General features: G+C 41.1%; 2 protein-coding genes across 2 annotated transcripts; both read left to right on the plus strand.

The window, feature by feature from the left end:
* The first annotated feature begins 7,029 nt into the window (after positions 1-7,029).
* Positions 7,030-21,923, plus strand: LOC139330158 (chymotrypsin-like elastase family member 3B). Its single transcript, XM_070960902.1, has 8 exons — positions 7,030-7,069; positions 8,047-8,135; positions 8,493-8,590; positions 8,667-8,786; positions 9,386-9,522; positions 10,157-10,299; positions 10,405-10,567; positions 21,847-21,923. Exons 1-8 carry the CDS (start codon positions 7,030-7,032, stop codon positions 21,921-21,923), a joined length of 867 nt encoding a protein of 288 aa, XP_070817003.1.
* A 1,861-nt stretch (positions 21,924-23,784) lies between these two features.
* On the plus strand, positions 23,785-31,189 carry LOC139330707 (chymotrypsin-like elastase family member 3B). The gene is made up of 8 exons (XM_070961775.1): positions 23,785-23,824; positions 24,331-24,419; positions 24,943-25,040; positions 25,117-25,242; positions 26,165-26,301; positions 27,347-27,489; positions 27,585-27,737; positions 31,172-31,189. Exons 1-8 carry the CDS (start codon positions 23,785-23,787, stop codon positions 31,187-31,189), a joined length of 804 nt encoding a protein of 267 aa, XP_070817876.1.
* Positions 31,190-72,089: the final 40,900 nt, after the last annotated feature.

Below are 72,089 nucleotides of genomic sequence, written 5' to 3' on the forward strand. Positions count from 1 at the left end.
TTACAGAGCTGTTGTCATGGCAGCCGATGCCTTGTCAACGCTTCTGTCAGCATATACCGGCATCAGTAATGGCATCAGTAGAGGAGGTTATTATAATGATGGTACTGAGAAATAGGAAAAAAAGATTAGACGAATCTTTTTTTTTTTTACGTAGAGCCGGTTCTCTTCTTCGTCGGTTTTTAGTTTGACTCATTTTGACTCTACACTGCCCCCACAACTTCCGGTGATTTCGAGTGGTTTCGTCCGGAGAGCTCCGGATGGCTAAGCTCAGAGCCGACGGACAAACTGACGGATGAAACAGCCTCCGGAAACGGACAAAAGGGTTCGTATCCGTTATTTACGGAGGGTATAAATGGGCCTTTAGGCTCCTCCTTCTCTGGTAGCTGGTTTCTGTCTGGGCTCGTGATTTCCCATCTTGTTTTCTGTATTTATTTTAATTTTCCTTAAATTTGAAAGTTTTAATTTTTGGCTGAATTGGACATTGAAAGACATATTTTATGGACAAATATTTAAAATTTGTGGATGACCCTTGCGACCTCTGATATTTCATGGATACACTCTGCACTGGCCTACTGACAGAAAAAGCCTGCTTCGGCCTACCAAAAGAAAAAACCTGCTGGCAGCTAAAGCTAACTAGCACCAAGATGCCTCCTTTCTCCACAGATGACCTCTACAAACTTCTGCAGCAGGTTGCAGTGTTGGAAACTAAAGTTCAACGTCTGGAAATAAACGCAGAAGTGAACGGACTGACAGCACTTTGCCACTGACTCAAAACAGTGGACTGGAGAATGCTAACATCCAACTAATTAGCTCTGATACAGCTCCCTTGAAACTAAAGGGCTGTGTACCGGGTAATAAATCTGCCAGTATTAGTTCTCCCTGGGATGCTCTCGGAGCAAAGCCCAAGAGTAAATCAGCTGATATGGGGAGACGTCCAACAGGTCGAACCCAGCGCCCAGAGATCTGTGATGCGACAGGCTGGCCTGCGTTATCATCCTCCTCAGCACCTATGCAGAGTAAGACACAGCCCTGTTCAAAAGCTAAAGGGAAGATGAGCAACAAAGCTCCCAAACCAGCAAGTGTGCAGTTACAAAATCGGTTTGCTCCACTACTGCAGGACCCTGGATCTCCAACTGAAAACCTGGATAACTTCTCGGACTCACAGAGAAGGGTAAGGCCTGACAGGAAGTCAGAACCTAGAAAGCTACAAGGAAAGCTACTGACTGGTCCTAAAACTCTGGTTGTTGGTGATTCTGCTATTAAAGATGTGGGAAGAATGTACAGCAGAAACACAAAAGTGTTGTGCTTTCCTGTCTCTTATGGTCAGTTTGAATCTTTTGAATATGTTGCCATTCAATCAAAGTCTTCCTGTCGATCAGTCTTCGTAACCATCTGCAAGCCCCCAAAATACAATGCAAAGTTTCCAATGAGTTTGCCAATCTACTGTCTGTTGTTTGTATTGATTTTGACTGTGTTGTGTTAGTGGGTGACTTCACCATTCATGTTGATAATCTCAAAGATGGATGTGCTAAAGAACAGAATGTAACACATTCAACACATAATAAAGGGCATATATTAGATTTCGTTATCTCCAAAGGGCTTAATATCTCTGAGGTTGTGGTCACGGATGTTGCTCTTTCTGATCATTACTGTGTGTCATTTAAAATGGCCACACCTGCTATTCTTAACAAAAGTGGAACAGAGGTAATCAAAAAGCGTTATATTAATGATAACACCTGTGCAGTCTTCACTCCGTCTTTTATACCATCACCAACACTGCCCTCAGCGTCAACTGATGACCTTGTAAATGATTTCAGCTCCAAAGTTATGACTATTATTGACTCCATTGCCCGATTAAGACCAAAGTTTTGACAGGAAGGAAAAAGACACCTTGGAGAAACACCACACTGGTCAAAGTCCAGAAAAGAGTCTGCAGACAGGCAGAGCGCAGGTGTCGAAAAACCAAACTCCAGGTTTATGATGAGATTTACAAAAACAGTCTCCACACCTATAACCATGAACTAAAGAAGGCAAGGCAAGCATTCTTCTCAGAGATTATCAACAGAAACTGTAATAATGCCCGCAACTTTGTTTTCTGTTGTGGATAGACTGACAAACCCCACAGCATCAGTCCCTCCTGAGCTGCTGTCCAACAAGTCCTGCAATGATTTTGCAGCCTTTTTCACAGATAAAATTTCAAGGATAAGACAAACAGTGTGCAATTCCAGCTCAGGCAAAATGATAAGTCCATCTGTGCCTTCTTGTTCTCCAGTTAGTCTAGCACATTTCAACCTTCTAGATCACACAAGGCTGAAAACTGTATCACAGTTAAAATCCACAACATGCTGCCTTGATACTCTGCCAACAAACTTTTTTAAAAATGTTTTTAATTGCATAACTCCAGATGTGTTGCAGATAATAAATAATTCTCTTCATTCTGGTCAGTTTCCCCAGGCCTTGAAAACTGCAGTAATAAAACCTCTCCTGAAAAAGACTAATCTGGATGCTTCAGTAATAAGTAACTACAGGCCAATATCAAATCTTCCCTTTCTAGGAAAAATTATTGAAAGGGTTGTTTTTCAACAAACGCATGCTTTCATGATGCAGGACAATCTTTTTAATGCATTTCAGTCTAGATTTTGTCCACACCACAGCACTGAGACTGTACTTATCAAAGTTTTAAATGACATACATCTGAATAATGATGCTTCCAAAACCTCAGTCTTAGTATTATTAGATCTCAGTGCTGCCTTTGATACGATTGATCATGACATACTTCTTGATAGACTGGAAAAGTGGGTGGGACTTACTGGCACTGTACTACACGGGTTCAAATCATATTTACAAGATAGAGACTACTTTGTGTCAATTGATGAGCATGTGTCTGAACAAAAAAAGATGATGTGTGGGGTGCCACAAGGGTCCATACTCGGACCACTTCTTTTCAATATCTACATGTCGCCCCTAGCTCAGATTGATTGATGGAGCATCATAATATTTCTTATAATATTTACACAGATAATACACAACTTTATATTTCTGTGTCATCACATGACTACAGTCCCTTACTTTCACTGAGTGAGTGTATTCATCAAATCAATGCGTGGATGTGCCAGAATTTTCTTCAGCTTAATGCAGAAGGACAGAAGTGATTGTATTTGGCCCCAATAATGAAAGGTCAAAGATCAGTGCTCACCTTAATTCCATGTCACTGACAACAACAGATAAAGCCAGAAATCTTGGTGTAATTATTGATTCTGACCTGAATTTTAACAACCATTTAAAGCTGATTACCAAATCAGCCTACTACCACCTGAAAAATATAACCAGAATCAAGGGATGTCTGTCCAAAGAAGACATGGAAAAACTTGTTCATGCATTCATTTTCAGTAGGTTGGACTATTGCAATGGAGTCTTTACTGGCCTAAACAAAAAATCAATTAGGCAGCCACAGCTGATTCAAAATGCTGCTGCACGAGTCCTTACAAACACCAGAAAAATGGATCATATCACAGCAGTCCTCAGATCACTACATTGGCTTCCTGTGAGTCAAAGAATAGACTTTAAAATCTTACTGTTGGTCTTCAAAGCATTAAATGTTATAGGACCAAAATATATTCTAGATTTATTAACTCCATATGAAGTATCCAGACCTCTCAGATCATCAAGGACAGGTCTATTGTGTGTTCCCAGAATGAGAACCAAACAAAGTGAAGCAGCTTTCAGTTATTATGCTCCTCACCTGTGGAACATTCTCCCTGCACACCTGAGGTCTGCACCAAGTGTCAGCTCATTTAAATCAGGGTTGAAAACATTATTATTTGATACAGCTTTTACTGAAATATATTTGCTCAATGATTTTAATCATTCTAAATGCTAAATTATTGTCTTTTACTGGCTTCTGTTTTTAATTTTACTTTAATTGTATTTCATTTTTCTATTCTCTTTCTTTCTTTCTTTGAAATGTATGATTTTAATGTATTTTTTATGCTTCTGTAAAGCACTTTGAATTGCCTAGTGTATGAATTGTGCAATACAAATAAATTTGCCTTGCCTTGCCTTGCCTTAAACTGATAGCGCACTCTTAAGGAGCGGAAATCAAACAAACACAACTGGTGGGGTTGAGGCAGAGCGAGACACTGGACATGGCTGAAAGCACTGCCTTTGGTAATCACAAGAATAATTCTGAAGCCTCAGAGATACTCACACAGAGAAAAAACTGTTTGACATAGGAAGGGTAAGAACAATATGTTAATCGTTGGAGGAGAAAGCCAGGCTATATACTTTGGTCTAATGAGTCTGATGAGGAACAGTTGGACAGATGATCAGGCAGGTAAGAGCAGGGATTGGAGAAAACCACGCCCAGGCTCAGACAGACAGGGGAACAGACAGACAGAGGAACAGACAAATAACACAACGGGAAAAGGGGAAAAAGGAAGGCACAGACATAAGGGCAGATCCTACATTATATTCTAGGAAAAGCAAGATATTTTCCAAAGTGTGGACATTCTGGAAAGTCTTGGAAAGGTCGAAGGTCTAATCTTTCACGATAACTAAAGAGCACCTTTAAGAGCCTGTGTGTTATTTTCTATTGACTTAGTTCTATTTTATTTTATTTTCTTCATGGTGAGGCTACATTGTGAAGTTGTGTTACTTACAACTAGTATTCAGAGCTGCAGTACAATTAAAGGTATTCTCATGATTATTATCTAATTCAGTATGTATGTGCACAATGAGTCTGTCCTCTGAGGGAATGTCGCTGATACAGGTTGCTCTCCTGCCTGAGGATCAGTGTATGTAGTTATCAGAGGGCAGAGACAATAGGTTGGGACTGAGTGGAGATGAAGTACATGGGCTTAAACATACGCTCACACGAAGACACATATAACACGCACACCCCCTCCAACTCAACACCTTTGTGGCTCCTACCCCTCTCCTTCCTTTGTCGCAGTGTAGCATGGAGGGTTGCTGCAAGCCGTCCAAATGTGGCTGCGTGCACGCCCCCCCAGTGTCTGTGCTGCTACACCTCCCCTCCCCAACACCCCCCCCCCCCCCCCCACATGTGCAAGTCTTCAAGTTTTGTTGATATGTCTTATTATGTTGCTTGTGTGCCTCTGTGTTTTTTTTTTTTTTTTCTAATCTCACACTGTGGGATTTCTTTCCCTTACAGACTGTGTTTTGGCTCCTCCTGCCCCCCGGAGGAGGTCTTGGCATGCCTTCGTTCTTTCCACCTGCCCCTGCTGGACAGATTTTCCTGTGAGAAATATCAAGGACACACACTTAAAATAGCGAGACAGGATTTGCACCTCCAATGGCAGTAACACTTTCTTTAACTGTTGATCTTTTAATTACTTAAAGTCTACACTGTCAGTAACAAGAATGATTTATTTCTTGATCCCCCAAAGAAGTATACCTTAAATCTTTGATAAGAACTAATTCAATCCCTGACAACATAATATTATTGTATGTGTTGCATATTAAAACTAAGTTTAATACTTCAAAAGACTTGAAACTGAAGATGTAAGCTGTCCAATGACATTTTCCTGAAAGGGAGTTCCTCCCTGAAGGGAGTTTGTCTGCAGGCGTCACAATAAACTCACAGAAAGACAACAAACTCTGTGCTTTTTAGTACAAAATTGCCAGAACAGTATCCTCATCATATCAGTAACAATCTAAACTTAAAGTACAGCAGAAACAATGAGTATATGAGCATTAAATTAATCACGATGTTTGATTGGATTTGGTTTAATTGAACTTTATTATCGATGTGTGAGTATTTTTCTGAAATTTGTCTTGCATCCTGAGGTGGACACTGTTTCACATGCACCACAAATCACAACATTTCAGCAAACAACGAAAAACACTACACACATTAATGGCATGTTGTAACCGCTGACTTTAACATTCAGACATTAGTCTACACAGCAGAGTTAGTAACAATGGGAGTTGATCATGCCTGATTAACTATTTGTGCTGGTTTAGTCATCCTTAACAATAGGAGGTCTTCTTGATGAGTCCACATGTAACATTTAAGAAGCTGCAGTTTTAGGCTTGTCTAAATGCTCCGATGTGAGATATATCAGTGCTACAATTTCACTTACATACAAGCTGGTAAGTGTCCAATTCGCTGCCCACACACTTGGTGAACTTCTGAACCCTGACTCTTTCTTTTCTGTTTGAAAACACTTCTGATCAGGCATACATGTCTTCATGGTGTGGCTTACTGTCCACACAAATGTTAACTTCACCACCCCCTACACAACCACCTTCACTCAGCTTTTCAATGGGAATCATCCTGAAGTAGAGAGACAGCCCCAAACCGAGCAAAGATGAAGTGTTCAGTATGGAAAAGCAAACTATTTACAAGTAGCAGTCATTGTGGACCTCTCACTCAAACTTATGATCAAACTGACTTTCAGCTCACACCAAAGACTGCTGAGAGTTCCAGGAAGTCGCCTTGCTGTGGAAAGATGATTGAAATAGACTGGAGAGGAACTAAAAACAACTCAGCTGCTGGGACTTCTGTAGTTTCTGTGAAGCCTTCTAGACTCTGGAAAACATGAACATGAATTAAATGAAAAACTTAATGCATAAAAGCCAAATCAATTTATTAATTGGCATCTACATTTTCATTGAGCCTTTACTCCATCACAGTTGATTTTAAGGCCGGTTAACGATGAAGTAACTAAAACTAATTCTGTGTTAATGTGATTGAAGATTCTCATTTATTCATGTGTTCACTTGTTTTTCATTAAATTCAATTCAAAGAAATAAATAAGAAGTATATCGAGCAGAACACGCTCTCTCTCTCTCTCAGAAGGCTTGGAATCAATTATTTAGTTATATTTCTTTGTTCTGGCTCTGGAGGGGTTGTGTAAGGACAAGTGAAACACATGCAGCAGGTAGCAGAGTTTCCCAGGTCAAAGACTGGACTGTGTGGGTGCATTAGTGAGTTTATCTCTGATTACCGTTCAGTTTTGAGAGTATAAAAGCCGTAAAACACTCTCAGACACTCTACTCTCAGGAACCATGATGAAAGTTGCCTTTGTCCTGCTGTTTGCTGCCTACGGTGAGTCTCATCCACATGATTTAACGCGGGTCATCTCTACCTCCAAGTTAGACTTGTGACACCGACAGCGGTCCGGTCTGTGTGTGCCACTGCACTGGATTTAAGATTTACAGACTAATACGCAGAGTTTTATCATGACCTCACTCTCCTGACAAGTTGGTCAGCCTTATCTCCAGGGATTAGAACAGTGTTTCCCAACCACTGTGCCGCGGCACATAAATGTGCCGTGAGAAATCATCAGGTATGCTGTGGAAGATCATCCAATTTCACCTGATTGGTGCTCTGAGGCTTAGAGCACCAATCAGGTGAAATCTTCCTGTGTGTCTTTCTTCTTCACTTCCTGCAAGAATATTAGCTTTGTGTTCAACTAAACAGGCCCAGGTTTCACACTGAGTAAGTAAATTGAGATAAGATTTTCATTATATTTCAATCAATATACTTTTGGTGGCATTTTTGTTTGGTGGTGTGCCTTGTGATTTTTCTAATGTAAAATATGTGCTATGGCTCAAAAAGGTTGGGAAGCACTGGATTAGAAAATGGGACAACAAGTGGATGAAGGGAAGTATACTTTTCAGAATATGATCTTAGTGATTTTAAAGTGATCATGTGTCTAGTCTTTGAGTGTGACCTCAGCCCTCCTTATGCTACTCTGGGTTTTTGGTTCCCTGTTGGGGCAAAATCTGAATGTTATGTTGGAACTTTTATGCAGTGGTGAGTTGAATCTTGAAAAAATGTTTTGTGCCAGAATCCAGTATCCGTGAACTGTAATGGTCTACCAAAATTGGGGTTTCAGACAGACACTTCAAATACCTCTGAATATGCAACCTGCTGCTGCAAATAATTCATTCAGGATGAGCTTTTCCCCCTGAAGTTTGCATATAGGAAGACCAACCTAATCCCTGAGAAACAGTTCCAGTCAGTGTTAAAGCTTTCAGTATCAGCCAGGCTTTGTAACTTCAGTTGTTTCTGTGGCCCAGCCTACGGGTGTGGCACACCCTCCTATCAGCCCTTGATGAGCCGTGTGGTGAACGGGGAAGAGGCTCGACCAAACAGCTGGCCCTGGCAGGTGAGTTGATAATAATCAGGCCATATGACAGATGAGGTGATAAAGATTTGCCATCTACTTCACATTTTTCTTTAATCATATCTCTTAAAGTAGGCCTCTGTTTGAATATTTCCAGTTGTTTCAGATGATTGTAGTTTGTAATGTAGATAAATAGGCAGGTCTGCTGTATATTATTTTCAGCAATGCCCTGTTAATAGTTAGAATTAAATAACTGCATTGAAATGACACACAGAGTCATTCATAAAGAGAGTAACAAACATGAAACAAAGCACAGCTGTAGCAGCTTTATTTATGAAATGACATGCTTACCTAATGTCTGATGTGTGGCTCTAAATCTGTCTCTCATGTGTTTCACAGGTTTCTCTGCAGTTTCTCAAAGGCTCTAGGTATTCTCACAACTGTGGAGGCACTCTGCTCACTCCTAACTGGGTCTTGACGGCTGCCCACTGCATCGGGTAGGTTACAGTTTACTGTCATTCTCTTGTCAGATGGAGCTTTAATCTAAAGTGTGTGTATCTGTGTTTGCATCAGACCTACCTACCGTGTGGTGCTGGGCGAACACGACCTGACCAAAGAGGAGGGCTATGAGCAGATCAGAAGTGTGGAGAAGATTGTGGTTCATCCCAAGTGGGAGGACTGCCTGACTTGTGGGTAAGAGTGTGTAACTCCTCCAAACAGCTGTTTTTAACTTATGTGTTAAATTGAAAAACAAGTGCAGGAAACAGGACAGTGACATTTCACAGATTTAGACTAATCGATTTTTTGGTCACTGTCATGCAGATGACACAGATGTGTGTCCTTTTACAACCAGTGAAGAAGACAATTTCTTCCACTTCCTATCCTTTCTTTCAATCAGTCAGTGTCATTCTGATATTTTACTGATTACCTTTAAAGTACCTAATGGTTTAGCTTCCAGTTATATTACTGAAATGCTGCTCACCTTTGAGCTATGAGCCTCAGATCCTCAGACAGGACTCTGCTGGCTGTTCAGAAGTCCAGGTTCAGGACTAAAGGTGACCTGGTTTGTGTGGTCAGGGCTCCTCAGCTCTGGAACTTCCTGCCTGAAGATCTGAGGCTGCAGAATAAGTAACATCTATTATTGCAAATGCTTTTAATTCATGCTAGCACACAGTTTGACCCTAACATGTCTTGTCTCTTTTTTAATATTAATATCAATATGAGATCCATTCACTAAATTTTTTTCCATGAGATGTTTCTTTATGTTTTAACACCATTTTCTTGTTGCTCAGTAATGACATTGCGATGATCAAACTGGCTTCACCTGCTGATCTGAACGACAAGGTGCAGCCCTCCTGTGTGCCACAGAGCGGAGAGATCCCTCCTCACAACGACCCCTGCTACGTCACTGGCTGGGGAAGAATCTCCAGTAAGTGTCTGAAATGTGACGGCACACTTATTCTGACCTATAAGACATTATAAACTCATTGATGGGACTGTACTCCACCAGTTTAATGTCAGTTTGTTCTGAATTTAAATAGAAAGGTAAAAGGCCACATTTGGGTTCAGTATAACAAAAGTATGTTAGTATAGAGTTCAAACATCCTAACATTTATTAAGGAGATTCTCCAAAAAAGATTCATTCAACATTCATGCATTCAAATAAAACATATTTGTCTCTAAAGCAGCTGTTATTACAAAAGGTTACATTTATCTTTTCACTGCACAGATTTCTTACACTTATGTTTCTTTATTTAATATACTGGTTGTTTTCTAGAGGTGTTATATTACAGTGTGTCATATGCTTTAATCTTTTTTTTTTCTTTTGCAGAGAGTTACATGAAATTTGAATAAATATAGCTTTAACAATAACAAGAACAATGAATGTCCTGATTCCCTTTTGTCTCATCAGTACAATGTTACTTTAACTGCAGAGCTATGGAGAAGTCAGGGGCTCTAAAAGGAGCATTTCTTTTCTGAACTAACATAGTGGTGCACAGAGTGACCCTCCAAACACTAAATGATGATGTTTCAGGATTACAATTTTCATGCCCTTCTTGCAGCTCATGGTCCCGGTGCCCCGAAGCTCCAGCAGGCTCTCCTCCCTGTGGTTGTCCATAACATCTGCACCCGCAGAGACTGGTGGGGCAGCAGTGTGAAGATCACAATGGTCTGTGCTGGTGGTGACATTCGCTCTGGCTGCTTTGTATGTACCACTCCCCTCATCTGGTCATCACAACACCATAAGAACAGCAGGTTCACCCTGTATCCATCTGTTGCCTTCACCTGTCCTCTGTCTGTGTCTCTACAGGGAGATTCAGGAGGCCCTCTGAACTGCAAGGGTGCTGATGGCAAATGGTACGTGCAGGGGATTACCAGCTTTGGCTCTGGCCTACGATGCAATACCATCAAGAAGCCCACGGTGTTCACCCGCACCTCTTCCTTCACTGACTGGATTGCTGATGTGAGTTTCTGTCAGAGAAAAGACACAGCTGCATGTGACAAACAGATCAGATCATCCATTAATCATTCATATTTCAATCTCATTATACATTATAAACAGATTAGATTGTTGTTTTGTGTTTAAAATGTTGGATATCGTGCAGGCCCATTTCAGACATTTAAGTTTTAATATTCAGATGTAAAATTTTCCCATCAGAGTTTTAGTTTGTGGAAGTATTAGCATGATCTGTTTAATTATATTTTCTACATAATGTAGAAAATATAATTAAACAGATCATAAAATAAAGAAATTATCATAAAGAAAAGTAATTTGAATATTTACGAGACTTGTATTTTTGGTGTGTCCTCAAACTTTCTGAAGGCTGGTCCTTGTGTTTGGAAGGACTAGTATACAGTATCTAATATCATGGCTGCAATCCTTCATCTGCCACAAAGAACATGCAAAGGTGCAATAACAATGTCTTAGTAATATTAAAACAGGAACTATACAGCACCTCAGAATGAAGGTTTAGTCTCTCCTCATTTGACCTGTGAAGCCAATCTGTTTATTTGTTTATTATTGTTTATTTTTAATTTTACCTGCCTTTCCAGTATTTCTTACTTTTTTATCTTTCAGGCTATGCTGCAGAACTGAAGACCTGGAGCCTTTTAAATTTCAATAAACTTCATTCACTCATCATCTGCACAATGTTTCAGCTGTCTTTCAGTTTTGTTTTTATGGTGGAAGGAATATAAACCAAAGCTGTGCCCAAATGCTGCATATTAATTCTGATCAGGCTGTGAGTGTGTGGCGTGTTCACATTTGAAAAATGAATAAAATGTGTGATTTTTAAGTGTGCTGCTGAGGGACACTATTCTCCCAAAATGCAGCAGGAATAAAAATAAAACTAATCATAGACGATGGTAAATCAGCTCAGGAACACCTCAGAAAACAAACAAACAAACAAACAAACAAACAAAAACTATCACTAAAAACATTTTTTCTGTGTATGTGAAGTTTAACTGGCAATCGTATTTTAAAGTTTTTAAAGTTGCCTTGCATAGTGCATGTATAAAGGATGTTGATTTCTTGTGTACTATTGCCAGCACTACACTCTCATAACATTGCTGACCTCATGGTGGACAGTTTACAAATAGTAATCACAATCGATGCAGCAGAATCAGAGATATGTTTTTTTTTCTGGTTAGTTTGGTTTGAGATTGGATGCTTATGCTCGTAGTGGCTAATGCAGCCCTGAGCCACCAACCTGCAGCAGAGACGAGAACCAGCTGCAGAGGTCTACAAAGTTGTAGTCTTCAGCCCTATGTTCACATAGCTCCTTTTGCTGACGCTAAAAATTTATACTACTTTTGTCCTGGTAAAGGTGGAGCTGATTTTAATGACTAAGGGCTCTATTTTAAATTCTGCCGCCGGCGTGGACCTCGCACACCTCGCGCAGTGGTATTTTCGTGCAGCGCAGGCAGGCGCACAGTGCACTTGGTATTTTGGTAAACCGAGGCGCACAGAGGGGGAGGTGTTGGCATAACCAGCCGGCAGATTTGGATTTTTGGTCAATTTCGGTCCATGCCAGCGGCGTAAAAGTGCGTTGAAAGCTCGCCATCCCAGACCTGGTCAACTCTGTGTGCCAACGGCGCACAGCTGGGCATGTGGATTTTCATAAACCGGTGGAGTCGTGCGCTCACGTCACCAATACCTCACAGGCAGGTTTTCACAGTGTCAATAATTAGCAACAGCCACGATTCAATCCAAGTCAGCACATACAGTCAGACCTAAATTTATATATTTTGATCAGTATCTCATCTGACCACATCGCAAGCGCGTTCGGCACGCGTAATGGTCACTCAACCTGACCGAATGTACACAGGTGAAACAGGGATGTCTGGTGATCTGTGACTCAAATTGCCTGGTGACAAACGTGTATGCCACTTTCCCTGGCTCACGACATGACTCGTTCATCCTGGCAAATTCTAGCATCCCTAAAAGTCTTTCAGGGGGACACCCCTCTGGATGGGTGGCTGCTAGGTGATAACGGCTATCCACTGAAAACGTGGTTGATGACGCCATATATCACACCTTCAACAAGACGGCAGCATGGTTTTAACAGTGTTTTCAGCAGTGCTCAGTCAGTCATCGAACGCACATTTGGGGTTCTCAAAATGCGTTTTAGATATCTGGACCGGACAGGTGGTTCATTAACATACAGCCCTCAGAGTGTGGGTGCATTCTTTGTGGCATGTTGCGTTTTACACAACATGGCTGTACGACGTGGATGTCACTATGAACTCATGGAGGACACATTAAGGGACTTAAGACGGAGAGAGGCTGAACTGCATGTGCCGTGTCAACTGGGAGAGCAGCTGAGCGCACGGAAGAGGAAGGAGTGCCTCGTCGCCCAGCTTTGTCATCAAGTGAGTATTTGCGGTTACATCAGTTCAAAAAACAGCTAACGATCAATAACTTTCCACACTGAATAGATAGACAGTACTGAAATAAATTTTGCGAGGCCATAGATATGCCCACTGTGAGCCTGGATCTCCCAGACCAGAATGTCAGCCTCCTCCTGGGAGAAGTTTGGGCGTCAGACACTTTCACTTTAAAGGTGAGGCGAGGAGCTGGTGTGATTGGTGAGGATTGGACTCAGCTGTGTCAAACCCACTTCACACCTTCTCCCCTCCCTCCTTCCGAGTTGCGCCGCTGGGTGGGACTGAGATGAGAAGGGGGAGTAGATGCGCCGGCAGTGCAGTGCACGAAAATACCAAAGTCTATGCCGCCACGCCCCATCGGCGAAGCGAGTCTCTGACAAGTCTTAAGGGCAATGGCAGAACGAGGGGGAAGAGCGGAGTGGTCTGTGAGGACCCACGGGGAGATCTACATTGATTTTGACGAGACTGTCGCTGGAGAGGATGATTCACTCAAGAAAGAACAAAAACAAGCACACAGAGGGGTGCGAGAACATAAATACAGTTCAGAGGACAGAGCTCTTCAAAGACAGCCATGACTTGTGGAGTTGACCCTTTAAATCACACATTTGTCAGCAACGGCCTGACGAAGATGCAGCCTTATAGTCAGAGTGAGGAGCCATTTCGTTAACACCGTTAATCACTCTGACATTCTGATTTCAAGTCCTCTGACATATTGTTAACTCAGAAGCTTTGCTGGCCAAGCAATGAAAAGTCTCGCACTGCAGTTGGCAAATATTTGCATTACTGAAGATAGGAATTCTCTTTTCATATTAATAACGAGGGACCAGAAGAGTGCATTCAGTAGAGTGCAGATGTCCACCAGGCCTGTCTGTGGGCATTTGGGTGGGGAACAACAGGGCTGTGTCCAGCAGAGACCAGTCAACCCTCTTGTTTTTCCCAAGATTCTCCCATATTTTACCTGTCTCTACCTCTGACCTACCGTTTATATATTTTTGCATGAAACTCGTTGATACTGACAGGAAGCATAACCGCTGTTCCCTGGCCATTCCCTACACTCCCCTCAGGGGGCAGTCTGTAGAAAATTTAAATTAGCTGGTAGTGATGAGAAGTCATTCATTCATTCAGTCTTCGATTGAAAGAGAGCAGGGATGATGATGAAGAAAGATGCACTAGTATGTGGGGATGAAAGAATGAGGGTTGAGGGGTGAAGGGATGAAAGGCTGAGGGGATGAAGAGATGGAGGAAGAGACTTGAGGGATGGAAGGATGAAGGCAGGAATGGGGCTTGCGGACAGGCAAGCCAAGCAGATGCTTGGAGCCCCCCGGCCAATTTCTTATCTCTCCTCAGGATCATTGCTGTGTACACACATAATCATATGCCTGCCCTTAAACTTTTGGAATAAAGGAAAGTTCACATTTAAAATATTTTTGTTGGTGTCAGATTATTTACAAAGATTATTGATAGGCCTGGGCTTTCAGGGACCTCTGTTGGTCCCTGGACCTCACTTTGAGAACCACTAATCTATTTTTTCAGTATTCATCTCAAATGTCCTGAAAATTGTGCAAAAAATAGATATATATTTTGCGGCGTGCACAGGTGGACTGGGGGCCCCAGGAATTTCTTGCTTGGAGCCCAAGAGACCCTAGAAACACCACTGGGTGAAGGGATGGAGGGATGAATGGATGATGGATTGTAGGTTTAGGTAAAGATGCAGTGTTCTTGGAAGAGCACTGCAAGGGGCACGGGCTCTCGGGGGCTGTGGGGATCCAGTGGATATTAAAACCCTTTTGTTTAAGATCAAGGGATCCTTAACCACGTCTTTAAAAGCAATCCTTAAAAAAAAAAAAACCTTAAAAAAGACTGGCTAAAAGTCCAAGGTGGATTGGACAATGGTGCAGGCCGGTAGTGAGAACTTGTATATTTATCAAAATACCCCATCTCTCCAGGGTCTCTGCTGTACCATCTGGGGCTGTCATCATTACTTAAAAGGAGCAAGCTTTATACAGTTTTTTTTTTTTTTTTTCATATTTTCATAGCAAAGAAAACATATTAACAACTGTTGGTGGTGATACATAGAACAGTACAGAACTTTGACAGATATTATGACATGAAATAAAGTATAGAATACATAAATAATGACACAGCATCAGGATCGTCATCAAACAACCTTAAGACATTAAGTCAAGAACGGGTTGCCAGATTTTGAAAAAGGTATCCTCTTTAGCAGACATCATGTACCTGATTCTTTCCAAGTGCAAGACGGTACCCAGCTCTCTCAACCACATATCAAATGTCGGAGAACTTTTGGATTTCCAGGACTGTAGAATTAGCGTCCTGGCTAATAATGTAGATAGGGAGAGAGCTCTAGCCTCGTGACTACTTTTCACCTCATCGGGATTGGCCACCACAAATAATATGGTGAAAGGAGCTGGTTTGCATGGGTGTTTAAAGACCTTAGTGAAAAAATCAAATACAGAGCCCCAGAATGATTGTATCTTATGACATAATAAAAACTGGTGAGATAGTGTACCCTCTTCACAATGACACTTAATACATTGGGACGATATCTGTGGAAATATTTTCTGCAATCTGGAGGGAGAATAATGTAATCTATGTACTAACTTGAACTGTATTAAATTGTGTCTTGCATTAATTGAGCTATCGTGGATGTTCTTAATACAATTCTCCCACATCTCATCTGAGATGCTATTCACATTCTGCAAGATTCTGTAAAATTTAGATACACTGTATTGCACCTCTTGTATATGGTTTAATTTGAGAGAGACTGTCCAATGTCACATGCTGAGGTTTGTGTTCATATTGTGGAATGTGAGCTCTCCAAAAATGTCTCAACTGTAGGAAACGGAAAAAATGGCTAGCTGGAAGCTGAAATGCCTGTTGTAACTGTTGAAAAGAGGCCAGGTGACCCTCAATATAAATATTTCTGAGAGTGAGGATACCTTTCTCTCTCCAGTTTGAAAAGACTACATCATCCAGTGCAGGTTTGAATGCATGGTTATAGCAAATAGGAGAGTCCAAGTATACTTTAGGTGCTTTCAAAGTTGTTACTACCTGCTTCCAGATCTTTATAGAATTATTAACTATTGGGTTACTGTTATATAAATGTTTCTTAATCTTTACTGGGCTATTAATAAGTGCTGGTAAAGAGGTGCCCTGACAGCAGAGGTATTCAATTTGTAACCATGCAGGCATCTCCTCCAGGTTATTGTCTGGTAAACACCGAAACCAGAACGAAAAAATATTCAAGTGTGCAGCTAAATAATAGAACTTAAATTGAGGGAGGCCAAAACCTCCCTCGAGCCGGCTTTTAATAAGATGTTTTTTTTCGAAATCCTTGGTATTTTACCAGACCAAATAAACGATGATATAATTGAATCCAGCTTTCTAAAGTATGTCTGAGGGATGCATACTAGGATAGTTTGAAATATATAGAGAAACCTTGGCAAGACCACCATTTTAATGCCGTTAATACATCCCACCATTGATATAGGTAGGGTATTCCAAAACTGTATATTCCTCTAAGCTTTATACAGTTTAATAAAAATAAGTGCTGGGATTGAATTTAAGAGGGTAAACATAAAACAAGGGGGGTTAGCAAAACATAAGTGCTAAAAATATGTAGTAATATAAAAGTGCATTCAAATAAGTGCTAGTATAAAACACAACATATAAATATATACAATTAGTGGAATGTGACAGCACACTTATTCTGACCTATAATTCATATGAACGCATTGATGGGACTGTACTCTACCAGTTTCACTAACAAAGACCATGCCGCAAAGAGACAGATTTACAATCATTTAATATGTCTTTGGATGAAGGAGAGCAGGAATAATGAAGAAAGATGCACTGATATGTGGAGGTGAAAGGAGGGATGAAAGAATGAGGATGGGGGTTGAGGATGAAGGGACGAGGGATGGTAGGATGAGGGGAGAGGTTAAAGAGGATGAAAGGGGAAGGGAGGAGGAGGACGAAAGAATGGAAGGTGGACTCTGGGTCTTGGATAAATGGGATGCGATGTTAGATCGGTGTTGGCTGCTTGTTTGGTGATGAGAGGAAATTTGGGAAGGTAGAGACTCAGGGTGGGGAAGCTGTCTCTTCTGATGTCCTTGGGTTCTAATTAAGCCCCAAAGGAACTTCGATATGAGAGCTGCACATAGGTGTTTCTGATGTCTCTCAGATCGTTATGGATATACGCAAGGTATGAAGGTGAAGACCAACGGCTGAGAATTTTATGATGATGATGGTCAGGAATTCCCTGCTGAAAAGCAGTAGAGGAGACACCAGTATGAAATGAGTGACCTGAGTACAGTTTGGTTTGAATTCTGGGTCAGAATAAGATTAAGTGGAAGTGATAGTGAAATCATCAAGCATGTGGCTATGTGGCCCATTTCTGAGATTAATGAAGGATCTTGGGGTGAAGCTTGATTGGCTAGTATTCAGCCTATGTGATCGTAGATGGGATGGATGGGAAATTAATTTAATCGAAAGAAGTGACTGGCTTGAGACAAGATGACAGAAAAAAGAGGATGGAAATATCGGAGACGGCTGTGTGCCAGGATGGTGGGTAGTCTAGAGTGAATTCGGAATTGCGTAGGAAGCTGAAGAAAGCAAGTAAGAACATGGTTTCTAGTACCTTTTCAGGGTGACTATGCAGCGGGCCAGAAGGTCGGAGGTGAGAGGAAAATGTTTTGGATTAGAGTGCAGCTTAGTCTTGCAGAGACCTCGGATAGACATGCTCATGTGAGAGTGGGATAAGGGTGGGCAAGGAGCTCCCACTGATAATTTAACAAGGAAGTTTGTACCACTGATATAGGCCTGTATGGTGGAAGATTTAATCATAAGGATTGAGTGAGCAAGTATGATGAAGCTAGAGAAGGTTAGATTGTTGAGAGACGGGAAAGCGCCTCACCAGAATTTGCGATAGTCATAGTTGTTATTTTCCTACTGGTTTTAAACCTGTTCTCTCATTACAGCTTTGCAAACACTTCCCACAGCAAACAGCAACTTTTATATTTAAAATTCCGATGCGCAAGCAGTGTATTTGATAAACTTCAGCTCCCCCAAGAGATTGCCAGGAGATCGAGCGACTCAGCTACGCAGACCGGGAGCGACCAGTGGCGGTGGCGAGACTGTAAACAAAGGAGAGGGAAGCGTGGAGGTCTACAGACTAAGCTACGGCTAACCCCACACTGACTACCACTACCCAGTATCGGCCTGTTGTTGTTTGTTGTTGTTTGGCAAACAAAATGGACAAACTACGACTTCGGATCACAACACAGAGGATGTTTATGGGCTGCAACGTCATGATTTTCAGTGAAAGTTGGCTTAACAACAGCATCCCAGACAACATGGTAAAGCTGCAGGGACGCTGCATCTTCAGAGAGGACAGGACTGGTAATTCAATTCAATATTCCTTTATTCGTCCCTCGAGGGGAAATTTCGAATTTCACAGCAGCATCAATAACAGAATAGAATATTAAAAGACAAAGTGCATGCAGTTAACACAAAGTATATACAAAAGGGTGTACCGGGAATAGTATTTACAAACCTAAAATATTGCACAGTTTCCAGAAAAAATATTGCACAGATTACAGGCTTTTATGTACTGAAATATTGCACAGATTATTGCCCAGGTTATTGCACAGACTGTTTTCCAAAAAATTGTTCAGTTCAGTTATTGCACAGAATGTTATGCAGATTATTGTACCGCCTACTTGGAGCAGTTTCTATTGTAAAGTCTGATGGCTGCAGGAAGGAAGGACCTGCGATACCGCTCCTTCACACACTTTGGATGTAGCATCCTGTCACTGATGGAGCTCCTCAGTGCAGTGAGTGTGTGTTGGAGGGGGTGGGAGTCATTGTCTGTCATGGAGGACAGCTTGGCTGTCATCCTCCTTTCCCCCACCTCCTCCACCTGTTCCAGAGGGCATCCCAGGACAGAGCTGGCCATTCTGATGAGTTTGTCCAGCCTCTTCCTGTCAGCTGCTGTGATGCTGCTCCCCCAGCAGACTACACCATAGAACAAGGCAGAGGCCACAACAGAGTCATAGAAGGTCTTCAGGAGTGCCCCCTGCACCCCAAAAGACCTCAGCCTCCTGAGCAGGAAGAGTCTGCTCTGTCCTTTTTTATAAAGTGCAGTGGTGTTATGAGTCCAGTCTAGTTTGTTGTTCAGATGAACACCCAGGTACTTATAAGATGTGACCATCTCAATGTCCCTTCCCTGGATGCTCACTGGTGATGGGGGAGAGTGCGGGCGAGTGCGGAAATCACACAACCAACTCCTTGGTTTTATCCGCATTGATCAGCAGGTGGTTCTGCTGACACCAGTCCACAAAATCCTGAATAAGTCCTCTGTATGACCTATCGTCCCCATCTGTGATGAGGCCGACAATAGCAGAGTCATCAGAGAACTTCTGCAGGTGGCAGGTGGGTGACAGGCGGGAAAAGTCCGCTGTATAAAGGGTGAAGAGGAATGGTGCCAGCACCGTTCCCTGGGGGGCCCCCACACTGCAGAGGCCAGTCCTTGGGCAGAGTGCTGGCAGAACAAAGGAGGGCTGCTGCAGGGCTGGTACAGCTGGGGGAGGGGCAGATGCTTCCTCAAACCTGCAGAAGTAGCTGTTCAGCTCATCTGCCCACTTTGAATCCCCGGCTGCCTGGGAGTTTGGCTTCTGGTGGCCTGAAATGGTTTTCAGGCCTCTCCAGACTCCTCTGGTGTTGTTCTCCTGCAGCTGTTCCTCCATTCTCCTCCTGTATTTGTCCCTCCCCTCCCTGATTTTCCTTCTGAGCTCCCTCAGAACAGTTTTCAGCTCCTCTTTGTTTCCTGACTTGAAGGCCCTCTTCTTCTCCTTTAAAAGAGCCTTAATGTCAGGATTAATCCAGGGTTTGTTGTTAGAGTGACACCGTACAGTCATGCTGGGTACAGTGCTCTCGACACAGAAGTTTATGTAGTCCATGATGCTGTCTGTCAAACTGTCAATGTCCTCTTCATGAGAGTCACTGAATATAGCCTACACGGTTGTACCGAAGCAGTCCTTCAGAGCCTCTTCAGCCTTGTCAGACGACCTCTTCACTGTGCGTGACACAGCTGGTTGCCTGTTAACAAGGGGCTTGTATACAGGCAGGAGATGAACCAGGTTGTGATCAGCTCTTCCCAGAGGAGGGAGGGGTGATGATTCGTATGCCTCCTTGGTTTTGGCATAGAATATGTCCAGTGTTTTATTGTCTCTGGTGGCACATGTGACATACTGGATGAATTTGGTCAGAGTGGAGGACAGAGAGGCATGATTAAAATCCCCAGAGATCAGTAAGATAACGTTAAGCATTACTATGATTACATTTGTATTTGGAATGAAATGACATGGGTAATAGTGGACAACGATCATCACTTATGTTTTTTCATGTGTCTGTCTCTCTCTGTCTCTCGAGTGCTCTGAGATAGATGCAGTATATATGCTCTGTAGGATGCCACGGCTGTTTCTAGTTGGCACAGCGACGTTAACCGATTAGTTCGCATCCCTGTTTCACCTGTGTACATTCGGTCAGGGTGAGTGAACATTACGCGTGCCGAACGTGCTTGCGATGTCGTCAGATGAGATGCTGATCAAAATATATAAATTTAGGTCTGACTGTATGTGCTGACTCAGAGAGTTGCATTGAATTGTCACTGTTGCTAATTATTGATCGCAGTGAAATGCCAGACACTGTGGAAACCTGACTATGAGGTGTTGGTGACGTGAGCGCACAACTCCGCCGGTTTACGAAAATCCACTTGAGCCGCTGTGGCACAGAGTTGACCAGGTCTGAGGTGGCGAGCTTTCAGCGCACTTTTACGCCGCCGGCGCAGACCGAAATGCTCATTAGGCCAACACCTCCCCCCTACTGCACTGTAACGCCCATCCTGGCGCACCTCTGTACACCTTGGTTTACCAAAATACCAAGTGCGCCATGCGCCTGCCTGCGCCGCTTGAAAATACTGTGCCGGCGGCGCGGCGGCGGAGTCGAAAATAGAGCCCAGATTGTTCTGTTACATTTCAGAAAGATTTGGGCTCACTAGCAAACAGGCAGACAGGGAGCAAGGGTAGAATAGGAATTTATTGAATGGATAATGAAAGGAGGCTCCAGGAAACTAGTAGCTGTGAAGTCCTGGGAATGGTTGGTGAGGCATGAGGTACTGAGGTGGAGAGCTGTTCAGGGATATGCTGGAGTGGACAGAGCTCAAGTTGTATGAATACTTGCGTTGAGGGCACGTGGTGGTAGAGACGGACAAGCTGGAGATTGGTGCAGGAGAACCGACCGAGCAAAAAAAGAAAGACACAGGAGATCGGGCACTGGTAAATGACATGAGAGAAACAAAACTAAACATACACTTAACAATCAGGCAACGAGTGGTGAGGCCTACCTCTGTTGGAACTCACTCCCAGCCACCTGGAGAACCATGTCTCTGCTAAAAATGGAAACACAGGAAGCAAAGCCCCACGTCTCTCCACAACACACAAGAAAACACTCAAGTTTTCCAAAGCACCACAGTACCCTGTATTTATTTTATTTATTTTTTCATGGTGAGGCTATATTGTGCATTAATCGCCTGTATTTAGAGCTGCTTTACAATGAAAGGTATTATCATGTTTATTAACTATTTCATTATGTTTGTGCACAATGAGTTTGTCCTCTGAGGGAATGTCGCTGACACAGGATACTCTCCTGCCTGAGGATCAGTGTGTAATGCCTGTTGAACACTGACAACAGTTATAGTCAGTCACTGCTGCTTGAAGCACAGGCATGTCTGTACATCCTGTATATATGTTACTGCAGTGTTCTTTGTGTTTTATTTTCCGTACAGGCTGTGTTTTGGCTCCTCCTGCCACCCTGGAGGAGGTCTTGGCATTCCACCTGTGCCTGCTGGACAGATTTCCCTGAGAGAAATGTCAAGGACACACACTTCTGGGAAAAATATCCGGACAGGATTTACACCTCCGATGGCAGTAACACTGTTTTTAATTGTTAAGTTAACAAAAAAAAGTTTATCATTCATTAAGTTTGTCTTTAAATTAATCATGATAATGGATTACATTTAGTTTGATTTAACGTTATTATCAGAATAGTTTTCAGAAATTTGTCTTGCACCCTGAGGTGGACACTGTTTCACATGCACCACAAAGCACGACATTTAACCATCCATCCATCCATCCATCCATCCATCCATCCATCCATCCATCCATCCATCCATCCATCCATCCATCCATCCATCCATTTTCTGCACCCCCTATCCCTTTCGGGGTTGCGGGGGCGCTGGAGCCTATCCCAGCTGTCAGCGGGCGAGAGGCGGGGTACACCCTGGACCGGTCGCCAGTCGATCGCAGGACATTTAACCAGACAACGAAAAAGACTGCAAACATTGATGATCAGACATTCCAAATGCTGTAAGTAGCCACAGCACAACTGTTGTAATCACTCACTTTAACATTCAGACATTAGTCTACACAGGAGAGTTAGTAAAAATGGGAGTTGATTATGTCTGATTAACTTCAACTATCTGTGCTGGATGAATCATCCGTAACAATAAGCGGTCACCAATAAGCACCTCAGCTTATTATCAGAGAAAATGAAACCAGTTACATGACGCATGAGTCCATACCCACATGTGTTTTGAAGCAGCAGCTGGAGTCCAGCAGGGACCTGGTTTTCAACAGACAGCTGAGACCAGAGTTCAGTCATGGTATCAAATGATGTGAAAGGCAGTGTCCTATAGTCTGCTATGCATTACTGACAAACTGACTTTCAGCTCACACCAAAGACTGCTGAGAGTTTAAGGAAGTTGCCTTGCTGTGGAAAGATGATTGAAATACACTGGAGAGGAACTGAAAGTTTTTGTGAAGGTTTCTAGGCTCTGGACAACATTAACATGAATTAAATGAAAACCTTAAATGCTTAACAGTCAAATCAATTCATTAATTTGCATCCATTCATTTTTATTTAGCCTTGACTACATCACCGTTAAAGGCGTTGAAGGTTAACTATGATGTAATGAAAACTAATTCTGTGTTATTGTGATTAAAAGTTCCTATTTATTTATATATTCACTTGTTTTTCATTAAATTCAAAGAGCTTTACTGATAAAAAGTATGCACAGCAGAGCACACTCACAAACACATACACATAAAAATACAGTATACATATACACACATATCCCAATTTAAAAAAGGTATACACTGCATATGCACAAAGCGTATAGTAACACCCTAAAGAGCTCCAGTGAGTGCTGAGCACATCAGTGATATTAGGTTCTATGATATTTTGTGGTAGATAGTGTATATTTGACTAATTAATTCAAGCTAAGGAAATGTGTATTTAATTCCATATCAAATATTTTTTCAAGATTTTTTCAGCCAAAAAACAAACAAACAAAAAGAAGTAATTACTTTGGGTCAGTTCTGTATTCTGGATACTTTTTCTCAGCCTTTCTTCAGGTCCAGCCAAAAAAGCGCCATTAAATTATACTACTATGTTTATTGATCACTGTAGGAGTGTTATTTCACACTCCCATTCCCTTGAAGTATATCAATGTGTAAATAACCACCAGAAGTCTTGGAATCAGTTATTTTGTTATATTTCTTTGTTCTGGCTCTGGAGGGGTTGTGTAAGGACAAGTGAAACACATGCAGCAGGTAGCAGAGTTTCCCAGGTCAAAGACTGGACTGTGTGTTTATCTCTGATTACCGTTCAGTTTTGAGAGTATAAAAACCGTAAAACACACTCAGACACTCTACTCTCAGGAACCATGATGAAAGTTGCCTTTGTCCTGCTGTTTGCTGCCTACGGTGAGTCTCATCCACATGATTTAACGCGGGTCATCTCTACCTCCAAGTTAGACTTGTGACACGAACAGCACTCCGGCCTGTGTGTGCCACTGCACTGGATTTAAGATTTACAGACTAATACACAGTTTTATCATGGCCTCACTCTCCTGATAAGTCGGTCAACCTTATCTCCAGGAGGAATTACAAAATGGGACAGCAAATAGATGACAGGAAGCACACTTTTAGTCATAGGATATAGTCCAAGTGACTTTAAAATGATGATATCCACAGTCATTGAGTGTGACCCCAGCCCTCCTTATGCTACTCTGGGTTTTTGGCTCCCTGTTGTGGCAAAACCTGAATGTCATTTTGGAACTTGAATGCAGCAGCAAGTTGAATCTTTAAAAGTGTTTTGTGCCAAGAATCCAGTATCCATGAACTGCAACAGACTGCCAAAGTGTTATAGCTTTCAGTATCAGTGCTGAGCTCAGTCAGCTTTTGTAACTTCAGTTGTTTCTGTGGCCCAGCCTACGGGTGTGGCACACCCTCCTATCAGCCCTTGATGAGCCGTGTGGTGAACGGGGAAGATGCTCGACCCAACAGCTGGCCCTGGCAGGTGAGTTGATAATAATCAGGCAATATGACAGATGAGGTGATAAAGATTTGCCATCTACTTCACATTTCTCTTTAATCATATCTCTTAAAGTAGGCCTCTGTTTGAATATTTCTGATTGTTTCAGATGATTGTAGTCAGTAATGTAGATAAATGGGCAGGTCTGCTGTTTATTATTTTCAGCAACACCCTGTTAAAGTTACAATGAAATAACAGGATTGAAATGATATTGAAAGTAACAAACATTAAACAAAGCACAGTATGTGATTAAGAAGACTATCAGAATTAGTCACTGATAAGCAATTTCCGACAAAAAAATGGATTTCCACCATTCTATCTCACCACTACAACCAAAACTATATGTATGCCTTAATAGAAGATACATTATGTACTGTGCATCCAGCAATATCTGTCACAGCTAATGTTAAATCACTTGATTAAAACAAATTACTGATGACAGGAATGCACAAAAAACAGCATAGCAGAATTTTGAAAATGTTTTGTGCATCCCTCGTGTGTTTCACAGATTTCTCTGCAGTATCTCTCCAGCTCTGGGTACCGTCACACCTGTGGAGGCACTTTGCTCAGTCCTCACTGGGTCATGACTGCTGGCCACTGCATCGGGTAGGTCACAGTTTACTGTCATTCTCATCTCAGATGAAGGTTTAATCTAAAGTGTGTGTATGTATGTTTGCATCAGACCTCGTACCTACCGTGTGGTGCTGGCCAAACATGACCTCACCAAAGAGGAGGGCTATGAACAGTTAAGAAGTGTGGAGAAGATTGTGGTTCATCCCAAGTGGGACGGAAACTGCCTGTCTTGTGGGTAAGAGCATGTAACTCCTCCATACAGCTGTTTTTAGCTTATGTGTCATATTAAGAAAAAAGGTGTGCGGGAAAACAGGACAGGGACATTTCACAAACGACCAATTGATGTTTTTGGTCACAGTTATGCAGATGAGACAGATGTTTGTCTCTTTACAACCAATGAAGACAATTTTTTCCACTTCCTATCATTTCTTTCGGAAATAAAGTACTTAGTGTTCCAAAATGTTCTCCAGCTACATTACAACAAATCTGAAATCATTCTTTTTGGTCATCCAATGTCCATCTCAGTTTTATAAAAACACTGGTTCCCTGGCAACAAAGTTCCAACCTGCAGACAGAAACCAGGGTGGAATAATAGAAAGTGACTTTTCATTGAAAAAAGAAGGTCCAAAAGTTGTTAAATCATGTTCTTATCAACTGAGGAGCATCTCAAAAATCATCTTTTGTATCCATCAAAAAAAAACAAAAAACATAAAATGCAGCTTCTCAGCTTTTAATAGATAACAGAAGACAAGATCAAGCTTGCTTTAACCTCTTCACTGGTTACCAGTCAGTCTCATTCTAATATTTTACTGATTACCTTTAAAGTAATGGTTTAGCTCCCAGTTATATAACTGAATTACTGCTCACCTGTGAGCCATGAGCCTCAGATCCTCAGACAGGACTCTGCTGGCTGTTCAGAAGTCCAGGTTCAGGACTAAAGGTGACCTGGTTTGTGCAGTCAGGGCTCCTCAGCTCTGGAACTTCCTGCCTGAAGATCTGAGGCTGCAGAATAAGTAACATCTATTATTACAAATGCTTTTAATTCATGCTAGCAAACTGTTTGATGCCCAACATGTCTCCTCTTTATGATTATTATTACTAAGTACGTCTTTTCCATGAGCCGTTTCTCTGTGTTTTAACACCATCTTGTTGCTCAGTAATGACATTGCAATGATCAAACTGGCCTCACCTGCCGATCTGAACGACAAGGTGCAGCCCTCCTGTGTGCCAAAGAGCGGAGAGATTGCTCCTCACAACGACCCCTGCTATATCACTGGCTGGGGAAGGCTCTACAGTAAGTGTCTGAATGGGATGCGATGTTAGATTGGTGCTGGCTGCTGGTTTGGTGATGAGAGGAAACTTGGGAAGGTAGAGACTCAGGGTATGGCAGCTATCTCTTCTGACATCCTTGGGTTCTATGTAAGCCCCAAAGGAACTTCGAGATGAGAGCTGCGCATGGGTGTTTCTGATGTCTCTCAGATTGTTACGGATATACGCAAGGTATGAAGGTGAAGACCAATGGCCGAGAATTTTGCGATGTCGTTGGGAATTCCCTACTGGGAAGCGGAAGAGGCGGCACCAATGCAAAATGAGTTACCTAGTCAGGTTAGGGTTGAATTCCGGCTCTGAATAAGATTCAGTGGAAGTGATGGTAAATCAGAAGCATGTGGCCACGTGGCCCATTTCTGAGATAAACTAAGGATCTTAGGGTGAAGCTTGATTGGCTTTTCTTAAGCCTCCATAGTTGTGGAGGGGTTCGTATGGACTCCACTTCATTAATTTAAGTGGAAGAAGTGACTGGGTTGAGGCAGACCAGACTTGGTCTACCTGCGTTTGAGAAGGAAGATGACAAAGTCGGACAGGGGATGGAAATGTCGGAGATGGCTGCGTGCCGGGACGGTTGGTAGTCTAGATTAGTGGCAATGAATCCAGAACAGTGTATGAAGCTGAAGAAAGCAGGTAAGAATATGGTTTTTGGTCCCCTGTCTAAGAATGAAGACAGATGTTAGGACTGCAAAGTTTTCTTAAAGTTATATTTCTTTTTTGAATATATTGATTGTGCTCTGGAGATGTTATATTGAAGTGTGTCATATGCTTTTTTTTTCTTTTGCAGAGAGTTAGATGAAATATGAATAAATATAACTTTACAATAATAACAACAATAAAACTGATACCCTGGTGTCTCATTAGTACAATGTTACTTTAACTGCAGAGCTATGGAGAAGTCAAAAGCTCTAAAAGGAACATGTTTTATTAACTAACATGGTGGTGCACACAGTGACCTTCCAGCCACCAAATGATGGTATTTCATGTTGATAACTTTCATTCCCTTCTTGCAGCGAATGGTCCTGCTGCCTCTAAGCTCCAGCAGGCCCTTCTCCCTGTGGTCGGCCACGACACCTGCACCCGTGAAGACTGGTGGGGCAGCAGTGTGAAGACCACAATGGTCTGTGCTGGTGGTGACATTCGCTCTGGCTGCAATGTATGCACCGCTCCCCTCATCTGTTCATGACATGATCTGCAGGTTCACCCTGTATCCATCTGTTGCCTTCACCTGTCTTCTGTCTATGTCTGCAGGGAGATTCAGGAGGCCCTCTGAACTGCAAGGGTGCTGATGGCAAATGGTACGTGCAGGGGATTACCAGCTTTGGCTCTGGCCTAGGATGCAATACCATCAAGAAGCCCACGGTGTTCACTCGCACCTCTTCCTTCACCGACTGGATTGCTGATGTGAGTTTCTATGAGTGAAAAAACACAGCTGCATGTGACAAACAGATCAGATCATCCATTAATCATCCATATTTTGATCTCATTATACATTATGAATGTATTAGATTGTTGTTATTTTGTTGTTGTTGTCATTTTGTTGTTGTTATATCAATCATGTTGCTGTTAAGTGTTTTTCTTACAGTGTAAATTGTTACTTGTCTGTAGCTTAAGCCCATCTTAAAGCAGGGCATCATCTGCCACTGAGGACACTGTTGTCTTTTTTTTCTGGAAATTTTACTCTAAAAACAGTTAGAGTGAAAAAAAAAAGTATAGTGCAGGCCCATTCCAGACATTTAGGTTTAAAGAAACGTAATTTGAATATTTACAAGACTTGTATTTTTGGTGTGTGCTCAAACTTTCTGAAGGCTGGTCCTTGTGTTTGTTAAGATTGATAAATCAATAAATAAAGACCCAAGAGGCAGATAAATAGCAAGAGAACCAAGGCAGCCATTTAACAAATGGTTTATTTGACAATAACAAAATCAACCAAAACACTACAACAATCCAATAAGCAACCAACACAAAATAAGCCCAAGAAAACATAAACATTCACTACAACATGGCGAACGGGTAGGAAGAAAAACACACAACTAACAACAAAAACCAAACCCAGGACGTTATACTATGGAAAACAAAACAAAGACAAGACTCGTACGCAGGCCACTATGGAAATGAGGCTGGGCAACAGGGAAGCTATGGTAACGGGACAAATGGCTGGAAAGTCTCGGCAAGTTGCTCTGACAATCTGGCAGCGTGTCGACACGCTGCTTAAAACATGAGACAATCAGTGGCCTCAGGTGTGCCGCCTGCTTGTCACACCAGGCCACACCTCCACTGCAGACAGGGAAAATAGCGTTAACAAAAATACAAACAGCCAACAAAACCAAATCATCATAACACAGACTCTAACAGTACCACCCCTTAAGGGACGACTCTGGCGACACAACCGTCAACATATCTTAGCTGGGACACATGAAACGTAGGGTGAATTTTCATGGTAACCGGGAGCTTCAACCTAACAGCAGAGGGGGAAATGACACAGTATATGGGGAATGGCCCAATGTAATGGGGAACTAACTTACGGGACTTAACCCAGAGAGAGATGTTTTTAGAGGAAAGCCAAACCTGTTGCCCAGCCTGGTAATCGGGCGCTGGGGTGCACCATCTGTCCGCCACTCTCTTGTTGCCGTCAGTGGTGCGCAGCAGGGTTGCATGTGTGTCCCTCCATACCTTGCGGCAATGCCGCATGTGCTCCTGGACTGATGGCACAGCTATCCCCCCTCCTGATCGGGAAACAGCCGCGACTGGAAACCCAGCAATGCCGCGAAGGGAGAGCAGTTGGTCGCCGAGGTGGTCAGGGCATTGTGTGCATATTCCATTCACAGGAGGTGCTCTGCCCAGTCTGAGGGGTTTTGTGCAGCCACACACTAAAGCATGGCTTCCAGGTCCTGGTTGGCCTGCTCCGTCCGTCCGCCCATTCATCTGTGGGTGGTAGCCTGAGGAGAGACTGGTAGAGGCACTGAGAGCAGCACAAAAACTTCTCCACACCTGAGAGATAAACTGTGGGCCTCTGTCAGACTGGCCAGCAGTTTCTTTAGTCAACGGTAACCCAGTTAACGCTTTAGAGAACTGGTCCACGATGGTAAGAATAGTGTTGTTACCTTTAGACCGTGGCAAACGCTGGTTGGACGAGAATAGTGTTGTTACCTTTAGACCGTGGCAAACGCTGGTTGGACGAGAATAGCTGCAGCAGTGAACAGAGTCTTGACATATTTGAACGCCTGCTCTGCCTCCTCAAACCAGGTGAACCTCAGATTGGTGGAGGTGGGGCAGGTGAGTGGCACCACCATGCATCTAAAGTCCTTTATGAACCGACGATAGAAATTAGCAAACCCAAGAAACCGCTGAAGCTGCTTGTGGCTGATAGGAGTGGGCCACTCGGCCACCGCCTGCACCTTCAGTGGGTCGGCCCTGATCCACCTGCTCTCAATGATGTAGCCGAGGAAGGGAACAGATGACTGGTGGAATGCACACTTCTCCGCCTTAACAAACAGTCTGTTCTTGAGGAGTCTCTGAAGCACCAAGCGCACATGTTGGACATGTTTGTCCAAATTGTGTGAGTAAATCAAAATATCATCCAAATAAATAACACAAAACGGTTGAGACAGTCCCTCAATACGTCGTTTACCAGGGCCTGGAAAACAGCAGGGGTGTTGGTGAGCCCGAAAGGCATCACCAAATATTCAAAGTGCCCTAACAGCATATTGAAGGCTGTCTTCCATTCATCCCCTTGTCTAATACGAACCAGGTGGTAGGCGTTTCTCAGGTCTAGCTTAAAAAAAAAAAACGCTGACCCCTGGAGGGGCTCAAACGTGGCCAAGAGCAGTGGTAGTGGGTACTTATTTTTGACAGTTATGGTATTCAACCCCCAGAAATCGATACATGGGCTCAGCAATTTGTTCTTCTTCTGCACAAAGAAAAATCCCACCCTGAGTGGAGAGGAGGAGGGTCAGATGATGCCTGCAGCCAGAGACTCACCTATGTACTTCTCTATAGCTTCCCGCTCAGGTTTCAACAGGCTGTATAAGCGACTGGAGGGTAATGGGGCCCCCGGCAGGACGTCTATGGGGTAGTCATAAGACCTGTGGGGAGGCAAAAACAGGACCCTACTCTTACTAAAAACCTTGGCTAGGTCGTGATAGACCTTAGGTACCCCAGAGAGGTCCAGGGGGCTGGCCGCCCCCGGAGTCTCAGCTCCAGCCATGGGAGGAATGGCCAAGCGCAGACAGGTGGCGAGACAAACAGCGCTCCAGCTATGAATCTTCCTGGCCAACGAATCTATGTGAGGGTTATGGGCTTTGAGCCAGGGCTGACTTAATACCACACGAGCTGATGGAGATGACAGGACTTTAAATCGCAGTTGCTTGTGATGATTACCAGACAAGACTAATTGAAGGGGTGCAGTATGGTGGGTGATGGTGGTGAGAAGCTCTAACAATCTGGCAGCATGTCGACTCCGGCACACTGCTTAAAACATGAGAGTGGAGATCGGCCTCAGGTGCGGAGTCTGCTTGTCACACCGCCAGGCCACGCCTCTACTGCAGACATGGAAAAAAAGGGTTAACAAAAATACAGCCAACAAAACCAAATCATCATAAAACAGACTCTAACAGTGTTTGGAGGGGACTAGTATACAGTATCTAATATCATGGCTGTGATCCTTCATCTGCCACAAAGAACATGCAAAGGTGCAACAGCAATGTCTTAGTAACATTAAATTAGTAACTATAGAGCACCTCAGAATGAAAGTGCAGTCTCTCATCATTTGACCTGTGAAGCTAATCTGTTTGTTTCCTAATTTTACCTGCCTTTTCCTGCCTTTTTTTATCGTTCAGACTATGCTGCAGTACTGAAGACCTGGAGCCTTTTACATTTCAATAAACTTCATTCACTTCATCACCTACAAAATGTTTCAGCTGTCTTTCAGTTTTATTTTTATAGTGCAGTGGTTCCCAAAGTGGGGTACGCCTATCCGCAGGGGTACAGGAAGTGAAGTACACAAAAAAAAAAGTCGGTGGGCTGCGGAACCGGGAGGGCCGGTATAGAGCTCACACTCAAAAAAATGATTCAAGCCCTTCTTAGATGTGACACATTTACATATCATTTATCATCGTTTATTTAAAAAATATCTATTTACTAAATACACATTTGTATTCAGTGAGTCTAACATAAAATGAATTCATAATTTATTTTTGTGATTCATGAACGCAAAATGAATGAGTTTTGCAGTGGGACATAATTTTGCGCATGCGCAAGACTATGGTTGTCGATCAAATTTGCACGGTGTGTTGAGTACTTCAAGCCCTTCCACACTCCACAGACTGCACTGGAGATTTGCAGGAAATTCCATACCGACTGCATGCAGAGGGAAGTCCATTGTTTGGTAAGTTGTCCATCTTTTGTTGTGGTTTACAGTGTAGTTCGCTGTGAAAAGTAAAATAAAAGAAAAATATGTGCATGAGCTGTGGAGGATTTTACAAGACGGAATTAGCGGGTTAGCTGGTGCTAACGTTAGCCAGGTAGTCTTTTTTCACCTCCGGTTAATAGTGTTTATGATTCAGTGTTATCACCTGAGAAGCTATGCAGGAGGACAGTAGTGGGAGTTCAACAGGACTGTATATGTTGCATATAGTGTTTGTTTCTGTTGATAATAGAGCCGCAGGCACTACACACACACTCACAGACAGTTTAGCCACTTTGTGGCTCTCTCCAAAGACATTAGCGAGACTCGAAAAACTAAATACATATTTAGCAATAAGAAGTTAATTTACTCATTTCGGACACTTGTTTTAATGTAATAAAACGATTATTATTTGTTATGTGCTCGATGACTGGAAAATTGTCTTGCTTGAAACCGGTCCGTGGTGTAAAAAAGGTTGCAGACTGCCGAGCTGTGACCAGTGACGAACATTTTAGTTAAGCTCAGTATGAGCAAATATACTTGTTAACTTCGCCTTTATGCTTTGTGTGTCTGAGTGACCGCTGTGAGAGTCTTCTCTTATTTATTTGACTGTAGGTTTATTTACTGTTAACTCGCACCATTGTGTATCCAGTTTGTGTGGATAAAATTGTTGCTGCATGAGGAGACGCAAAACAAATTAACATTAAAGGCAGGCCTACATTTTTATTTTGGTGCAAATTTGGTTTGATCCGTGTGCTCTCTCAAGGCTACTGCATTAGCTGTTGACATGGGATTGGTTGCGGGTGGCACGGTGGAACAGCAGGTAGTGTGCGTGCCTCACATCAAGAAGGTCACTGGTTCGATCCCCGGGTTGGGCCTTTCTGTGTGAAGTTTGCATGTTCTTCCCGTGCGTGGGTTCCTGTGTGTTGCCCTCTGATCGACTGGCCACCGGTCCAGGGTGTACCCCACCTCTCGCCTGCCGACAGCTGGGATAGCCTCCCCCCCCGCAAACCACTGCGGTCAAGCCATCGGACGTTCGATTTTCCGTGGTCAAACCATCAGACAGTAAAATTAACGTACCCGTGTATTCTTACCTTTACGGTAAATGCATACAAACGATCCCGAACGGGAGATCAGGCACCATTAGGACTTCCGCTTTTCAAAATAAGATGTTACCGATCCCGAACGAGCGAGCAGGCGCCATTAGGACTTCCGCTTTTCAAAATAAGGTGCTAGAAACAGTAAATGAAGATTTTGCGATATCCAAATGTTATGACATTACACGTGACTGACCCATAATTTCTGGCAATGCTTGATGTACTTGAGTAGAAGACATCTCTGACTACTCCCACACTGAGAATTATTCATTTTTACTGTATCATTATTGAGAAATTTCACATTAAAAGTCCTACATTTGGACTTTGAAACGGTCACATCTCTCAATTTTGTGATACTGTAAAAGCAAATTGCTCCACAATTTCTGGCAATGCTTGATGTACTTGAGTAGAAGACATTTCTGACTACTGACACACTGAGAATTATTAATTTTTACTGTATCATTATTAAGAAATTTCACATTAAAAGTCCTACATTTGGAATTTGAAACGGTCACATCTCTCACTTTTGTGATACTGTAAAAGCAAATTGTTCCATAATTTCTGCCAATGCTTGATGTATCTGAGTAGACAACATCTCTGACTATTCTCACACTGAGAAACATTAATTTTTACTGTATCATTATTAAGAAATTTCATATTAAAGGTGGGCTGCACGGTGGCGCAGCAGGTAGTGCGCGTGCCTCACAGCAAGAAGGTTGCCGGTTCGATCCCCGGGTCAGGCGGGGCCTTTCTGTGTGAAGTTTGCATGTTCTTCCCGTGCATGCGTGGGTTCTCTCCGGGTACTCCGGCTTCCTCCCACAGACCAAAAACATGCTCATTAGGTTAATTGATGTCTCTAAATTGTCCGTAGGTGTGAATGTGAGTGTGAATGTTTGTTTGTCCTTGCATGTGGCCCTGCAATCGGCTGGCGACCGGTTCAGGGTGTACCCTGCCTCTCGCCCATTGTAGCTGGGATAGGCTCCAGCCCCCCGCAACCCCGAAAGGGATAGGCGGTATAGATAATGGATGGATGGATATTAAAGGTCCCATTAATTACATAAATTTACATAATTTTCTGTTTTTTCATCGGCAAAATTACAGCAGCTGTTTTCAGCATTCTTTTGTTGTTGTTGTTATTATAGATAGTGTATTAGCCTATAAGGGCAATCATCACCTAAAATGTATGTTTGAAACATTTTTTTACCCTTTTTAATGCCACATAAATCACTAATTGATTTAAGACTTGCACATGATTGCTAAGAAAATATTTTACAAGGACTGTTAAATATATCAAACATCTGGTGTTTTTCTGTGTTAAGATTATGTGAGCTCAAAGTCACTACAAAATATTCTTAATAAAGTTTTCTGCAGCCAAATCTATTTAAAAAGGCAATCATCAAGAAAAATTCAGAAGTTAAACATGTTTCCTCGTGAAGAATCCCTCAAAATTTAACACATTTATCAAGACCAGTTAAAGAATAACAACTGAAAGAACTTTTATTTACATGATTGTTTAGAATGAGATACATCACTGAATAAATGCAGAATGATATTTGCTCATTCACACAGGCTACATTTCCACTCCGTAGTCTGCGCAGTTTGCAACATTGCAGAGTCCATCTGCAGGCAGTCGACATGAAACCACCTGGAACAGCTGTCACACTGTATCTGTCAAAGGGTAAATTTACTTTAAAAAAGTCAATTTTCTACATGATTTAGCCAAATATTTTGTTGTTGCTGTCAGGATCAGACATTCATTTCTCTGTCATTTCCCATTTTGACCGTTTTTCAATATGCAAGAAGATTTAGGTTAATATGAATCAGCCAGCTGCCAGAGGGCAAACACCAGGACATTAACAAGGTAAGGATATGGACATATGAGAGTGTTATGCTGTAGATGCTTAAAACAAGCATTTTCTTACACCGCCTGATGGACAATGACAGATAATCCTCAAGCCTGAAATCTATTTGTTAATATTGCTTCATTTAAAATACTTGCTTTTCTCCATTGTGCACTGTCAATTAAAGGTACAACATTCACAAATTATAATTTCACACAGCAATAACTTACCCAGTTAGTTACGGAAGGCCCTGGTCCAGCTGGCTTTGTGCATGCACACATGGCACAGTTGCTCTCTGTATCAAAGACTAACATACAAATTTAGAGACCAAGTACTACAATATGAGTATATTACTACGGAAAGTTCTTACGCTCCTGATGCTTTTAGAATTTGCAAAGCAAACTGTTTGCATTCATGTGCCATATTTTTCTTTGCTGTTGCAAATGCAAGTGTGGGGATATGTGGAAAAGCCTCCATAACTGCCTTTGCCATCTGAACAATGACACAACATGAGATATGACTTGGATAACTACCTGAGTCCGCCCACTCTGATGATTGTCAATGATGTAAAATAGAAACGTATTTTAAAAAATGAATTTATGATTCATCTTACCATGATGACAATCACCCCACAGCTGCTTCCATCCCTCTGAACAGGGTGGGGCATAACAGCTCCTCTCCATTTTATGTCCACCCAGTCTGTTTTGCTGTGGCAGGTCCTCCTCATCTTGAAGTACTCACTATGTATTATTAATAAATCAAATCTTTAATGTACTTTGTACACATGCAGCATGCAAACATTACAAGAAAAATGACATTAAGTGTATTTGTAGGTGACTTTGTGATTTTCTTGGCCACCGAAATTGTAGCTTGACTGGATTGTGTGTACAATGTTCTGGAACTATACTGAACATAGACCACATTTCACCATTGTTTGAAAGCTGTGCATCCTGATGTAGTTCTCCAATTAAATGTGTGTCATTGTCTATTCATAGGTGAACATGATGTCTTCATTTGTACTGTATTTCCCTTAAATTATTTCATGACCTTTTTGGGACATAGTTCTAAATGCTCCTATCGTGACTGACTGTGATGGAGCTTGCAAGTGTCACCCCTCAATGAGGCAAAAAAATCATGGACACATGCATGTTGACTTTAAAGTTTGCCAACATGGAGTAATACTTGAAGTCTATTTTGGATATGTTGTATATTTTATTTTGAAAAATACAACTAAGCTACTTCCAGGGAAGCACGTTTTCATGGAGTGCATCCATGAGCATGCAACCACAGTGCTCCAGCCAATGTCAATTACCTTGTTAGGCTGAACCAAGTTCTCACAGAGGAAAAATGGGAATGGGTATAGTTTCTATTAAGTATGGCCTCTGTTTTTTCTTTGCTTTATTCTATATTTATTTTCTCCTCTATTAGCTAGCAGTCTTGTGCAATGTGTATAAAGAAATATCAGTAATTTAAATTATGGATTGTGAATGTGAGGTAAATACATATATGAGGGAATGGAATGCATGTAACTGGACTGACTAGCTGACACTCGACAATTACCTGAATTTTTTGGCAGCTTGCTGTGACTCTGCCAGCTCTGCAGAGTTGTGTGCTGGATCAACCACATACACGCTGCTTGTTTTGGCATTCATGTACTGTAACCACCAGAGACACGTGAAATAGTAATAAAAAATTTCAGAACATTCTGAAAATAAAGAGAATAATGATACATGTAATATTCATTACTAACCAGAAATTTCCAGTGTACATCTGCAATGTTGAGAAAGGACACAGCAGCTTTGTAGTTGTCAAAATTGATCTGTAACACATGAAAAAAATAACAACTTAATACACAGATTTTTACATGTATTTATTTAAATGCCAATATTAAAAAAAAAAAACATATGTCAAAGGCAATGAAAGGAGCATCAGCACAATCAAATCTGTGCAAAAACATTTTTAATGTACAAGCTTTCTTCATACTCTACTCTTAAATACACCTGTCTTTAGCATTTTCTTGGGGGGAGGGGGTTCCATACTGTACTCATATTGTATATACTGTACACACAGAAACACAAATGTTTTATCAGGTATGAAAACATGAAAAAATTTATCTAAACATAAAGGTCTATACTTGAAAGATATTTTACCTTTGACAAACTTTGCCTCCTCACTGCTTCTCTGTCTCCGAAGAGGATCACACCAGCCGTGTAATGACTGAGGATGTACACTGTACATCTCCCCAAATTTAGATTATTGGCCGTGTCGTGAAGCAGGCACTCGATGATCTTCAAAGATTTGTGACAAAGACAGACATTATTTGAAATTATTTCCTGTTTTTCTTCTCTACTTTAGTTGTGTTTACATAGCACCATGCTGAATACCTGAATTGTTTGTTCTTGTATCATATTAAGAAATTCCTTTACGTTGAATTTGCTTCATAGTACAGGCTTCTTTTCCATTTTCCCTGTGACTTACCTCGCCTGTAAGCCACTCGTGGGGTCTAAGTGATCGTAGCTCTGTGTCCTTTTTCCCCCACAATGCAGTTAGCTGGGGATTATTGCAACACAATGTTATGCAGTTAGTTAAGTTAAACATGGAAAATTTCACTTTGAAATCACTTCAATTATGATTCTATCACCCCTTCCTATTTAAATATCTTCCTGTTTTACTTTTCATGTCATTTGCTCTTTCTTTCTTTCACTATTTTACTTTTACAATTTATTGCCTTAATTTAATACTTCTGCTTCTTCGTTCAATACTTTCTACTGTACATTTCTTTCCTTATTTCTCTCTATTCCATTTCGAATAATTGTGTATTTTGTCTAGTGTAAATCACACTTAACCATGTGAATGCTTGTTTCTTGATGGTATTCTTACTGTATTTGGGTACCTTGTCAAGCTGTGAGAACAACCTCCTTTATTTTACACCATCATTATTTTGCTGATAAATTTGTATTTGTACATAGAAACACTTAGCTGGTACTGAATCATCAACTAAACAAAACATATCTTATTTTGCAGAACAGAAATTGGAGAATAAATCAACTACTCTCTTTATAATACTAAAATGTACATAAGATCACCAGTGATGGAGCGCCCTCTGTTTGAGTGATGCTTACCCGTGTCTCCTCCTCATGAAGCTGTGTCATGTCAGATGTGGTTGCAGATGGACCCTGAGCAAGGGTCTTGAGTTTGGGATCCTACATTTAAAAATTATGTAAAAATGTGTTAGTGTAAGCTCTTCATGATATAATTTCAGAATGGCAACATTGCCAAATATGTATAAGCAACTGTATTTAATGGCAAATCACTGTCACACATTAGCATATACATTATCTGTTTAAATTACAAGTGCAAGCACAAAATGCTACATCAAGATGTTGATTTCCAGATATTTTACACTGGGGTGTATGTTTTGCTTCCTGTTCATGCCATCTTGTGCAGCAATGCCACATTTCATTTCCTGGGACGGAGCTTGAAATTCACAGCTTGTTGACAGCTGTTTACTGTCTTTGTCTTTCATGCTTGGTTTTTTTGGCGATGGCCCTTCTGGTGACTTTTTTTCTTGCGTGTTAAACACAAATATTGTATTTGATATACACATTTCATACATTTTCATGCTATATTTCCACATCTGGAATGGCAAAGCTAGATGGATACTGAAAACGATTACCTTTTTCTTGTTCTCTTTGAAGAGAAAGGGCTTGGTGACACATAAAAGCCGCGTCTCCTCTGCTTTCTTTCTTTCCATCGCTCCACATCCACCCGATATGTCTGTAATCAAATAAGAGTTCCAACATTGTACATTACAGTTACAGTAAGTGTTCAACTGCACTCCTCCAGAGCCCTTTATTCCCTGTTGTAGTGTTTTACATCATTAGAAAGCATTTTATGATCATATAACTTCACTATCTTGAACGCGGTTGTTCTTTAATGTGAAGTTTTTGTCATTACAATTCTGTAGTCTATCAAAGTCATTGTAGAGTTACTTCTGTCATGATTTTGTTTCTCAGCACAGGACTTCAATTGAAACTACCTGTGTGTGCTGTATTTACGACACCACCCACATCATCTGGTGTTAAAGTAACAACCATATCAGTTATATAATCACAAATGTTTAAGTTACAAGTAAAATATGTATTCTCAAAACTCAGTTGCAATGTTCTTATGTGCCACTTCATGAGAGAAATAACAGCAATCAAAAGAGTTCTTGGATACTTTCAAATTATTGACCTTGTGCTTCCTCTTCAGAGCTTCTCCATACTCCCTTAGAAGAGCATTCAGGGTGATCTTGTATGTGTGAACAAAATCATCCAATCTGGTCAGTCGTCTCCGCTGGAAACGGATCTTTTTCAGATCCCACTGACTTTTCTCCATTATTCCTTGTGTTTTATTGTCTTGGGTGTAATTCTGTAAGTGAACATATAAAATATGTGAGAGGAAAATGTCTTCATTTACTCTTAGAAACAATAAGTTTATCCAACAAGTGATGGTCAAGCAAGCCTTAATACCTACAACTTTATAAATAGAGGCCTTGAATGATGACTTCCTCCTCTTCCTGTCCACATACCTTTGCAAGATTATTTGTTGGTGTTTGCTATGTTGCTTTTGAGAGACCATCAATGTTAGCAGTAGTTTTTTTCTATGTGTCGCGATTACGGTATGATTTGATATTAAGGTATGTGGTGAATAATCATGATTTACTTGTGAAAAAAATATTAAGATCAAATACATGTTTGGGTAAGTATTATTATAAATATTTGTGCTACTTTCATTGGTAAAGCCTGGAATATAACTTGTTTACACAAGATATTTGAATTTGTGAATTGAATTTTTGTTTAGAACCACTGCAATCATCATGTCAGTTCAACATTCAAATAATTCTCTGAATAAACAATTCTGATCAAAACTCCATTCCATCATGAAATACTACAAAAGGATTCAACTGAATTGCAAAATTATTTGTTTTATTGTACCTGTGACTGTTTACGGGTAGCTCTGTTGTACCTCTGCGTAAGCTTTTCATACACAGGACCTGTTCTGTGGCGTCCAAGGTCACCTGAAAAAACATTACATCTTTTCAATAATTTTCAATAAACAGCTATTAAAATAAGCATATATCAAGAGACAGGCCAAATAAGAAGACTGACCCAGGAGCAGGCCAGTCCACAACGCAGCCTGAGGTAGAAAGTATTTCAGCAATGTTGGGATGAACGTTGGGCTGAAATACCCATTGGGATCCCCAATCTCTGAATAACTCTCTCAAAATGATGTAGGAATGGTGTTGGTCCCACATCGTTCTAGCACAAAATAGAAAAAAGATGGTATTTATTGATTCTTTGTTCATGAAAGAAGCTTGGCACTGCTCAAGGATTTCTTTTACATGGGACTTTTGTATTGAAAATGTATGTTTATTAAGTCATATCTAAGATTAGAGCTTTCTTTATCTAGTACATAAATACAGAGGAGAAGAAGACCAAGAAGAGAGAATATGACAAGTACAATTCTCAGAGTGATTACCACCACAAAATCTTGCTCCTCGTGTGTGTCATCTTGGGGTGGAGACCCTGTCATCAACATCTGTAGATTTTTGAAATGCTTCTCAACATTTCTTCCAGTGTGGGGACTTGAGAAAACCATATTGGCACTGAGGACAATTTCATCAAGCTCTCTTATTGTTGATGCCTGTGACATTAGTCCAAACACATGCATGGCCAGGTGATAATGTTTCGAGGCACTGCAAGGGAAAGTTTATAACATTAGTATTACAAAGATTTCACAATGTTGCGATGTCCAAAATCATTACCATATTAATGTACAGTAGTTACTTACTGTTTTCAGCATAGGTCCTTTGCATTTTTCATAACATGGCTCAAGCAGCGATGCAGAATCATTAGCCCGATGGAATCCTCCTGTCCCTGACCAGTCACAACTGCATAATATCTGGCCAGCAGTTCTGGAAGGCTCAGTCCACAGAAGTTGTAGGACAGTGACTGCAAAAGGACTACAGAGCCATCGCAAATGAACATAACTGGCCTTGTCTTTGCTTTTGGTCCATAAATTCTCGTCAGGTCTGTCACAAATGATCCGAGGAAATATGAAACGGATGCAGTGGTATGGTCACTCGTTCTCGCAACAATTTCGTAGACATAGAAAGGTGAGGATTGTCCCTTGCCTTTCTTCACAATTCTTCCTGTTGCATCCAAATAGATGATGTCTTCTTTACAACGCTTGTTGAATAGGTTCAAGGTTTCTTTTGACCACAGCATCACACCCCTGGGGCGCAGGATTATTTTCTGGTTAACTGCATCCTCAGACTCGTGCTCCTCTTCCATCATTAATTCTAAGCTCATCATGTCATTTTTGTGCCGTCTGTGTTTCTTCCGGCTGCTCCAAGATAGTGTTTTCAATACACCAGTTGTTGGGACCAGGGGCCCGTTTCACAAAGGAGGTTCAACAAACTCTGAGTCTAATCCTGAACCTCGAGTTGATCTAGCCTGAGATAGGAAACTCAGAGTTTCCAGTTTCAGAACAGGTGATTTGGGTTAGTTCAATCAACTCAGAGTAAGTTAACTCAGAGTTAAGCGCGTGCACCACGACTATAAAAAGGCAACATCAATGGAGCCCCAATTCAACGAGTCACCATGGCAACGGGGAAGAGGAGGGCTGCTTTTTTTACCGCTCTGGAGCTAGAAATCTTAATGCGCTCATACAGCGAGTTTCAACACGTTTTTAGAAAAAAGTGCAACACTGCTGCAGCCGCAAAAGAGAGAGAGACGGCGTGGGAAAACATTGCTGCTCGGGTCAGTGCCTGAGTTTAAATGCAGTCCTTTGCAATCGCAATAATATTACAGGGGAAAACTGCTTGAATGGTAGCTCATTAATTTATTTCATGGAGGTGCAATCCCGCGGGGGAGAAGCGCACTTGGCAGCAGCTTAAGATGAAATATAAAAACATTGTTCAAACAGGTAAGACCCCGGCATAATTAAATAGGGGTACCTCATTTTGATCATGTTTTACATTGTAAAGTAAATATTAAGTGGCTGTTGTTTTATCCCAACATAATGCTGTTTTCACACACATAAACGTCTTCTCATCTATATCATATTCTGTTAAATAATTAAGCCTATTTAAACTAACACAGACTTCTGCTCAGCCAACAGAAAGAAGGCAGATGCCCGCAAAACAGGTGGCGGCCCAGCACCGCCAGAGGCAGAGGCAGAGGAGCTGGCCCTAAGCCAGAATTTAGGAAGGCCAGTGGCTGAGGGAATTCCTGGAGGGAGCTCATCTTCAGAGCTCACCCCCCAAGACACAAGTGCCTTTATAAAATGTAATATGCGTAGGCCTATACAGTATATCTCTTTTAAGCCTATTCATAAAAATATTTATTTCCCTTTTTTTTTTTTTTTTGTCCCAACAGATTCTGATGGTGCTAGCTGCCTGGTGGAGCCATCTAATGCCACAACAGACCTTGTGACTTTAAGTAGGCAATACTCCAAGATTTTGCCAAGTGGTAGTTTAAGTATACTGAAACATATCACTCATCTAGGATGAAGAGCACGAGGGAACCGTGTCTGCTGCCTTTACAGAGGGGGATCCAGAAAGGCCTATAGAGGTAACATCTTGATATGTTACTGATAGTTCTCTTCCCATTTACATTTCTTAACATTCTGGTGGAATATAGAGTGTGACATTTATCCTACACTGAAGCATTAACACATTCTCATCCTCTTTAACAGGGCATGGCTGGGCAGCAGCAGGAGAGTCCCTCAACTTCCACAGCACAGATTGACACAGTAAGATGGATGTTCAGTAAACACCAGAGGTTCATTCTGTGGAATTCATGTGCAGCTGTATAATTTAATGTCCTCCTTATGTATTCCCAGTTACCAGTAAAAGAGATTTATAAAATTCACCTGCTGAAAAAAATCCAAAAAACCAACAAAGAAATGCAATACTTGGAGCGCCAGATTAGGAAGGCAGATTTAGAAATTGAAATACTGGAACACAAATTAGAGGTGGGTGCATGGTCACAGGTGAATTATGTTAATTATATTAACTATTGGAACATTAACTAATCTAGCTCTTTTATTTGTAGGAAATAAAGAAGACCAAATGAAGTGTGTATTGTGTCTTTATTTGACTGCTGTGGTGGTGGTGGTGGTGACTCAATCTCTGAAATGACTATGGCATATGGTGTCCCTGACTGCTCTGCCGTCCTGCATAGCTGGCAGGTGGATGGGGTCATCATCAGGGTCTTCAATTTGTAGGGCAGGGTGTCGCTCTCCTCTAATAGTGGCAATATTATGAAGAACAACACATGCCACAATGATATCACAGGCCCTCTCAGGGGTCACCCTGAGGTGACGTAGGCACTGGAAACGGGCTTTCAGCAGGCCTATGGTCATCTCCACCCGGGCTCTTGTCCTGCAGTGAGCCCGGTTGAAGTTCTGTTGGGGGCCTGGTTCAGGGTCAGGGTAAGGAGTCAGCAGCCTGGGTTGGCATGGGTAACCTCTGTCACCCAGCAGAAGGCCATCAAACTCTCCTGTAATGTGTAGGGGACACATCAGAGTATATTAAAGGAGGGAGACAGGTGAATTATATTGTGCAAATCTTTAGGCTGCTTACCACGTTGCAGTCTGTTGCTCAGGTTAGACTCGCGATTGAGTCATGAACAGACCCAGGCCACTTGGCCTCCACATTGGAAATTAAGTATGCAGCATCACATACGATCTTGACAGTGCAGAGAATGACAGATGTTGAATTATGATGCAGTCTTTTACATTTTGAAACAGTAGTCAATCTACATGTGCCTGCACATTTATGCTATGAATGGACTTCCTATTCACATAATCTGCTTCATTATACAAGGGAGCCGTGATGGGGATGTGTGTGCCATCTATGCAGCCAATCACACTGGGGAATCCTAAAAGAAATTAAAATTACTAATCCCATTCTGAGATTGCAGCACAATGTCATTAATGGAATATAATTTAAAATTCATTTGGATCTCTGCATCATTCACCTGCAATCCTGTGGAACTCCTCCTTGATGACTCTGACAGGTTTATGTCCAGGGAAAACCATGAAGATGGGTAATAGCCGTTTCAAGGCGAGGCAAACTTTTCTGACCGCCCTGCATACAGTTGCCTTGCTTAAGTGCTCTGCATCTCCGATATTATACAAAAACTCCCATTTGCAAAGAAACGCAGCGCAACACACAATATCTGCTGGGATGTGAGAGCATGACTATGGCTGGTAATGTTGCAGATATAAGGACAGATTAGGTTGTGGATGTAGGTGATGGACTGTGACGTGAAACGGTACCGTTCAAAAAGATAATTGTCTGGAAATGCCAGAACATCTATGCGTGGTCTGATAACCATCTCCCGACGAATATTTAATTCCCTGCGCAGTAATGCTGCACCTTCCTCCACGGGATCGCTGTCAAAAGGACATGCCATGGTGGAAAAGTGGACTTCTCATATACGCCGACTGGCTGATTTTTTTTTTAAATAACAGACGGCAGAACTATGTTATACCAAAACTCGCCTGCTGCCTGAATGAATGAGGAAATCAAAAAACGTGTGGCTGACAGGGGGCGGAGACAGAGAGAAACTCGAGGTTCATTGAGAAAAACCTGGTCCCGACCAGGTTAGGTTCATAGAGTCTGTTACCATGGTAACTGACCGAGAGTTTAAGTTACCTCTCTCTGTGAAACAGGCTAGAGTTACCCCTCTTTCTCTGGTTTGAGTTACCTCCCTTTGTGAAAGGGAAAACTCAGAGTTTCCTTCATTTCAGGCTTAACAAACTCAGAGTTTTCACTAAACCTGCTTTGTGAAACGGGCCCCTGGTCTCTGCATCCAGATTCAAAAACATTGTCATCTAGTTTGTCAATGTTCTCAATATACAGTGTTCTAGGTATTTTGGTGGTTAGGACATCAGCCAAAGAGTCCCTTTCATCACCACGCACCGGCCGTCTTTTTAGCTGATCACAATGGTGCTGCACCCTGTCTCCTTTGAAGGTCACCACAGCTTTAAGTGATGACTCATCATGAACTTTCACATCAACCTCTACAGGGCAATCATCAAAAAGACAGTAACCAGAGCAAGAAAATAGTGGTCCACTCCTAGTTGAGCCAATCATTTTCACACTGTGGCCCTTGAATGCAAAACTGCAGAATGGATGAACACTGCGAATGCCACTGGATATGACCCGTGTCCAATTGAGTGATTTAAAATGACGTTTGTACTGTCTCTTCCGAAGTTTTTTCCAGTCATTTTCTTGGATGAAAAAGAAACAAGGCCGGTCCGGCAATGAATGAGTAAAGTACTCCTCACGATCATTTCCTGATGATGTTGTGGAGTCTGTGGAGCCTTTCAGTGAAGAATGGAGCTGCAAAACACAATCAAAGAAACAAACAAAAAATCTTCACTGAACTATCCTTCATTAAGTCATCTGGTAAAACATTATATGCACCCTTTATCATTCACTGTTCATTATGTCAGAACATGTAATTCTCTCAATTTTGCATTGAATTACCAAAAAAAATTGCTGCACGAGTGCAGCAGCACCCAGACCGGTAAGTGTAAAGGAGGGGAGCTCGCTGTTCTAGTTAACAACCGTTGGTGTAATCCTGGTCACATTAACATCAACTGGGCAATAACTGGTGAAGTAATCTGTGCATTTATCTGTAATTTATCTGTAAATTATCTGTACAATAATCTGGGCAAAAACTGGTGCAATAATCTGTGCAATCCATCCTGTACATAACAGTCTGCAAACACAATTTATAATTTAGAGACACTTATTTCTATCACACTTTTTTTGTTTATACTTGTATATACTTACTGATTGTCTACCTCGTCTTTTTTTTACTGATGCTGCTGTAATTTGGAATTTCCCCTTGTGGGACTAATAAAGGTATATTGAATTGAACTGAATTGAATCAAGGAACGTATTTGTTGCCCAGACATTGAACTGTTGGCTGTTGGACTCAGGCCATATTATTTGTCCAGGGAGTTTTCACATGCCATCATCGTTGCTATTTACATCCCCCCCTCTGCCAACCCGACGGCGGCATGTGACATCATTGACTCCGCCGTACAAACTCAACACCCGAGTGCATTCATCGCTATCTCGGGTGACCTCAACCACATCACCATGGCAACAGCACTGCCCAATTTCACGCAGTATGTGAGCTGTCCCACAAGAGCGGAGAGAACCCTGGACTTGCTGTATGCTAACGTCAAGGATGCATACAGCTGCTTCCCCCTCCCCCCTCTGGGCAGGTCAGATCACAACCTTGTGCACCTCACTCCCTGTTATGTGCCTCCGGTGAAGAGTCAGCCTACGACCACAAGGACAGTGAGGAGATGGTCAGAGGAGTCTTATGAGACACTCCAGGGCTATTTTGAGGTGACAAACTGGCAGGCACTCTGTGAGTCGCATGGGGAGGACACAGGCGGGCTCACAGAGTGCATCACGGACTACATCACCTTCTGTGTGGACCAAACAACAAGCCGTGGGTGACAAGGGACATCAAAGACATCCTCAATCAGAAGAAGAGGGCCTTCAGAGCTGGTAACAGGGAGGAGGTGAGAACGATACAGAAGGAACTGAAGGTGAGAATCAGGGAGGCTAAGGAGAAATACAGGAGGAAACTGGAGTGGAAACTCCAGCAGAACAGTTTGAGAGAGGTCTGGAGTGGTATGAGGACGATCGGCTACAGGACAAGCAGCAGAGGAGTTGAAGGCAGCACTGACAAGGCAAATGAACTGAATCTGTTTTTTAATAGATTTGACACTTCAGGCCTGGCTCATCCTCCCTCTGACTCCTCTGCTGTGTGTCCTGGACGGCCATCATCATCCACTCCCCACTCCCCCCCCCTTCTCCCCCTCCTTCTCCTTCTCCTCCTTCTCATACCCCCCCCCCCCAATCTTCCTGTGTGAGCCCTCTTCACACCTCCTCAGACTGCCAGACTAACTTCACTTACCAACCTGAGGACTACACCACAACTCCCCCACCTGTCACCTCCACAGTGTGCTTCACTGCTGACTTCAACTATTGCACAGAGACCTGCCACCTTCAGTTGGATGTATCAGCAAAGGGCTGCTGTAGACAATTTTGTCACATGGTGCGAGCAGAACCCTCTGCAACTAAACGTGGCAAAGACTAAAGAACTGGTAGTGGACCTGAGGAGAACCAAGGCACCTGTGACCCATCCAGGGGGTCGGTGTGGACATTGTGGAGGATTACAAGTACCTGGGAGTACATATTGACAATAAACTGGACTGGGCAAAGAACACTGACGCTCTCTACAGGAAGGGCCAGAGTCGCCTCTATTTTCTGAGACGACTGAGGTCCTTCAACATCTGTCGGACTATGCTCAGGATTTTTTATGAGTCTGTGCTGGCAAGTGCAATTTTCTATGCTGTTGCGTGCTGGGGCAGCAGGCTGAGGATGGGGGACGCCAACAGACTCAGCAAACTGAACCACAAGGCCAGTGACATTGTGGGGGAGTGTGACTCTCTGATGGTGGTGTCAGAGAGGAGGATGCTGAATAAGCTAAGGACTATCATGGACAACATCTCTCACCCACTTCATGATGTGCTGGCCAGACACAGGAGTACGTTCAGCGAGAGACTCATACCACCAAAACTCAGGACTGAACACTACAGGAAATCATTCCTGCCTGTGGCCATCAACCTGTACACCTCCTCCCTCTGAATGGCCCTTGGACTTCACTGTCACTGTCTGTTCTAATGTATATTTACCAATTTCAATTTTTGCACATCCAATTCATTTTTGCACATTCAATATTCAGTATATATAGTAATTCTAATATATATTTTCCATTTCAATTTTGCACATCCTACATCAATTTTTTGCACATCCTATTGCTCAGTATATATATTTGTTTTATTGCTGTACATTTTAATGTGTTGTATATTTGTTATTTACATATATCCTTTGTATTAATATTCTGTTGTTTTTTAATACTGTCTTTATATATATATTTCTTTCTCGTTCTTTCTTTCTAATTTTATTCTAATCTATAATTCTATCTTGTATGGAGCACTGCTACAAAAAACTATTTCCCCTTGGGGATCAATAAAGGAATTCTGAATCTGAATCTGAGTCTGAATTAAATTTCTGTATTGAGCATGACAATATTTACCTCTGTGTCTGTCAGAGGGGGCAGAGGTGCAGCACTGTCTGCATCTGGAGGCAGGGCCGTAGATGAGCTTGTCTGAGCATCCTCAGGGGGCCCAGAAGTGGCTGCATGGGAATCTGACCCAGCTGTCCCTGTGTATGTCTTCAGTTTTATCCGCAAAACACAAGGAATATAGAAAATACATTTTTTAAAAAATTCATTATTTCTAAACCAAAGGTTTTTATAGCATACAGTCATACATTTAAAAATAAAGTTTTGCACACAGGAAGACAGACTCAGCTGTCTGATGAACAATTTTAAGTTTTGTAAGGTGACATATGAAGGCAAAAGGAATAAAAATGCAAAAATTTATGAAACTTTTAACTGTAAAAGTAAAACAATTACCTTTTTATGCCGATTGTAGGCATGTTGAAGCCTTGACCTATTGGTTTTAGTATCCGAAATTCCAAGGGACTGACATGCCTCTCCCCACAAAGTGGCACCCTCAAGATTTGCTGTGGCCTGAACTTCATTGACGACTGCAACTATTTCTTCCGCTGTTTTAACAGTTTTTCTAGACTTAAAGTGAAATAACAAGTGTCATTTTTTTGGTCATATATAAAGACAATGACAAGCAAGTACAGACTTCTGGAAAAAACACTTACCTTTCCGAAGCTAGTGAAGGCATAGACTCTGATGTGAACAAAACAAAAAGACACAAGACTCTTTTTGTACTTTACAGATTCTACTTTTAACAATATAAAATGAAGTTCTTTACATGTTCAAGTCAATTCCCAAAACATGTGAAAGAGACTTAAGTGGACAGTTTAACAGCTTGAACAATAGAATAGGCCTTGTGGGCAAGACAGGCCCTTATATGCAATTGAGACATAATTATCAAAGTCTAACGTTAAACTTCTCACGTTACAACTTGACAACCTGGTTTCACGTTATAACGTGATAACTCACTATCATGTTATAATGCGAAACTTTTCACGTTACGGTAATGGAGAGAATGACCATCGTGAAAATTGAAGCTAAGCACATCTAACTATTTTCCAGAATGTGAAATACTAACAAATGATTCGGAACATTCAAAATAGTTGGTGTTAAAGTACAAAATCCCATGAAACAATTACTGTAAAACACCCCGCAAAGCTATTTTGATAGTTAATCTGTGGAGAGGCTACTTACCCACGTCGTGCTGCCATTTTCGATGATAGTCGGAGAAGACAGAAGATTGATAGTTCACATCTCACAAGGTGATAGGCTGAATGCGTGAACTCGTTAACTAGCCCAGCCTAATTCTTTAAAGTTTTATCCACAGGAAGTCAGGACAGTTCAGGCCGGAGACTTGTGACTAGTGAGCTTGCAAAGTGTTAATGGTTGTTTGTAAATAAATATTGGCCAAACAGTGGAGTTTTAATTCCTCAATAATGATACAGTACAAATGAATGATTCTCAGTGTGTCAGTAGTCAGAGATGTCTTTTACTCAAGAACATCAAGTATTGCCAGAAATTATGGAGCAATTTGCTTTTACAGTATCACAAAAGTGAGAGATGTGACAATTTCAAAGTCCAAATGTAGGACTTTTAATGTGAAATTTCTCAATAATGATACAGTAAAAATGAATGATTCTCAGTGTGAGAATAGTCAGAGATGTTGTCTACCCAGATACATCAAGCTTTGCCAGAAATTATGGAGCAATTTGCTTTTACAGTGTCACAAAAGTGAGAAATACAGCCATTGCAAAGTACAAATGTAAGACCTTTAATGTGAAATTTCTCAATAATGATACAGTAAAAATGAATGATTCTCAGTGTGAGAATAGTCAGAGATGGTGTCTACTCAGATACATCAAGCATTGGCAGAAATTATGGAGCAATTTGCTCTTACAGTGTCACAAAAGTGAGAAATACAGCCATTGCAAAGTACAAATGTAAGACCTTTAATGTGAAATTTCTCAATAATGATACAGTAAAAATGAATAATTCTCAGTGTGTCAGTAGTCAGAGATGTCTTCTACTCAAGTACATCAAGCATTGCCAGAAATTATGGGGCAATTTACTTTTACAATATCACAAAAGTGAGAAATACGACCATTGCAACGTACAAATGTAGGACTTTTAATGTGAAATTTCTCAATAATGATACAGTAAAAATGAATGATTCTCAGTGTGTCAGCAGTCAGAGATGTCTTCTACTCAAGTACATCAAGCATTGCCAGAAATTATGGAGCAATTTACTTTTACAGTATCACAAAACTGAGAGATGTGACCGTTTCAAATTCCAAATGTAGGACTTTTAATGTGAAATTTCTCAATAATGATACAGTAAAAATGAATAATTCTCAGTGTGAGAATAGTCAGAGATGTCTTCTACTCAAGTACATCAAGCATGGCCAGAAAATATGGAGCAATTTGCTTTTACAGTGTCACAAAAGTGAGAAATACAGCCATTGCAAAGTACAAATGTAAGACCTTTAATGTGAAATTTCTCAGTAATGATACAGTAAAAATGAATGATTCTCAGTGTGAGAAGAGTCAGAGATGTTGAGAGATGTGACCGTTTCAAATTCCAAATGTAGGACTTTTAATGTGAAATTTCTCAATAATGATACAGTAAAAATGAATAATTCTCAGTGTGAGAATAGTCAGAGATGTTGTCTACTCAGATACATCAAGCATTGCCAGAAATTATGGAGCAAACTGAGAGATGTGACCGTTTCAAAGTCCAAATGTAGGACTTTTAATGTGAAATTTCTCAATAATGATACAGTAAAAATGAATGATTCTCAGTGTGGGAGTAGTCAGAGATGTTGTCTACTCAGATACATCAAGCATTGCCAGAAATTATGGAGCAATTTGCTTTTACAGTATCACAAAAGTGAGAGATGTGACAATTTCAAAGTCCAAATGTAGGACTTTTAATGTGAAATTTCTCAATAATGATACAGTAAAAATGAATGATTCTCAGTGTGAGAAGAGTCAGAGATGTTGTCTACTCAGATACATCAAGCATTGCCAGAAATTATGGAGCAATTTGCTTTTACAGTATCACAAAAGTGAGAGATGTGACCATTTCAAAGTCAAAATGTAGGACTTTTAATGTGAAATTTCTCAATAATGATACAGTAAAAATGAATAATTCTCAGTGTGAGAATAGTCAGAGATGTCTTCTACTCAAGTACATCAAGCATTGCCAGAAATTATGGAGCAATTTGCTTTTACAGTGTCACAAAACTGAGAAATACAGCCATTGCAAAGTACAAATGTAAGACCTTTAATGTGAAATTTCTCAATAATGATACAGTAAAAATGAATGATTCTCAGTGTGAGAATAGTCAGGGATGTTGTCTACTCAAGTACATCAAGCATTGCCAGAAATTATGGGTCAGTCACGTGTATTGTCATAACATTTGGATAGCGTAAATTCCTCATTTACTGTTTCTAGGATCTTATTTTGAAAAGCGGAAGTCCTAATGGTGCCTGATCTCCCGTTCGGGATCGTTTGAATGCATTTACCGTAAAGGTAAGAATACACGGGTACGCTAATTTTACTGTCCGCTGGTTTGACCACGGAAAATCGAACGTCCGATGGCTTGACCGCAGTCGCAAACCCGAGAGAGATAGGCAGCATAGAAAATGAATGAATGAATAACACTGGTTGCTTCACATATCCTTTTCGTTTTTGTTTTGTTTTTTTTTAACACATTTCTGTAATTCAAATCCAAAATAATGCAGATCACTTTGTATATTTTATTTAAAAATGTAATGTTAATAAAGTTTTTTCATTATGTTTCTTCAGTGTTACTGAAGAATTCATCACCCTTTTTAAAATATAATAATGTCTGTGCTTTTATTGCCATGTCCTCAAAGGGAATTTTGGAATTTTTAGTGATTAAGAATATTCTAACACTAAGATTGACAACTAATGGGAATTAATCGAGAATTTTCTGAGTTAGGAGAAGCAACGTGTAAAGGACAAATACAATTTAAACAATTTATTGCACAAATCATATACTTCTCTAATATAGTTGTCTAATTCTTTTTTTTTTTTTTTTGCAGTTTGATCAGTATTACCAAACTACTTATGGCAGCCTCCTAGTGATGGTAAGTAAAATGCTGCTTCCTAACTGTTGATGCAAGCTGATCTGTATTTTTGTCATTTGTTTTATGTAATTGTCTTTATTTTTCTTTTTTAGGATGGCGAACGTGGAAGTGCAAAGAATGTAGTTTGGAACTAGGTAGCAGGTATTTGTTGTTGCAGCATTTTAGGCAGACACATGGGCATTTTAAAGACAGTTATTGTTTTCCATGTCCATACACAGATTGCCCATGTACATTTCATACATGAAGTAAGCTGTTAAATTACACATACAAAAATCACGCCAAACTCCAAAGCCAGTATCTACATTTCAGTGTCATGTATGCTCATGCAGAGAACTAGCCACAGAAAGAGACTTTCTCCAACACTTAAATAGACATCTCAGGCATAATGAAACAGTTCCATGTGTCTTTCAAGGATGCACATTTAAAACTAACATTTACAGTACATTCAACACACACAAAAACAGGAAACACCACCAGCACTCATTAAAAGACTTTAAAGACAATGTCATCATAAATGGTCACTTGCTTCAGTCAGACAGTTCTGCAGATGTGCCAACAGAGTCTGCAGATACAGATCCTGAATATGACACACTAAGTTGTAGTGATGCTACAGACCCAAACCCACCAAATGTGATTGAAGAGAAGATTGCTCGCATTTTTTTAAAATTGGAAAATAGTGTTCACATTCCAAAGTTGTTGATGAGGTCCTCTCTGAGCTACATTATATATTAAGCACAAATTGAGGAGTCAGTTGTTGATGAGCTTTCTTCTGCTCTATGCAAATCTAATCCATTGGACATAGCCATTGCAAAGGACGGTCCTCTCGCTACCGCATATAAACGTACACAGTACTATATCTCACATTTTGGTGTTGTAGAGCCCGAAGAATACAAACTAGAGCTCAGAGGAATCGGACATTTCAGCACGTCTCTCTCTTACAGTCTTTACAACATTTGCTGAGTCAAAAAGGTGTTCTTGAACATCTTGAAGCTCAAAGAATACAAGACCAGCTAGCTCCTTTGAAAGAGTACAAAACAATAAGAGATGATGAATACTATAAGCAAAATCCATTTCTGTCTGGAGAAGGTTTGAGAATACTAGTGAATCTTTATGTCAATGATTTTGAAATTAGTAACCCTTTTGGCACATCACGTAAGAAGCACAAACCTTGTGGTGTCTATTGGGTCTTAGGTAATTTGCCGCCAGGTTCCCATTCAAAGTTAAACTCCATCTATTCAGCCGTTCTGTGAAAATCTGATGACGTCAAGGGCTATGGCTACAAAAAAGTTTTGGAGCCTCTCTTGCAAGATTTGAGCATATTAGAACAGCATGGTGTCTTTGTGTCTCAGCTAGGTCAGTTTGTTAAAGGCTCTGTCCAGTGTGTGATAGCTGACAATCTTGGAGCCCATGGCATGGCTGGATTCATTGAGACATTTTCTGCTGGCTCAGTTTACAGGTTTTGCACTGGAGATAAATCTGAATTTCAGATTAAGGTTGTAAAGTCAGGTACTTTCCAACTTAGAACCAGTGACATTCATGATTTTCATGTCCAGTCTGCTCAAGAGAATGCAGCTATTTGCTGTGGTGTCAAAAAACAGTGTGTTTTAAATGAACATCTTTTGCATTTTCATGTCAGCACTGGTTATCCTCCAGATATTGTGCATGAACTCTTCGAGGGTATTTTTCATGTCAAACTTGCTCACTGTTTTAGTTTATTGATATCCAAAAAGTTCTTTACTCTTGACAGCCTCAACACATTGATCCAAACATTCCCATACAAATGGGAGGACAAAGCTAATCGACCCCATGCCATTCCACGCACTTTCACATCTAGCAATACTATAGGTGGAAATGTGCATGAAAACTGGACATTACTGAGATTGCTTCCACTTTTGATTGGTCAGCTTTTGCCAGAATATTAACCAGCATGGCAAGTGATTTTAGATCTCAGGGACATAGTTGAGTTGGTTATAGCCCCTGTTCACACAGAAGAGACTATTGCCTATCTTGAGGCTAAGATCTGTGATCACAGACAGCACTATCTTGAACTCTTTCCACATATCAAGCTCCTGCCAAAACACCACTATTTAGAGCACTATCCACAAATGATTTGTTTCTTTGGACCACTCATTGCACTGTGGATGATGAGATTTGAGGCTAAGCATAGCTTCTTCAAGCAGGTTGCTCGTCATACTAATTGCTTTAAGAATATACCTCGTTCACTAGCTATTAAACACCAGTTTGTGCTTGCCTATCGCACACACATTCCTCCAATCTCAAAAAATCATCCCTGGAGGTCACAGATGTCTCAATCATGCCTGTAGATGTCCTCAATGAGTAGTGTCCACTCTGAAGCAGCAATACCCAGACATAACTGAGGTTCATATGACTAAAAATGTGTCTTGCAGTGGTATACATTACACATAAGGGGATGCTTATAGTACATGGATCTGTAGATGGATTGCCTACATTTCATGAGATCATTCAACTGTGGATTGTTAGGGAGAAGTTGTATTTTCTAGTGGAAGATTTATGTACTTGGTACAGGGAGCATTATGGGGGATTTGAGCTGTCTGCCTTACCCACTAGAGAGGTTGCCCTAATTGAGTTTGGTGACTTGGAAGACCCATTTCCTCTTGTGGATTACACAGTTGGGGGTTTGCGCATGGTGATATTGAAAAGATTCATTATCACTAAAGGTGAGTATCATTGGTAAACCTACATAATCTGACCTCTGGATGTCAGGCTTGTAAAATCTATCTCTCTCTCCTTCAGATATTTCCATAATGTTTTGTTTTCTTGTTCTCCTCTCTTATTTCTGCCCTAGATTAAAAGTGTTTCATAATGGCAGGTCTTGCTGTTCTGCGGGTCATCTTTGGTGATGCGTCTGACTCAAGAAAACTGCACCTGGTTTCTGGTATTCCAGAAACAGTGGAAGAACTGCATGAGTTAGAGAAGACATTTTTTTCAGTTGAAAGAAGACTTCAGGTTGCAGTACATGGATGCTGACTTCAAGGAGTTCATGAACCTGACTTCCATGTCTGAAATTGAAAATAATAGTACACTAACAGTGATGTACTCACCAATCTGGTCACCTCTCGAGACCTGCATCACTTTGACAACAGTAGACTCATCTGCTGAGACCTTTGTCACCACTAGCCCAGAGCCTGAAACCATTGCTTCCTCAATAGCCTCATCCTGCAGTGATGACACGCTGTGCACATCAACCTCACATTCATCCCCAGAAACTCGGCCCTCAAAAATGTCCTCTTGGCCGAAGGTTTTTGTGGTTCCTAAATTCACCTTCGAGGCTGAATTTGAGCTCCACCAAAAGAATACAGAGTTTGAGACAAATGGAACATACTTCAGCCCTGGCCCAAAGCTAAAAGGAATAATCCTTGATGGCCTCGCCCAAGAAATGATGAAATACACTAAATATCCAAAAGACTATCAGTGTGAAGAAGTGGCAGCAGCTTTGACGAAGGCGCATCCTTGTTTGGGACAGCTGGGTTCCAAGACAGGGGTGGAAACAATCACTTAAGTATAAAATGCAAAACTATCAAACAAAGCTTGGGGTCCGGGTGAACTCCTTAAAGCACAAACGAGAAGGCCAAGGCAAAGCTGCAGCCAAAATCAAGAAACCAAGAAAGGCTGAAGTTCATTATATTCCTCTACACCCAAAAGGTGAAACCACAGAAAGCTTGGAGAATGAGAGAATTGCTTTATTGTCAGAAGTGAAAAAGCGTGAAAACGAAGTGGTGATTAAAGCAAAAATGGAGAAAACCTTCTCCCATAGACGACTTGAGGTTGTGGAGCAGAGGCCCATGATAGCAGATTTTAAAGACAGATGGCCTGCCTTGTTCGAAATGAGTGAAGTAAGTAAACCTGTATGTTTGTATGTGTTGACTGTTTTTATTCTTCTAGTTGATTAACGGGACAGTCGCATATCCCTTCATGGTAGTAATAGAAACAGTAACAGATTGCTGTGTTCTGTTTTTTTAATCATTATTTCCAGGTGAATGCAGAGTTCTTGCGGATCACCACTAAGCCACTGCAATCAAAATTCATGTCACAGCTTGGCCACTTCTCAGACAAGCTGATAAAGATCCTCAAGAGCAAAGGAGGATTGAAGGGGAAAAGGATCAAAGATGTCTTGGCAATCAGTGATTTGGTTAGTAGAAATTCACAGAACACCCCTTTTACTGTATTATTATGATGTTTCTCGCCTATAACAGCCTGTTTACATACTTTTGAAAAAAATGGCCTACTTACTGTATGTAGTGTTATTGTTCCTATAGTCTCCAGACAACCTGTTGCCCTGTGACGCTGTTGCACCTACATGTGGCTAAATTGTATTTTTGTTATCTTTGCTTTAGTGTGACAACATCAACACTAAAAGGGAGTGCGTCCTACGAAGCCTGATCATCTACCTCAGTAAAGATCCAGACTCATTCTTCAAGGAATATCTGGTAAGTTTACCACTGTATGTCTTCATGCATGCATCATAAAACAGTGTCACCCACATACAATTTCCATGGTACACTATTATGTCCATGAGGGAATTTCACCAAAGTGTTATTTGGCAGCAACTGGTATCTGATTTTGATACTGACACCTTATGAAGTCTGTCTCTCTACAGTGCAGTTAATGATCTAAGAACACTTCTTTTTAGTTAAGTATATAGCATTCTATTTGTGGTGTTTCAGTATTTCTCTCAGTACTATTGTTCTGTGTTTGTGTTGACATTCAGGCCTCCGCCACTGAGGATGCAGAGAGGGACATCGCAGACACAACCATGGGGATTAATACAATAAGAAGAGAGGGGGCTGAGGAGACAGTGGATGTGGGAATTGTGATAGAAGGCATTACAATTCTCAGCAACATTGGCAGTGTCATCCTGGGCTTCATCATGCTGTTTGGGCTCATTTACGCCCTTGATCTAAGCTTTCCAGACAATCTGAAGTACACCTTTGAATTTTTCCAGAAGATCATAATGAATCTGGATGGGCACAAGCTGAACACAAAGATCCAGTAGCTGAAAATCAAGTTATTTGCATAAGAGGTGACCACTTCTTATGCTCATCAGATCTTGTGGGAGTTGTTTTTATTTTATTTTTTATTTTTCTCTTCGTCCATAACAAAGGACAGTCAGTGTCCTCATCAAAGATTCCCTTGTTCTAACATTTCAGAAGACTTATAAATTGCACAAAGGCATTCAGCAACTACAATTTAGTGAACTTTTCCCTCTGCTAAGATGATGCATGGTTAATATGCAGCTGTGGAGAGACTCCTCTGACAAACTGAAGAATGATGGGGGTTTAACACTGGACCATTCTATGGGCTTGGCCACTTTTCCTCACCATCCTAACCTCTTGAGAGTGACTCTACTTTCAACAATTCTCAGGTTGCCATTCAAGTGTCAGCTGACACATTCATTTTGGTCATCCTTGTCATCTGACTGTATGACTCCTGGACATTTACACAACTCATCACTGTCACTGTTAATTGTCAGTTCATGGAAAAAAGGTTATTACATTACTAAAAATATTCAACTAAAACATAGGTCTTGGTGTGAATTATTCAAGTTAAAAATTAGATTTCTTGGTTTGTGTATTCATAATTCATGATGATTTGCATTTTGGGGTTTGGTATGAGGGTCTAAAAAGGTCACGTTTGTTCAGTTGAGTTGAGATTTGCCGGCTGTGAAAGCCAGGAAGTGAGGAACACTAAACCAGTCACCAAAGTACTGAGTGACCCCTTTGTTCTATATGAAAGTAGGGTCCCCCCTGAAATTTGTCACTCACTTGTGAAGACCATTTTTTATAGCATCTTTACTGTTTGTGTGGGGTTTGATCAGTTTTCAGCAGTTACAGATTTGTTACCCGAGTACTATTTCCAGGGCTCTTTACAAGTAGTAATGCCCCTCTTAAGTTGTGTTTAAATGAAACAAAAGTTAATAGATTGTTAAAGTTGTTCAAGTAAGTGTTGTCCTAACGTGTTTATTCAAGATGCTGAGCCAAATTACTGTCTTTATCTTGGTCATTTCTATCTTGATGATTTGTAAACTGAACTATATATATTCAGTTTTTTTCCTGTTTTCATTTCCTGCTCAGTGATGTCTTTATTTGTTGGCCTGATTAGTGTTCAGTTTTGAACACTCTTGCAAGTTTGAAATAAAAACATTTAAGCAGGTTTTGTCTCATGTCTCATGGCTTAAAGGGGATCAATTGTAAAATAATTTTTACGTTATTTTATGTCCACATAATTGCATTAATTTGAGTTGAAAAAACACAAAACAGTTGCATTTACTGAGGAGAAATATTTTAATTTAGCTGTATTTTTAAAAAACGAGTTGGACTAACTCAATTATATCATACTCCCTGGATGACATTAGATTGGGTTGGGTCTACATATATATATTGGATGGAAATCCTGCCCACAATTTAATTGAGTCCATCCAATGAGTTATTTTTTTGAGTGCAGGCCCTACTTACTTCTGAGCAGTTTGTAAAAACATGAAATTGTAGTTCATATTTTTTATTTTATTTTTTAAAGTACATCAACTAAAAAAAGAAAAAGAAAAAGAAAATGAAATCAAATTCTACCCGCTTTTTCCTCCCCTTCCTTCCATTTCCATCTGGGGTTCCTGTCTCCTCCACATACACTTGCGCACATGGCTACTTAATATGGTAATTGATTCACGTGCTACTTTGCATTGCATTGAGGCCATGATAAAGAAGTTGAACCTCTGGTTAAACTGCATGGACAACAACAAAACAGAGGTTTTTCCGTTGTTGCATGACTTTTTGTGCGCAAATGAACTCAGTTTGACAGACAGCGTGAAACGTGACGTAACCGCGCACCTCGGTGAGCTGGCTGCACAGCTGCGCAGGTATTTCCCCAAAACTGACACGTCAGACGGTTGGATACATCATCCATTTACAGCTGTGCCTGCTTCTTTATCAACATGGACAGGAGAGCCTCATTGAAATCACAACCGATGGATCCCTGAAAATGGAATTTAATCAGAAGCCACTGCCAGATTTCTGGATCGGACTTTGATGCTCTTTGCCACCACCTACTTTACTTGTGTGAGAGTGGATTCTCAGCTCTAACAAGTATGAAAACAAAATACACAGTGAGACTTTGTGTGGAGAACGATTTAAGACTGCCACTTTCTCAAATTCAGCCAAACATTGCAGAATTATGTGCGTCCCCTCAAGGACACCATTCTCATTAAAGCTGCACGTGGTGAGTTTTTTTCCATCCATCCATCCATCCATTTTGGGGGGGGGAGCCTATCTCGGCTGTCAATGGGCAACAGGCGGGGTACACCCTGGACAGGTCGCCAGCCGATCGCAGGGCACATACACACACTATTCACACTCACACCTAGGGCCAATATAGAGTCATCAATCAACCTAATGCATGTTTTTGGTCTGTGGGAGGAAGCCAGAGTACCCAGAGAGAACCCACGCATGCACGGGAAGAACATGCAAACTTCACACAGAAAGGCCTGACCTGGGAATTGAACCTGCGACCTTCTTGCTGTGAGGCACGCGCACTACCTGCTGCGCCACCGTGCAGCCGTGAGTTTTTTTGTTTCACAAAAAAAACAAAAAAACAAACTGGTGTTGCTCACTGAGAATGCTGGTAAATGTGGTGAGAAATAAAAGAAATATAATAGAAATTTAAGTCTAAGAGATTTGATTTGATGTGACATGCTGTGTGTGGGCGGTGGGAGGCTTACAGACAGTTTTTTTTGTGTGTGAGTGGGTAGAGGGTACATGGTTGGAGGTCAAATGTCTGAAGGGGTAGATGGCTGTGAAAAGTTTTGGAACCACAGTTATAGTAGAAGCAATATAAACCGAAGCTGTGCCCAAATGCTGCAAATTAATTCTAATCAGGTTTTGAGTATGTGGTGTGTTCACATTGGAAAAATGCCAAAATTCAGACTAATAAATGCGTGATTTTTAAGTGTGCTGCTGAGGGACACCATTCTCCCAAAATGGAATGCACAGAATGGAAATGAAGGAGCTGCTCATGGCAGGAATAAAAATGAAACTAATCATAGACGGTGGTAAATCAGCTCAGGAACACCTCAGAAAACAAACAAACAAACAAACAAACAAACAAACAAACAAACAAACAAAAAACCTATCAAAAGAACTATTATTAACAGCATTTTGCTGCGTAGATGAAGTTTAACTGGCAGTCGTGATTTAAAGTTTTTGAATTTGCCTTGCACGGTGCATGTAATTCCCTGTTAATATGAACAGGTAAAGGATGTTGATTTCTTGTATACTATTGCCAGCATTGCACTCTTGAAAATAGGAATCAAAATCAATGCAGCAAAACCAGAGATATTGCGCTCTATTTTCAACTCCGCCGCTGGCGCGGCGCAGGCGTGGCGCAAAGTCAGGTCCGCTGTGCCGATGGGGCGTTAGCGCGCGCACACACACACACACACTGAAGCCACCACACATCAAGTATTTGACCAATCACGTGCAGTTAAACGGAAAAAAGTCGAGAAAAAAAAAACCAAAACCAACCAAACAAACAAAAAAAGCCCAAAGCGGCTCGCTCTCTGGCTCCAATTGTTTACTTCAAACCGACCGACACATTACTACTGTGTTACGGTAGAAAGTGTTCAGCACCTACCTAATTGGGGGTTTTTGGGATTAATCCCCGATTATTATTATTATTATTATTATTATTATTATTATTATTATTATTATTATTATTATTATTATTATTATTATTATTAAACTGGGCTGTTAAACATTCAATTTAAATGGAGTTTAAAGGAAGGAAGAGAAATCGTCTTGTCTGACACGAACGAAGTGGATGGCTGGAGTGAAGGAAACACTCAACGCAGTTTATGCACCTTTACTATTAATGAATGTCTATATTTTAAACTCCAAAAAGAGTTCATGACATGCACCTCAATGCCTTGAAAAATGATGTGTGCGTTTGTGCACATCACAACGCGCGTAAAAACGGCGTTTTCCTAGTATGATAATCTCCACCCTTCTTTTCTCTCAGCCCCTCAACTTGAAGTGTCTGCGCCCAATCGCTGATCAAGACAAGCAGACCAAATCAGTTGAGCACAGATCTCCGTTGTGGCAAAGTTTGTCCTAACTTAGCTTGTAGTTTCTCATAGGTAAATATTTTGGATGATAGGCAGGAATATATCCCATATATTAACTTCATCATTATTTAAATTCCTCTTCTATGCACCGTTTATTTATTTCTTTTTGTGGTTGATGCTTCTATGTCATTGTTGATTCTGACTGGTGTAGCCACTGAGGAATGAAGCAAGGAAGTGGTACAGTGGTTAGAGCTCCTTGTAGCAAACCCCAGCCAGACAATGGTGAAGTGTACTGATGTTTCACAAAGATTCAAAAGAACATTATTTATGTTCAGCCTTCAGCCTTGTTTTGAACACAGATTTACTTTCCTGTCCTTCACTCCTTTCTTCACGAAACACCATAAGAGCTTGTTCCCATTCCAGCTAGGCGCTTATAACTTTTATACATCTCCTTTGCATTGGACAGCAACACCATGTAATCCGTTTTTCCTCTTCTTTTAGCTTGCAGGTTTAATCCAGTGATTCAGATTCAGAATATTTATTGTACCCTTGGGTAAATTCGGTTTACAGTGAGTGAGTCACCTCGTATTGTAAACACACAGAACAACACAAGACAAGACAAAGTGACAACAGTGCTTAGGCTAAAGGAACAAAAAGGATGGCCCAAAGATAAAAGAAACAAAAAAAAAACGGTGTGCCATTCATAAAAATAAGATGTAAGAAATGATAAAATAAATAAATAAATACATAAATAATGTTGCAGTTTCTCTCACTTATTGATAGCACTGATGGCTGCTGGTACAAAGCTGTTTTTGTAGCATCTGGATTTCCAAGCAGGTACCATGAACCTCACTGAAACTCACCATTAAGAGGGTGGGAGTCATCTCTTACATTGCATTGTTTACTTGGGCCTTTTGCAGTTTATTTATTTATTTTACAACTCTGTCATGCACCACCTTGCTATATTGTGATGTATTTGTTTGGATATAAACCCACTGACTTTGCAGCCCTGTGTTAGTAAACACGATGTTGTGGCCGTGGTTGGTGATCTGCTCCGATTTTGTTCTGTGTGTTTTTTCAGGGCTGGAACAAGGCAGGGGCAGGGCTGATCTTTGCTGGGGTTGAGCAGCTCCTGACACACCTATCACCTGTCTCCCCTAATCAGGACTCTCCTTCTTAAGCATGCTTCTCCCACACTCTGATGCCAGATGGTCACATTGCTCTTGCTTGTGTTTCTCGCCTCAGCATTGATCTCCAGGTTCCTGCCTTGTGTTCTCCAGCTGTTCTTGCCTTCGTGCACGCTGTGATTTTGTGAGTTTTGTTTTCCTGCCTGTGTGCTAACCCATTACGGAGGTTTTTGTTCTAAGTGTCTGTCGAGTGGTTCTCCAGCACTTTTGGTTCTTTTGTTTGCCTGTGTGCTTTTTCCCTCAGCGGAGCTTTTGTTTCCCACCAGTGACTGTCGAGTTCTCTCCAGCACCTGAGTTTCATCCTGCCTTGTGAGTTTTTTCCCCGAGTGGAGATTTCTGTTTTTTGTGTGGTGACTATCGAGTTTTCTCCAGCGTTTATTTTTTGGACTTTTGCCTGTGTGCTTTCCCTTAACGGAGTTTTGTGTTTTCTCATTAGAAGCTGTCGAGTGTCCTCCAGCAGAGACTGCCCTCTCCGTTCCCGTTATATCGGCTCCCTCAGTTGTTACTTCTTTTGTTGTTACTTTTCTGAAATAAACTGTGATTTCCATCTCTGCATTTGAGTCCTGCTTCCAGAGTCCGTAACACACGATGGCAGAAACCTGTGTGTACTTTCAATTTTTCCTCTCATTTCTGTCGATGTTTTGATGTTATTTAAACTCCCCTTCCATGCATTGCTAGGATATATAGACATATATTTTGGGTACAAACACACACACACACACACACACACACATACATATATATATATATACTTTTTGGTTTGTTTGTTTGTTTGTTTGTTTGTTTTGCTCTGGTAAGCCTTCTGGTAGAATCAGGAAGGGAGGAAACACAGCTAAGACCATCATAATATATATATCCCAGACATATATCCCAGTCAGTGCAGTCAAAACAGTCCTATCTGATGAGACAGCAGCGGTGGGCCTCATCAGGGACGACAGCGACCTGGCCTACAGAGAAAAGGTGGCGCAGCTGGTGGGCTGGTGCAAAGTCAAAAACCTGTTCCTGAATGTGGATAAAACCAAAGAGATCATTGTTGTCTGCAGGAAGAACCAGCCCAGTCATGCTCCACTTCTCCTCAACAACATGACTGTGGAGTGACTTATCCCTTTCGGGGTCGCGGGGGGCCGGAGCCTATCTCGGCTGTCAATGGGCGGTAGGCAGGGTACACCCTGGACCGGTCGCCAGCCGATCGCAGGGCACATACACACAACCATTCACAAACTTCACACCGAACCTGCAACCTTCTTGCTGTGAGGCACGCGCACTACCTGCTGCGCCACCATGCAGCCCAAAAGTAGCAATACCACTGTATGAAAATATTTAAGTCCTGCATTTGAGATCTATTGAAGTATAAGTATATAAATAGTAATAGTAGTAGTAGTAAATACAAAAATATTGGCACCAAAACTAAAAGTACTCATGAAGCAAAATTACCCATTTCAGAAAAATATACATCATCAAATGGGATTATAATCAGTGACACATTGATGTGTTCACCACTTCTCATTTGAAGATATATCTGTCAGTGTCTGAATCCCTGTGTTCCTACGGGACCACTATGAAGCATCTCATGTCTCTGACAAGTCCAGCCAAGGCCAGCCATCCATGTAGCGAGGCCACTCGCTACATGGATGGCTGCCAAGAAGGCAAGGAAAGTGACTCTGACATGATCAGTTTCTCACCATTTATGCATGGTGAGTCCATCCCATTTGTTAGAGTTACAGTACAGTAAATAGGCTATGTTGTGTATAGTTATGATGAAAATGTAAATATTATAAATGAAAAATGTCCTTGAAAAATGTCCTTGCATGTCAAGTTTACACAGAGCCCCCCCCCCTTGTGTTTTACTTACAGCCTCTGTTTTGGCTCCTCCTGCCACCATGGAGGAGGTCTTGGCATGCCTTCGTTCTTACCACCTGTGCCTGGTAGACAGATTTCCCTGAGAGAAATGTCAAGGACACACACTTCTGGGAAAAAAAGTCAGACAGGATTTATACCTCTGATGGCAGTAACACTGTTTTAATTATTAATCTTTTAATCACTTAAAATCTGTAGTAAGTAACAGAAATGATTTATTTTGTTGATCCCCAAAAACAAAAATGTACGTCAAATCCTTTATAAGAGCTAATTCAATCCCTGACAATATGTTTTGCATGTGAAAACTAAGTGTAATACTTCATAATAACTTGTGAAACTGAAGATATAAACTGTCTAATGACATTATCCTGAATGTATCCACACCATTTAAATAACAACCTAAACTAAAAGTACAGCACACGCAATCCGTATATGATCATTAAATTAGTCATGATGTTTAATTGAATTTTGTTAGATTTAACGTTATTATCAGAATATTTTTCTGGAATTTGTCTTGCATCCTGAGGTGCACACTGTTTCACATGCACCACAAAGCACAACATTTAACCAGGCAATGAAAAACACTGCAAATATTAATGACCAACTGTTAGAATGGGAGTTGATTATGTCTGATTAACTTTAACTATCTGTGCTGGATGAATCATCTGTAACAATAAGCGGTCACCAATAGACACCTCAGCTTATTATCAGAGAAAACGTAACCAGTTACATGATGCATGAGTCCATAACCACATTTGTTTTGAAGCAGCAGCTGGAGTCCAGCAGGGACCTGGTTTTCAACAGACAGCTGAGACCAGAGTTCAGTCATGGTATCAAATGATGTGAAAGGCAGTGTAGTGTTACTGGGGACTACCTTAATTTGATGTTGCATTCGTTGATAAAATAACGGGGCACCACCTTCCTCAGCTAAGAAGGACTGCAGAAATTAACTGCTATAACGCTGATAAATACTAACGAATGAACTAACAGTAAACCAGTCTGATAATCTGAAGTGTAAACTCTGGATACAGGGATTGTATATATTCAGTTCAAAAGGACACCGTCTAACCAGGACTTATATCAAAATATCATTTATTAAGCAGAATTATGGATAATGAGTGATGTATCATGAATAATAAGACAGAAGATGGGAGATGATATGACAGAACACACAAGAAACTTATGGCAACACAATGGTAAAACAAGTTTGGCGATAGTGAGAAGTAGTTGTAAGGGGATAATAAGGACGCGAACGTAAAGTTAGGGAATTAACGAGTAGTTGAGAGAATTTGGATAAATTAGCAGTATCTTAACCTCACGGACCAACTCTTATTCAAACCCACTTAGCATGCCTACTTGACTGATGGCGTCCCGTTGTGCTCTGCTCCGAACTCACTCGAAGATGCCCAGATGGTCGTCCTTGACTCGATCTGCTCAGTGGTCTGGTGAAGGCCAAGCGCACCAAGGTTACGAGCTGATGTTGGACGGTGACATCTCTGGAACTGGTTCTTCGGTGTCGGTTACAGATGAGGGGCGGCTCCGGATGGTTGTTAGCCGGACCAAGGATCAACAGCTGGCTGCAGGGTTTGGTTCGGTTGAGTCCGTGACGGATTATTTTAGACTGATAGTACAAATTAAGAGTCTCTTCGATGTCGGGCGAAAAAGAGCTACAAAATTAGTATTACTTGCCTAAATTTACTGAAGTTAAAACAAAACGTTTGGCTAAACAAAAAGGTTAACTTGAAAACTTGCGGCAAATTATAGAAACACGTCTTCTGAAAAATGAATCACGCTACTCGGCATGGCTTTTGAGTAGCTCGAAGATGGGAAAAACTTTAAGAGCAAAAACGACTGTGCAAAACTTAAGACAAAGAACTAAAAGACAAAACTAAACATAACGTAACATAACCTAAACAAAACTGAGTAACGCGCACTCTGAGTAACGCGCACACTGTGAGTAACGCGCGCACTGTGAGTAACAAGCGCACGCACTGTGTTCATGCTGCGGCTGCAGACATTTAAACCTCGCTCCAGAGGCGTGTCTAATGGGCAGGCCGTCGAACATGTGAGACGTTTTGTGACGCGCAATCGCCTCAAGGAGCTGAATTAATCAATGACTCACTCGAGGGGCTCATCTGCTTCTCACTATGGTCAATCACATATAATTTCAATAACAATTTTTCAATGACATTTCAACATCGTTTACAGCATGCATCAGGCATTTCCTATGGTTGGGTGACAACATTAAATGATAATCCTGGTACAGTTTCATCCCAACATGAATAATGATTCAATGTATAGCTAATACAACAACAAAAGAAATAGAAAGAGATAAAGAAGGAAATAAAGGTAAAGAAATTACGAAATGAAGAAATGCAGATGATATTTGCCAAAATGATTATCATCCTTATGATTATTCCTTAATAAAGGTCTTATAAAGCACAGTCAACTTCAAACCCTACGAACCCTTAGATAATAGGAAGGCTCCATTGCAGAGCCTCAGGCAAATCTTAAAACAAAGTTAGATTCACAGCTTGTCATGGGACATGAGAGAACATGTGCATCATATAGATCATGAGTTTAGCCATGTGAATATGTCCAGTGTTGATTCATACAGAGATGCAATTGTCAGGTATACCAAGAAACAAAGTCCTCCGGCTTACAAACAGTTCATTTTAAGGTTGGCTACTTTGCAACCCATCAGCAGATTCGGTTTGGGGATTCAGTTGAAGCCTGGCCTTTGTTCTTCCCAGCCGGCTTTACTTCCTTCGGGCTATTGGGGGACCATTAGCATTGACATGGGACATCCTGTTTCTCTTCAAAATCACACTTCATTATGAGCATTCTAGATAGTCTATAGTTCAATCAGTTAGACTGGTTTCCAACTCCGTTTCTCATGAGAAGTCAGAGAGGGTAAGAGAAGTTCAGTTAGAGGCTAGTTCTGCTACAGCAGTGTCCTATAGTCTGCTGTGCATTACTGTTTATCAGAGGTGGAAAAGTTAGAGTAACCAAGGCCTATCTTTGCCTCCAAAACTAAGTGTTTGAAAACACTTCTGATCAGGCATACATTGTGACGGTTTTCTGTGGGTACGTGAGGGAGGGAGGTTTTTTCTTTTAGGGCGCCAGCCAGGTCTCTCTCCTGACATATAAGATGTTTGATGTAGTCGGTCAGTTATGTCCTTACCTATTATTGTTTTTCATATAACCAATACATTACATTTAACCATGCACACCTTCACTCATGAAAATAGCCTGAGCAACACAAAATCACAACAGCACAAAATATTATATTTAACATACAATGAGGAAAATATATAACAAAGTGCCATTTGCACACAACTTAGTTATTGCACATTCAATTAACCTAGTTAATGAGATAGGTCAGATGAGTTCATCTAAACAGTTAAACCATAAAAGAATTTATGCAATGATCACTGAACACTGTATTCCTCAAAACATTTTGACATAGATTACACAGAAAGCTCTACAAACATTTTTAGTCTAGGTAATGTATATTTAAAAAAATATACGTTTTCTCTTAACAATATTTATTTATTAACTGTTAATCCATTAGTATGATTTGTTCTTTAAATGGCCATTTATATTGGCTAATACTGCTGTATATAAAAATAAATGATCATCATTCGACTTTAAAAACTCAACACCCTAAACAATCAATCAAACCACAATAGTCTAATAGTAATCATCTCCACTGACGCTGTCCAGCCAAGGATGTGCCTCTTCCCACTCACGTCTGTACTTTTGCAAGCGTTTTCGCTTTTGAGGACGTGGTGGAGTATCTGGTGTCGTGGACATTTTTAAAAAGCGCGGGTGTTGTGAGCAGCGCCGGTGTGTGGTGTCTGTCTCTAGGCAACCGTGACAGCAACACACGCAGGCAGCGAGGCACAGACACACGACCGGGTCCTGCGTAGATCCCGCCTGGGCAATTTTGCGGGCCTTAGTATTTCCTGTGTTTTATTTTGTTCATTATTGTTAGATTTAGTGTTGATGTGTGTGTGACAAACATGTGTATTGGAAAATACGGAACAAATCGCGTCCCGTATTGGTTCAATACAGGACCCCACATTTAATTGTCAATTAAAGGATGATTCCGTATTTTACGGAACTGAGATATAAAGATGTGAATGAATCAATGGATCGCCGTTTGAGCCGTACGAGAGGTGAGGATTAACCGCTCACTTTTTCTGCACAGGAGTTCCAATGCTTTGTTTCGCACTATCCGACATCAAACTAACACTGGAGGTGGAGATTTTTTATAAAGGGGCGCCATCCAGCATCTGCGAATCGGTGCCGCACAGCGCACCAGGTGGTGGTTATGAGGGCGTGGGCAGGCTGGATGTCGCAACATCCAGCCTGCCCCTGAGGAGCTGAGGATGGACTCAATGATGGATGTGTAGAAGTGCACCATCATTGTCTTTGGCAGACTGAATTTCTTCAGTTGCCGTAGGAAGTACATCCTCTGCTGTGCTTTCTTGATGAGGGAGCTGATGTTCGGCTCCCACTTGAGGTCCTGGGAGATGATAGTTCCCAGGAAGCGGAAGGACTCCACAGTGTCAATAGTAGAGTCACAGAGGGTGATGGGGGCAGGTGATGCTGAGTTTTTCCTAAAGTCCACAACCATCTCCACTGTCTTTAGAGCGTTGAGCTCTAGGTTGTTCTGGTTGCACCAGGTCACCAGATGGTCAACCTCCCACCTGTAGGCGGACTCGTCGCCATCAGAGATGAGTCAGATGAGAGTGGTGTCATCCGCAAACTTCAGCAGCTTGACAGACTGATGACTGGAGGTGCAGCTGTTCGTGTACAGGGAGAAGAGCAGAGGAGAAAGAACGCAGCCCTGAGGGGATCCGGTGCTGATGGTCTTTGAGTCAGAAACAGCAAACTAGTTACAAAGTAGCAGCCATTGTGGATCTCTCACTCAGACTTATGATCAAACTTACTGAAACATGATTGAAATACACTAGAGAGTAACTGAAAACAACTCAGCTGCTGGGGCTTTTGTAGTTTCTGTGAAGGTTTCTGGACTCTGGACAACATGAACATGAATTAAAAGAAAAACTTTAACAATCAATTTATTAATTAGCATCCACATTTTCATTGAGCCTTTATTCCATCACAGTTGATTTTAAGGCTAGTTAACAATGATCTAAGTAAAACTAATGTTATTGTGATTGAAAATTCTTATTTATTTGTGTATTCACTTGTTTTTCATTAAATTCAAATCAAAGAACTTTATTTATAAAAAGTATATACAGCAGAACACACACACCCACCCACACACACATTCTGGTATTTGTTATCTTCTTAGGGCCTCCAATAAATGCCTACCTTACCAGGACCACACTTTCCAGACATCAGGAGCACATGAATGACACTCCTGAACTTGAAAAAAAACAAAAAACAAAAAAAAAACCCCAACTATTTTAATAATATCACTTCATATTTAAGATATTCATTAAGAAAAAGAAAATTGTTATTTTCCATATACTTTTCCTGAATTTGTTAGGTCCAACTCAACTTTTTTTTCCCCTTGCTGCACTGGCTTTTATGAGTTAAATCAACTACATAGAGTAAATCTTAAATATCCTGTACTGTATGCATCACTACTGTATAAAACTCAAAAAAGCTCTAGTTTACTTGTAAAAATAAGTGAGACAAGGTAACAAGCACTAACTACTAATTACAAACATTCCTGTCTTTATTCCATCCTTCTGACATGTTTTCGTCTTGAAAGAAGTGAAAGAACCAGGTTAATGTGAAGTAAATGTGAAGTATATTTTCTCAGAAAGCATAAAGCAGTCAAGCAAGTCACAGCCATGGCCCTGCCCCAGTATTTCCCCTTGTGTTTCCCCCTTCCATGCATCTCCTGTGCTCCTGTCTGTCTCTCTCTGTGTCTGTGGTGTTCTTGTGGCACTCCCCCTCTCAGTCTCCTGGCTTCTGGATCCCAGTTCAACCAGCAGACCTTTCTTCCGTCAGCTCCTCACCTTCTCCAGCATTTCTACGTTGGCTCATTGATCACTGTCTCAAATACAGTTCAGGCTCATAGGCGACTTAAAGTTCTAGTCATTTTTGAGAATCTGTTTTTTCCATGTTTTATGCTTGTGCTCATCATTTTTCCTTGTGTCCTGGGATCATTACATACCCGCCTGCCTTCTTTTTGTAGTATAATTTTCTGACTGATATGTGATGATAATGAAGCAATGTCATGTGAAAGTATAACATAACAGTATAACATAACTGAAAACATATAATTAGCAAGTGTGTGAAACTTAAAGAGCACCTTAAAGTCACAAGCTAATGATTTACAATCATTTACTCATCTATAATCTCTGATTGTGTGTTTTATTATGAATATCATTTAATTGATTGTCTGTATAATCTCACTGTCATGGTCTCTGTTTTGGTCCTGGCATTTTGACTAATCCTTACTCTTTTTCCCCTCTGCCTCAGCAGGTTCGGCGCAGGGAGGCGGGGCCGCTGGCTCAGGGGCGAGGCGCACGAGCTGCACCTGCAGCTCATTGGCAATTAGCCGGCTTCATATGCTTCAATCACACTCACTCCTGTGCCAGACTATTCCTCAGTCCAGCCGTGTATCTTGTGTCTCTCGCTCTCAAGCCATCCTCAAGTCATCCTCAAGCCTCCCTTATCGCTGGTGTGAATGTATTGAATGTATTTTTGCTGTCCGCCAGTTTTGTATTGAATGTGTTTTCTGTTGTAAGCGTGAGTAAGTCTTGCCTCTCCCTTTTGGAGTTTTTCTGTTTTATTTGTAGCACTCTGAGTTTCCCGTTGTGGTGATTTTTTGTTGTACTTTGTGTTGTGTAAACCGGTGATTCATGACTCTGCCATCTTGGGCTCAGGCCTTGATTTATCACACATAACACTCACCATGGTTTTGAATGTAATCCTAAGTGCACTTACAGAGAATGTTGTTCTTGTTCTTAATTAAACTTTTATGATTCTTTTTAAAAAACCAAATAAGCCAAAACTGAGAAATAATTGTGTGATCCTGACTTTGTTATCCTTTTTTTAAAAAAAAAGCGAAAAGGCCAAATCTGAGAAACAGTATTGTAATCTTTGAGAAGCTGGTAAAAAATAGAAAAGGTGTGATCTCAGGAAACAAGGATAAGCTGAAGGCTGTGTAAAAGAAGCTGAGAAGGAAGATCCAAGAGGGGAAAAACACCTACAGAAGGAAGATGGAGGATCAGCTGCAGCAAAAAAAATGTCAGTGGAGTCTGAGGAGGCCGAAAAACCATCTCTGGCCACAGTGAACCAAGACTCCCAAGCTGCAGGGGACCAAAAGTGTGCAAATGACCTGGGGCCCGTTGCACAATCCTGGATCAACTTATCCGTGATCCAGTTGCACAAAAGCAGGATAGCGGAAAGTGGGATATGTTATGGGATAAGTTACCATGGAGATTTATTCTGTGGAGCTAGCCTGCTCCAGACCAGGCTAAGTTCCAGGATCTATTTAATCTCATCCCTTATCTCAGTCAGCAATCATCACAAATGGAAACAAATAGTTATTCCACTGCCCACTACACATTGTTATCACATTCAACTAGATCCACAGTCATTATTTCAACATTAACACAAAACATAAGCATCATTAATTTCAATCATTGTAGACAAATGATGATTAGATGTGTTGCAATCATCAGATAGACAGTTTCCCATAGACTATATATAAAATACACATCCAATATAAATATAAATACACATCAAGAGTAATATGATGTTCCTTTATTGAGTAAGGATAAATCAAAGCATCAGTTCTTTCCAAACTTAAGTCACACAGGGACAAGATAGAAAGCACAGAATCGAAGCATATTATACAACACAAGAATAAATACACATTAAAAGGTCTGTATATACACCCACATGTCTGCACACTGAAATAAATGCAGGACAAATCCGTACACAACAAATGAACAGACAAATGAATGGATGCAGGAGCCTGCAAGCTAACAGCACAAACATAAGAGGCCAAA

This window comes from Chaetodon trifascialis, chromosome 4, assembly GCF_039877785.1.
Source record: "Chaetodon trifascialis isolate fChaTrf1 chromosome 4, fChaTrf1.hap1, whole genome shotgun sequence".
NCBI lineage: Eukaryota > Metazoa > Chordata > Actinopteri > Chaetodontiformes > Chaetodontidae > Chaetodon > Chaetodon trifascialis.

What these genes read in the sequence shown, in the direction of transcription:
- LOC139330158 (XM_070960902.1), top strand. Translation starts at nt 7,030, where the DNA reads ATGATGAAAGTTGCCTTTGTCCTGCTGTTTGCTGCCTACG. An exon ending in CCTGCTGTTTGCTGCCTACG is followed by an intron (nt 7,070 to 8,046) that starts GTGAGTCTCATC and finishes TCTGTGGCCCAG; the next exon opens with CCTACGGGTGTGGCACACCC. An exon ending in GATTGCTGATGTGAGTTTCT is followed by an intron (nt 10,568 to 21,846) that starts GTCAGAGAAAAG and finishes TTTTCCGTACAG; the next exon opens with GCTGTGTTTTGGCTCCTCCT.
- LOC139330707 (XM_070961775.1), top strand. Translation starts at nt 23,785, where the DNA reads ATGATGAAAGTTGCCTTTGTCCTGCTGTTTGCTGCCTACG. An exon ending in CCTGCTGTTTGCTGCCTACG is followed by an intron (nt 23,825 to 24,330) that starts GTGAGTCTCATC and finishes TCTGTGGCCCAG; the next exon opens with CCTACGGGTGTGGCACACCC. An exon ending in GGAAACTGCCTGTCTTGTGG is followed by an intron (nt 25,243 to 26,164) that starts GTAAGAGCATGT and finishes CTTGTTGCTCAG; the next exon opens with TAATGACATTGCAATGATCA.